The sequence below is a fragment of the Gossypium hirsutum genome, chromosome A04 (assembly GCF_007990345.1).
Source record: "Gossypium hirsutum isolate 1008001.06 chromosome A04, Gossypium_hirsutum_v2.1, whole genome shotgun sequence".
Taxonomy (NCBI): domain Eukaryota; kingdom Viridiplantae; phylum Streptophyta; class Magnoliopsida; order Malvales; family Malvaceae; genus Gossypium; species Gossypium hirsutum.
This window is the reverse complement of record NC_053427.1, coordinates 64,095,810-64,167,898: the sequence shown is the minus strand read 5'-3', so window position 1 is coordinate 64,167,898 and position 72,089 is coordinate 64,095,810. Positions and strand designations below refer to the sequence as shown.

The window sequence follows — 72,089 nt, the reverse complement described above, 5'->3', positions numbered from 1 at the left end:
AATATAATGGTAACTATCATAAGTTCATTTTCAACTAATCATGAACTTACCATTTCATGGATTTCATGTTCAATTTCACAAAGACATAATAACATAACCATAAAGATTATTCATCATTCAAACCCTTTTGGCTTACTTATCATATACACATATATACTTGCTTATCATAAATCGATCTTTACAAAGGCATTATTCATAAGTTTAGCATACGTACCTGTACTCATCGTAGTGTATCATATAACCATACCTTTTTAACATGCCCTCCTCGGGACTTTCATCACACTCATTACATTACTCATTGAACACTCAGAATACTATTGGATACGCGGAAACTTTCACCTAAGTGCCACATATACATTCGTAGCCAAAGCTACCTCATAACATGTATACATCCATAATGAACTCGAACCAACTCAACGAGCTCAGATGTCACATGCATCACATCCATAATAAACTCGGATAAACTCAGTGAGCTCGGATGCTCACATTCATAATGAACTTATACCAACTCAACGAGCGCAGATGCTTCACATATATCACAAACTTGGACCAGCTCAACAAGTTCGAATTTCTCACATATATCACAAACTTGGACCAACTCAACGAGCTCGGATTTCTAAATTCCTAGTGACATGTCACTTGTATCCTAAACTATTCCTAAGGCTTAAATTGGATTTTCCACACTTGCACATAGCATCCTTATCGTACTTGTTTGTCATGTCGTGAACAATGACCATAATATCATTCATGCTTACTGATTCACCATTCTTATATTCATGAAATAAACATGGTATTGCACATAATTACATTTAGGCATTTGTCACAATATACAATCATCATATCAACTATATAAATATTCACCATATAATGTTAACACATCAATTAAGTTCAAGCATAAACAATGATATTATTGCATTATTATTGACATACGAACTTACCTCGAATGCGAGCACGGCTATATATTCTGATTTAGTCCATAATCTCATTCCTTTCCAATCTATGCCCGAATCTCATTTTTCTTGATCTATAATATCACATTTAGGTTACTAATTAGTCACATTATTCATATGGTTCCAAAAATCATATTTTTACAAATTTTCATTTTGACCCCTAAACTTTCACATATTTGCACTTTTCCCTAAGGCTCGTAAAATGATTTTTATTCAATTTTCCCATTCTATAGGTCTAGCCGAACCATTTTCATAATTATAGAAAACTACAATTCTCATCATAATACCCTTTTATGCCATTTTTACAACTATTGCAAAACGGTCCTTTCGGACGTTTTCGTCAAAAATCGCTTAGTAAAAGTCTTTTATTTAACACCCAACACTTATTTTCTACCATTAGACATCAAAATACAAGCATGTCACTCATGAGTAAATTTTTAAACATAAATCCTAGCTCAAAATAATGGTAGAAATGAGTAGATCATGTTATCGGGACATCAAAAATGTAAAGAACATTAAAAATGGGGCTCGAGGTCACATACAAATGAGCTTGGAAGCTTGAACTAAACCCTAGCCATGGTGTCCATGCTAGTTTCGGCTAGATGGAGAAGATGATAGCCAATTTTGGCTTATTTTCCCTTTTTAATTATTTTAATTATTAAATTACCAAAATGCAAAAATATTTTATTACACCCATTTCATATCTATTTTTTTCCAAAAATTAACCAATGGACTAATTACCATTTAAGGGTAGACACCTCTAACATGTAGACACTTTTTACGATTTAGTCCTTTTGACCAAATTGAGTACCCAAACATCAAAATTTTCGAACAAAATTTTCACGAAATCATTCCGTGAAATCATAGACCATAAAAATATAATAAAAATAAATTTTCTTACGTCAAATTTGTGGTCTCAAAATCACTGTTCCGACTAGGCCCTAATTCGGGATGTTATAGATGGATATGTGCAAGTTCATGCACAATCAACAACAAACTTACTGGAAATATGCAAAAATTAGAGATGCCTCAATTCGAAATACTTTTAAGAATATCTCTAATACTTTTGTTCTTGAATTCCCAGATGCTATCCTTGAGACATGGACAGAAGATACTGACTATGCAAGTGGAGATGGAGCTGAAGAAGACAAGGGGAATGAGTAAAAAAAAATAAAAGGGGGGATTCTTGTCTTGTTATTTATTTAATTATTTTTAGGTCTTTAGGAATTTATTTCTTTCATAATTAGGATTTAATTTCTACAGAATAAAACATAACAAACATGAATAAACTTAACACTTCTTTAGAAAGAAAAAGACTAAGTGATGTAGTAATGGGAATGAACATGTCTAGGATTGGATTATCAGGAAAGACTTGGTATTTAAGCAGTCTTAATGACTCACCTCTCTTTCTTTACGACCCTACTTGGTGTTTAGTTTTCATTCATTACTTTGTTTTTGCAATGAGAACATTGCTTCTTTTTAAAATGGGGTAAGGCAAATAAATTGCTCAAATTTTTAAATTTTTCAAGAATGTTTCAATCATTTCTTTCATAAGTATGTTTTAATAAATGAATGTTTATAGACATGTTTTTTTGTTAATGAGATAGTTTTTATGCAAGTATGAATGATGATTCTATCTGAGTAAACATATGTTATCATGAAGAATGGAATGCTTGTATGATCTTAGTCTTAGTAATGTTTGCCATGAAAACTTAGTTTCTCTTGAGATTACATGCGTGAATGTTTATATCTTTAGAATTGACTTAGTAACTTTCTTAGGGCGAAATCCTAGGAGACATAAAAATCTAAAATGATATAGGCACTATTTCTTTGGATCATTTGAGCCTTTTCGAGCCAACCTTATGATATTAGACCCTTGAAATTGTAATTTTGAGCTTAAAAGCCTGTTTATTGTAATGAATCTACATTATAAGCCACATTACCATCTTTTTAAGTTATCCTAAGTTTGTGCACCCATCTTAACTAAAATTGTCTTGGTAATCAACATTTGAGGAAATTTTTAAAAAGATGTATGTGCTCACGCTTAAAAAAAAGAGATGAAGAAAGAGCTAAGAAAAGTTTGCTCAGTCTCCAAAAAGAAAAATGTATGAGCATGAGTTCCAAAATAAGTTTGGGGGTGTTCCAAAGGTTCACTTAAAGAAAAGGGTTGTATTTCGAAAAATCCAAGACAAAGTTAAAGGTTAAGATTTTGAAACCGAAATGTCTTATCTCTTTAAATCCCTACCTTTAACCAGCCCCATTACAACCTTATAAAAGACCTATTGATTTGATGATTATGACACCTAAATTAGTGGAGAGGAAGTGCTAAGTTCAACATATGAATATCATAAATAAGTCTTATGATTGTTTGCTTGATTGATAAGAAATTATGTTGAATGAATAATGTTATCTGTGGCTGTGACATACATACAAACTATGATTCATGTTGGCATATTTTGAAACTTAGTATAAAATTCTAAAAATTTTGCATATGAATTACTTGTTAATAAAGGAGATATATGAATATGAAGTTATTAATGCATGATTATGGGACAAAGATTGATGATGCTTACAGAGTTAGCAATTTTGCCTTAGCAAGACCTTTTACTCTACATAAACATTACTCAGGACGAGCAATTATTTAAGTTTGGGGGTGTGTAAACTGAAAAATATATAAGATTTTCCTATGCCATTCATCACATTTTACTTGAATTTTTTGTTAAAATAAGTAATTGTTTAATAAAATTAAATATGTGAAAATATGAAATTAGGACATAGAAATTATTAAAATGTGATTTTATGCTTTATTATATAGTTTTCATGTATAAAATGGCTTATTTTATATTTATTTGAACATATTATATTTTTAAGACATAAAATGGGTCATGCATGATTAAATTAAATAATAAAATATAAAATTATATTTAATAATTCCTTTTAAAATATTTCATTAATAATTTTCGTTTTAATTATTTATTTATTTTATTCTTTGGTCCTTTAATTTATTGATTTATTTTGGACAGGTCTGATAGCTTTGTTGGATTACAAAAACCATCCAAATTAAAGACCAAGTCAACCCAATTTCGGCTACATATGGCTGTCCACATAAACCACTTTTTGGTTTAATTACACAAGGTCCTTGCAATGTTGAAGAAATCAGAGATTTGCCAGAAGATTTACATTTGACCGAGTCTCAGTCCTGAGTTGTCGTGGCATTTAAATTACTTAAAAATCAAGCAAAATTTAACACAAAATCCAAAAATCATGGCCAACCACTCAATGATGAAGCTTGAAGAGACTAAACATCTCTATATTTAGCAAACTACTCACCTCTCTTCACCTATAAATAAGACTTCATTTCACCATTCCTAATCATCCCTCATCCCTCATCATTCTCTCTTTTCTCTCAATTCTCTTCAGCATTTTCCATTCCCCACGCCTAGCATCATCTCTTCCTCTTAAAGAGCCCTTGGTCAGCCGCCTTGGAAAGCTATCAACAAAGAAGCAATGCGAAGGAGCGAAGGAGCCTCATCAGTCAGAGTCTTGGGTGACAGCCACTTTGATTTGGGTTTAATCTTTCTTTTCTATGATTTAATCTGAAAATGTTTGCTATGTGTTCTTTGTTCTTGTTACAACAATGTTAGCTTAATTTTATTTAAGCTAGGATGATTGCTTTGATTAAATAATATGAATTTGATTCATAATTATAATGTTTGTGCCTCAATCGATCATGTTTTCAATTAAAATCAAGTCTGTATTTCGTTCATACGTGATTGAAATGCACTTGAATTAGTTGAGCGATCCTAACCAGACGATGGCTAGTGGACACATAATTGAAATGTCCATGCTCAATTTAGATCCTAACCCGATTAAATTGTAGGTTGCATAACAACTCTAACCAAGCTCTGTTATCTGCATAGTTGTTAGATTTGTGTGATTAAATTGTTTCAAACCTAACACGTCCCTGTTACCTCGCACAAATGCTAAGAATCCCTTAGTAAATAAGGATCAGTAAAATGCATATTTACTAAGTAAAGGATTCTAAAAGGACCTAATGTGGTTTGCAAACTCATGAAAGACCGAGTTGCCATGGAATGTTTTTCTGAATGTTATTAAGCATGTTATAATAAATTGAGTTTAATTAAAGTAATTGTCCTAGTTTATTTATGTTATAATTGTTGCAAATTGTGTTTAATTTTTCTAAAATCTATTTCATTCATATAGTTTGCATATTTAGGATAATTTGCATTAGGGATCATTGCATTTAGTTTAATATATTTAATTTTAATCATCACTTCTCAATCATATTGTGTTTTTATTTACCAAGTTGTTAATATAATTTTAAAATTAAGTGATTTTGCACAAATACAATCCCTGTAGAGATGATAACTCAATACTTACTTATTACTTGATAATGACTGTGTACACTTGCATAAACCTTACGCGTTACACTAGACCATGAGCCCAACCGTGTGCCATTTAAAATAGGGTAACATGGTTGTGTTGTCAGGCCATGTAACAACCTATGATTGTGTGGGCAAAAAACCTACACCAAAATTAAAGCATCACACGACCATGTGTGCCCAAAATATCCTTCAAAATCAAGCTAGCTCAAATTCAAATGCTTGGGCTCCAAGCAATGCAATGACCAACAACCAAACAAATCCAAAATGTGCCTAAAAGAGTCAAAACATATTGATTCACGCTCAACCTAAGTGCCTAACCACTATGTCCTTATTGGCACCACAATTCAAATATATAAACAACAACCATTCAATCACAACATGTACACAAATTGGTTTCATTCAATTATTCTATAAACTTTAGATAACAAATATCAAAGTTTTGTCCATAAACCAAACATTTAAAGGTTCAAATACCTTATTCCAAATGCATAACATAACATAACCAAATTGACCATTTATCAATCTTCAAACATTTCAAATTTGCGCCTTAACTTAAACATACAAAAATAACCATTTGAATGTATCTAAACATTTCCATTTGCATCCACCGTTACAAAGATAATCAAACCATCTACCAACAAGAATTTACACCATAATTTTAAGTGCACAACATACAACCAAAATACTTATAATTTACATAACCCAAACCTATTTACATGTCACTTATAGCTGAGCCAAAATTAACAAACAACTATCAAATGAATTGTCAGACAGTGTGATCTCCAACAACGTTCCTATTGATAGCAAAAGTCTGACAATATATAAAGAAATAAACTAAATAATGTAACATTTCAAATAAACTTAGTAAGTTCGTAAAATCAAACATATCATACATAAAAATGAAACTAATAATTCCTTTATCAAATTCCATCAATCCAACTACCAAAAATAATTAAACCTGGATAATTCATATCATCAAAACACAATGTTAAATAATCATGTATCGATATATAAGTCGTCATGATATCCCATTCCATTTTCCTTTTAATAGATAATTATTTTGTCCAGAGAATAATAGTAAATCAACTTCGGATACATGATAGGGTAATGTTCATACGAACTAACATAAGGACATTAACCGATATGCAATGCTGCTCACACAAGCTTCAGAGAATCCGTAAGCCATCGGTACAGTATCCATCGCCGGTGCATAGTACTGCTAAATAAAACACCAGCACAAAGCCTGCTAAATATACACCGACTCAAAGCCTACTAAATATACACCGGTACAAAGCCTGCTATACCCTAATGACATGTCATTTGTATCCTAACTATTCACTAAGTTCACACGGGCTTATTCTCCTTTTCTGAGACATTTCATACTTAACTTGATCTTTCCAAATCATTAATCATCACAACATTAAATTTCATATTATCAAACAAGAAATAAGTTTAACATAGGTAATATTACAAATGTGATACGAACTTACTAAAATGTGATAGCTAACGACACGCGACGACGATTACTCGATGACTTTTTTATAATATTTTACACATTTACTCTAAACTTTCACCTTTTATTCTATTTGAGCCCTAAAACTAAAATTCTCACAATTATCATAAATTAACCCATAAACCCTTGTACTAAATTCTATATGGTCCCTAAACAGTCCACTTTTATCACTTTATTACAAAAATTACATGATATTTTACAATTTTAACAACATAGTACTTAAACTTTAAAATTAACTAAAACCACTTTACAAAATAGTCCTATTTAAATATCAAGCTTAATAACCTATCATAAAAATTCAAGAACATCACAAATTCATCCATGGTAAAATTCTAAACATTTAACAATTTTACAAATTAGTCCCCAGGTTAGTTAGATTAAGCTACAACGATCTTAAAAATATAAAAATTACTAAAAACGGATTGAAAAACACATACCATGCATCAAAATACGCTTGGTCGAATCCTAAGGGAGCTTAGCAATGGTGATATTCTATTGCTTCAACAAAAATGAAGAAGATGACATGTTTTGATTATTTTAGTTTTTACTTATTAATTTACTATTTTACCCTTTAAAAATAATTGAAATTTCAAAACATACCTTACCTAAACCGTCTAATACAAGCATTTATGGTCTAATTACTAATTAAAACCCTCCATTCATGTTTGTATATTTGTAACAGCCCATTTTTAGTGAAATTAGAATAGTGATTTCGGGACCACAAATCCGAGTCGAAAATAAAATTTATTTTAATTTTATGCATGGTTTGTATTATGATAGAGGTGTCATGTGAGAATTCTAATAAGAAAATTTAACTAATTATGTGTTTAATTATGGGAAGGACCAAATCGCATAAAATGTAAAAGTTGAATTCTAGTAGCTAGAAGGATTAAATAGCTATGGAATTCAAAACTTGAGGTCCGATTATGGTAATTGGACCATTAATCAAAAGTTAGTAGATATTTTTATGATTCATCCATGGCTTAATTGGGTAAGTTTTCTTGTCCCGTTTTTAGTAATTTTGATATTTTTGAAATTGAGATAATTTAATCTATCTATTTGGGGGATTAATTTGAAAGTTATCAAAGTATAGAAATTATTTCATGGATGAATATGCTGAAAATTAGACATTTATGGTAGAAAATGAAAGATTGTTGATAGATAAAGAACTTTTACAAAGTGATTTTTGATAAAAACATGATTTATGGACTAATTTCTAAAGTTGTGAAAGTTGAAGAAAAATTCTGAAATTTATAGAATATATGTGCTGTAAATTGTATATTGAAATTTAGGTTAGGCTTGGAATAGGGAATAAATTGTATGAATTTTATTTTTCGAGGCTAGGGACAAAATTTGAATTTATGCAAAATTTAAGGGCAAAATGGTAATTTTGCCTAGTATGTAAATTGAGTCCAAATAAATATGAAATGTGATAAATTGATGATTAAATTCATTTATATAGATTCGGATAACACAAATTCGAGGTTAAATCGAGGAAAAGAAAAACTTTTGGATTAATAGATTTATATACGCGAATAAGTGTCGAGGTAAGTTCGTGTAACTTAATCGAGCTTGTAAATAAATTAAATTGAATGTTGTGTTTGTATGGAATGTGTTTCATCTTTATGTGAATTAATTTGAATGTTATAATAAAGAAATGAATACATGTTTGAAATGGTTTAAAAGGGTTAAGTTCCGTTTGAATATTGGATTTCAATGGATAAATGTGATTTCCCTATTTGAACGAGGTCCTGAATTCGTTGCTGACGAGATTTAGCTAGGACAAGTAATCCTATTGACCTCATTACAGATAGGATTTAGCCCGGATGGGTAATCCTGTTATAATCACTCTTGAGCATATGTTATAATTAGGATTTAGTCTGGACTGTTAATCCTAATTGAGCTCTTCTGAGCACATATCACAGAAAGGATTTAGCCTAGACTGGTAATCCTGATATATGATATGTGGCTCAAGGATGTGCTCTCTGATTAAGTACCCTAATGGATACTCCTGAATTTAAATTGACAGATTATTGAATTGTACACCTTGAGTGTACTACCTGAGTATCCATCGGAATTTCAATGATTCAACGGATAAATTACCTGACATGATATGAGAGTTATGAGATGAAATGAATAATTTTTTGAAAGAATATAGTATGATGAGCACATTTATGTTTACTTTATTTATGTGAAAATTTTATGACTAACATGTTTGATTGAATGCATATGTTTAGGCAATTTTGCCAAGTTAATGGAAACATGTTATTATATGCTTAATTTTAATAAATGAGATTGGTAAGTTTAATTTCAGTTATATGAACTTACTAAGCATATAATGCTTACTAGGTTTACTTTTCTCTGTTTTATAATGCTCGGAAGCTCGCGAAGGTTGGAGATCGGTTGGAGCATCATCACACTATCCACAAGCTTATTTTGGTATAAATAGTAAACTTATTTCAGTATAACGGCATGTATAGGCTAACTTGGCCCTAGATGACTTGAATATGATATTAGTAATCTAACCATTGGAATGGCTAGTAATGGTATGTTTTGGTATTTTTAAAGTATAATGTTATGATAAACACATATGTGTTAAATAGGAATGATCAAATGATGTTTATGTTTATGTTAAACCAAGGTAAGATTTTAAACATGTATGTATGCAATGTCATATCATATTAGATGTTAAAATTTGCTTGAATTCAATGCTTTGATTCGTTGGTATTTGGTTGTATGTTTGGTGCAGGTTATTGGTAAAATTTTAGGTGAGAAATGAAGCTAGAAATGGCTTTATTTTGTCCACACGGGCAGACACATGGGCGTGTGTCTAGACTGTGTGTGACACATACGACCTAGTGCATGGACGTGTGGTTAGGTCGTGTGTCCCCTACATCTTAAATTCAAGAAACAGAATGCTCAGAATTGAGCACACGGGTGTGTGTCTCAGTCGTGTGTGCTACACGGCCTAGAACACGGGCGTGTGTTTTGGCCGTGTGAACCCTGCACCTAATTTTTGAAAATTAAATTGATCAGACGGCCTGCTCACACAAGCGTATGGCTGGCCATGTGGTACAATTCAAAGAGTTACATGGGGTCGAACACGGCCTGCAGCACGAGTGTGTCTTAGGGTCACATGGGCGAGTGAGCCTGCAACTAGGAAAATTTTTGAAATTTCATGAAAATTTTATAGAGTTTTTGATTAAGTCCCGACTCGATTCTAATATTCATATTGGGCCTCGAAGGTCCATCTAAGGGACATTATGAATAATTTTGGTAAAAGAATAGTAATTTACGTGAATTATTTGTAAATGTTCTGAAAGTTCTGGTAATACTTCGTAACCCTGTTCCGGTGAAGAATATGGGTTAAGGGTTTACAATATCCATTTAACACATATAACTTAATAATGACTTACTTTTGCAGTTTTTACAATTTAGTCATTTTTACTTAATTAACTATCTAAACGTTAAAAATTTCTAACCAAATTTTAATATAACACTTTAATAATATTATAAACATTAAATAAATAAAAATTACTAACTCACCGGTCAGAATTGTGGTCCCGAAATCATTGTTTTCGACTCCACTGAAAAATGGACTGTTATAGAAATAACCACGCACCCTTCTCCAAAAGGTGTTCCTAAATCAAAATGTTGCCATATTAATTTCAATCTAAAATCCATAGATTCTAAAAGTGTTTAATCTCTCCATCGACCCTTATGCATTAGTCACGCACTCATATATGATAAATCCAAACCTTCGCCCGTATCGATCTCTTTTTTGTGGAATAAAGGCATTTAGCGCCCTCCCATAATTTTGAAAGTTTTTCCATAACCCTCTCTAGTGCAATCTTGGCAGCAAGTTGTTCACCAAAATTGCTAGACACTTGATATTCCCTCTCCACCATCCCATGCTTATTATGCTTGAAACGCTCCTCAATCTTTCTTCAGCATGATCTTTTACAAATTTCCTGAACCATTTCTTCTTTTTTAGTTTGGGTTTGATCAATATAAATTATGAATAAAAAATTCATATTTAAAATAAATTTGAATTAATTACTATTTTAGATAATATATTGAAAGTAAAAAAATGATGATATCTCATTTAAAAAATTTAAAGAGAAAACAAAAATGAAACTATAATTAAAATGTAAAACCATAAATAAATAGGATGCCCTAAAATGAAATTTGAAGATATAAATATGTTAATAAATTATGTACAATTTTTAAATAATTTTTTATTTTAAATTACATAATTATTTTTAAAAAATTACATAATTTGTTACTAGATTGTCATAGAATTTTAAATTTGATGGTTTCTTATAAAACTTACATGTATTTGCTACAATAGTTGAACACATCAATCTAACAAGTTATCATTCATTATCCTCATTGCAATTGGCTTCTGTTTAGGAACCAAACATTTCTTATCTTAGGATGCTTGGATGTGTGGTATATGTCCCAATTGCTCTCCCACAATGCACAAAGATGGACCCTAAAAAAAGATAGAGAATATATGTTGATTATGAATATCCTATAGTTAAATATCTTGAACCAATGATAAGAAATCTATTTATGACACGATTTGCCAATTGACATTTTGATGAAATAGTATTATCAATATCTGGGGGAGAAAATAAATAGTTGGTAAAGGAAATTATTTGGAATGCATCTTTATTATCTCATATAGATCCTCAAACAAATCAATGTAAACTAGAAACTCAAAAGATAATGCATTCGCAAAATATTGCAAACCAATTGTTAGATGCATTTACTGACCTGAAAAGAGTTACTAAATTCTATATACCAGGTGAAGAAACTCCAATAAGAATTGATGTCTCTATAGGATAATTTGGTAGTGCAAATGAACATAAGCCTCGTTTGAAGTGTGGTAGACTAATTGGTTCCAAAGAATATCATTATACCATTATTCGATTCCATCAAATCAAACTACTCTTATAACAATTCCATACAATTACAACTTTATTTCATTCCTGTAGAATAGATATTGCATTACAATCCTATTCCATTTCAGTGAACCAAACATACCATAAGTTTACTTTCAAATGTAAAGTTTTTAGACCAATAGTCTGAAGTGCAAAATGAGTAAAACCTGTTGAATATAAATGGGCGCTTATGTGAAAACAAATGAGAAAGATGAAGTTGTACGATACAAATCATGATTAGTAGCACAAGGCTTTTCACAAAGGTATGTTATTAATTATGAGGAGACATATTCTCCAATGGTGAATGCAAATTACTTTAAGGTATCTTATTAATCTGACAATACATGAAAAGCTAGATTTGTGTCTAATGGATATTGTTACAACTTATTTTTATGGATCACTTGTTAATAAGATTTATATGAAAATTCTTGAAGGACTTAAAATGTCAATAGCATGTAAATATTCTCAGGAAAATTGTTTAATGTGTTTACATAAATCTTTATACGGATTGAAACAATCCAGGCATATGTGGTATAAATGACTCAGTGAGTATCTATTGAAGGAATATTATAAAAACAATCCAACATGCTCGTGTGTCTTTATAAAAGATTAAAATTAGAGTTTGTTATAATTGTTGTGTATGTTGTTGACCTGAGTATTATTGGAACATGTGAAGAGATTCAAAAGGCAATTGATTATTTGAAGAAAGAATTTGAGATGAAAAATATTATAAAAACTAAGTTTTGTCACTTATCAAATGAAATTCTTCTTCATTAATCAACTTATATAGAAAAAATCCTAAAAAATTTTATATGGATAAAACACATCCTTTAAGTACCCCGGTGATTGTAAGATGACTAGATGTAAAGAAAGATCATTTTCGTCCTCGTGAGAACGATGAAGAACTTCTTAGTCCCAAAGTACCATATCTTAGTGCTATATAAACATTGATGTATCTTGCTAACAGTACACGACCTGATATAGCATTTGCATAAGTTTATTAACAAGATTTAGTTCTTCTACAATGTGTTGGCACTAGAATAGAGTTAAGCAAATATTTTGATATCTCCAAAGATCGATTGATATAGGTTATTCTATCCAAATGGTTCAAATCACAATTGATTGTATGTAGATGTAGGATAATTACCTTATCCACATAAAGCATGCTCTCAAACGAATTGTATTTACAATCGAAGGTACAACTATATCGTAATGCTCAACAAAACAAACTTTAGTTGCTACTTCATTAAACCATGAAGAAATAATTACAATGCATGAAGTGAGTCAAGAATGTGTTTGGTTAAGATTGATGATCCAACATATCCAATAGATGTGTTGTATATCATCCAAAAAATTGATTCTAACTATTTTGTACAAAGATAATGTAGCATGCATAGCTCAATTGAAACGAGGGTGTACATCAAAGGAGACAAAACAAAATATATTTAACTGAAATTCTTCTTCACTCGTGACCTTCAAAAGAATGGTGATATAGATGTTTAACAAATTTGTTCATGTGAAAATTTGACAGATTTGTTCACTAAAGCACTGCTGACAAACACATTTGAGAAGCTAGTCAATGGAATTGGTATGCATTATGTGATGTTCTCATGAGGGAAATAAAATACACGCTATAATTTTTTTTCCTTAATCGAGATTTTGTCCCACTAGATTTTCCTAGTAAGGTTTTTAATGAGACAGTATGTGATGAGTATTATAGTTATGTGTATTTTTTTTTATTCACTAAGCAATTTTTTTTACAGGGTTTTTCTCTTAATAAGGTTTAACAAGACACATTATCTACAGATAGACATCCAAGAAGTAGTGTTATAAATATTTTATAATCATAGAAGTGGATGCCCACTAGAATAAGACATTTGATGTACTGTTGAACTTTAATGTATATTAAAAGTAGAGTTTTATTTCATTTATATTTATTATATTTATAAATATAAACTTAAAAAAAAAACATTGTTGGTATCTCTATTTGATTAATTAAATACCATAATTTTTTTTTCCTTTCTTACTCTCCTTATCTTATAACTGAACATTGATTAGTATTTCGTAATAAAAAAATTAGTAGAATTTAATTCAAAATTATTTTTGTTTAAAAATAGAAAACAGCAGCGTAGGCAGTGTTAATTCTAGTAAAATTAAATATAATCACGACTTTTTCAAAGTTAGTTGCGATAGAAGTCTATATAGTCCATGTTAATATCCAATTCCGTATGCATTGAAGATTATATTGTTTCTGGGGCATGCCTATCAGTTCTTATACTAAGGCTCTTTAAATAACGAAAAGGAAACAATTAATTAATCAATTGTTTAAGCAAAGATGAAGTCATGGATCTTTGGCCTTTCCTTGCTTACCCTAATCTCAGGTAACAAACAAACCTCAAGTACCATTCTTTCTCTGCAACTCTAGTACCTCATCACCATTTCATTTGCAAGATTTAATGCTTATCAAATGTTCGTAATGGTTCTAGAATTTTTATCATTTTCTTATATTGCAGAGTCTCACATGGCAAGTCTCTACACTAGAAACAACTGTCCATTTACTGTCTGGCCAGGAACACTTACTGGCGCTGGTATACCTCAATTGTCCAACAGTGGGTTCGAGTTAGCCCCCCAAGCATGGAATGCCATTACTGTTATTGCTCCTTGGTCAGGCAGACTCTGGGCTCGAACCCAATGCTCAACCTCCTCCGGATTGTTCACTTGTGCCACTGCAAACTGTGGGTCGGGCCAGGTTGCCTGCAATGGTGTAGGTGCAGTCCCTCCTGCAACCCTTGTAGAGTTCACTCTAGCACCAAATGGAGGACAAGATTTCTATGATATCAGCCTAGTAGATGGCTTTAACTTGCCGGTTTCAGTAACTCCACAAGGCGGCTCGGGTCCAAACTGCACCATAACTAGCTGTTCGGCAAATGTGAATGCAATTTGCCCACCAGAGCTGATTGTTAAAGCATCTTATGGGAATACCATAGCCTGCAAAAGCGCATGCCTAGCTTTCAAGCAGCCCAAGTACTGTTGCTCTGGTGAATATAATTCACCCCAGAAATGTGAACCCACAAATTACTCGATGGTTTTCAAGAACCAGTGCCCTCAGGCTTATAGTTACGCTTATGACGATAAAACTAGCATTTTTACCTGCTCTGGTTCACCTAATTACCTTATCACTTTCTGTCCATGAAACCTTAGCAGCAGGAGCAGGCTTTATCTGTTTTGCATTCATTAATAAAGAAAATGTTAGTACTGTTGTTTATATGCTTTGCACATAATTCTCATAGTTTTTCTAATTTTACTTTTAATCCTGTTATTTTCATGTCTCATCTAATATAGTATTAAGGTCGGCTTTTTTTACATTTAGTGGACAGCCATTTGCTTTTTACGAAAAGCTATCAGGGTGAGGGGATTAATGTGGCTAACCTCTTCAAAAAAAAAAAAAAAAAAGACAGATGTACTCTTTCTTATTCTACTGCTAGTCCGAAATCCTCTTTTTGTGTGTGTGTGTGTGTGTGTGTGTGTGTGTACAAGAGGAGAAAATCCACTAAAATCAACCTAGCTGTAGACAAGCTAAACCGACGCTATCATTATGTAGATGCTGAAGAACTTCATCCGGTAGGTACAAGGAATGGACCCCCAGCGAGCATTAGTATGCCATCGACGCTAATCGATCAGCCACTTTGTTCCCTTCTTTATACGTATGTTGCACTTTTAACTTTCCAAGGTAGCTGTAGGTGACCAATAATAGTTCGAAGAACCTCGAAGTGATGCTGTGCTGATAACCTGTTTCGAATAAGCTGCGTCGCAACTAAGGTGTCTAAGTCAAGGATGATAAGGCGCAACCCCAGCTTCCGTGCTCTTGAGATTTTAAGATTGAGCACAGATACATATACCATATGGCCACAGCCCATTACCATGAATAAAACAATAGTATAATATTTATTTGGTTCTCTAATTTTATAAAAAAAGTTATTTTAGTCTTTTATTTAATTTTATTTAATTTTAATTTTTAAACTTGTATTGTTTGTTAAATCATCCCAAAATAAATAAATAAAAGTTGACCGTCTATTCACTTTGCTGACATGACATCCATGTTACAGTCCATATATAAAATGTTAGCAATTAATTATTTTTTTAAAAATTTAAAATTATTTTTATTATTTTTAAATTTTTGAAAATAATTTTTATAATTTTTTTATTTTTTTAAATTTAAAAATTAATTAATTGTTGGCGTGTGGCTCATATGTATGCCACATTAGTAAAGTGAACCGAAATTAATTTTTTTGTCCATTTTAAAGTGATTTAATAAACAGTGTAAGTATAATGGCTAAAAAAGGCGAAAAACAAATAGAAGACTAAAATGACTCTTTTTATAAAATATTTGAAAGTCCAAATAAATTATTATACCTACAAAAAATATATCTCAAACTCACAAATTTTTGTGGTGCATCTTTAATAAATTGAAATAATAAACTGTTTAATAATTAAATTTTAAACTGATAAAATTTATTATACTTTCATTAGAGAATTTCACTGTTCACTTTTCTTGATTATTGAATTAAAATAGTGGATGTTGTGAAATTTGTTATAGGGGTGTGAAAATTTGAATGGAATAACTAATTACAAATCTTGCCAAGATTATTTCTTTTGATGGATAAAAAAATAAATTTTGTCGCAAGTTTACAATGACAACATTTTATGATAATGAATGAAAACAAAATAAACAAATATATGAATCAAGAAAGAAGATAACAAATTCTAGTACGGGCCAAGGAAGTTACTAGGACAAGTAAAAAAGGGTAATGTTTTTCACCTATCTTTTTGGAGATATAGAAGAGAAACATAACCATAGATTTTCTTAAATTTATTATGATAGTCCTTATAAATTCTACACTTCTACATTTTTTTAGCTAGGAAGGATTGAATGCATTTCCTCTTCAACATCAATGGGTTCTCTTAATAGAAAAAGGACAAATACTAGTTGTGTAAACTTTTGAAGGTTCCTACTATCAATGAAAAAGAAATGTTAAATTAAACAGAAAAGAAAAACAAGCTTTGCAGAAAACAAATATTGGTTCTTTTATAAGCCAAATCATATTTTATTAAATAAATCGGAGTTACAAAAAAAACTTGAAAGCTTTGTAGCTCGAGTTTACAAGAGACCTCCAAGCAGAATGGCAGCAACTACAACGCCAATACAACATTCTGCAAATTAAACAACACAACTATAGAAAACTTTGATCAACAAAGAAACAATGCAGCTGCATCTCCATCATAAGCAGCCATCATCAGATTTTAAACATGCTGGTTCTGTCAATACCAAATTGGCCAAGGCATCAACAGTACAATTTACCTCTCTAGGCAGTAAACAAAGCAAACACTACCAATGGCTCTAACTAAACCATCTATATCTTCATTACTTTCTCATGGAGTCCAAGCTCAAGTAGAACAGAAATAACCTAATTAATAACACCGCAAAAGTCTGACTCAATGACAAGAAATGCATTCTGTTTCAGCAAAAATTCCAGTGTCTCAAGCATTTACACCTTTATGCCATAAGTGAGATAAATACACATAATAACACAACTCTATAATCCTCTTCAAACAAATAAATGATGCCACATGACGCAACACAACTCCATGCCTTACATTCCAAACATGATCCCACTTAATTATGGATCCAAACAACTCTGCCACCTATGGTAACAAGACCAAACAAAAAGCTTGAGATAACACCAAAAAAAATGTCATCATTAACCGCTACCCATATCACCAGGAAACCTTAATCTGACCAATCAATCTTTAGAAACTTCAACAGCAGGGCACTCGAAACATATTCATGAATAGAATAAATCTCAAATTATCAAATTGAAGCATAACTAACCTCTTTGGAAACATCACAGAACTCACAATATAACATTGATGTGAACCGATCAATCATCATATTATAACCTATGAATGAAACAAGCTTTTCACAAACGGCTAATGGAAATGGCAATAAAATCAAATACAGACAGAACATCATCGTGAACCTTTCCCATCATCAAATCGCACTTCCATCACCTAATTAATACATACTGTCATTGAATATGGAAATAGTAGTATAATAAGTCCCTAAAGGAGATGGGGAAAAAATAATTAAAATTCAATTTTAGAGATGGGGAAATAATTTGGAAATAGTTAGGATTTTAGAGAACGCTGAATAGACTTAAATCTAAATATCTAATTTAGTTCAGATACACTAAATCCTAAACCGTAAGCATAACACTAAATCTCTAAACCCAAACCTCAAATCTCATACCGTATGCCTAGTTCTAAATCTAAAACCTTTAAACCTTAACCCCAAACCAGAACAAACCTAAAACCCTAAACTCTAAACTATAAGAACTTCTCTGTCTACAAACTAAATTCCAAACCATAAGAAACTCTCTATCTACATTTAACACTTTTTTGTTTGAAATTTCGTATTAAGTAATATTTAGTATGAGTTATCAAACGCATTAAAATAATTAAACTATAAAAAATTTTCTTCTTCAATAGTAAAAATTTACTATGCATTATCAAACACATTCATTGACAACAAATAATGGACCTACTAAATGTAAATATAAAAATAATCATATCGTAGTAATATGAACTAAAAATTGGACATTTTTACAACATTTTGTAGCAAGTTTTAAATGAGTGATTGATTAGAAGGGAGATCCCATCGGAGCTGTGAGACCAAGATACCGCATAATTTTTAGCCGCCGAGGTCCTTCACCAGATTTCAATGGAAATCTAGCACCCTATAAAAACAATATTATCAAACCTTTTAATGATAGCTACGAGCAAATAGTTTAAGACAAGTTGGCCAAGAATTTGAGTGGCTACTCACATTAAGATGAATTCTTGGCTTGCCTTCCTTCTTATTACCTACTTGTCTGACTAAATTACTGCCAGTTTTGCTTGATAATGATGAAGCATGTTTACCTGTTCCAAATTAAGCTGGGTTTAGAAGAACGATGAACAGTTCTTTCTCTGGTGAAACCATGGAAATTAAAAGCATTAGAGGTCTTAAGTAGAACCTAAATTTATCAAAATAACATATATTTCTTTCTAGAAATTAAACAGATTTTGCAGGTGATAAGAAAACAGGAAAATGTAATTGATATTTGCTTGTCGATGAAAATAGGAACATATTAGGTTGAAGCATTGCATTAAGAATTGGGTACTGCAAACCCCACAAGCAGTTAGCATCCTAATCCTCTAACCATCAAAGTAATGAGGCCCAGATGCTCAAACCACAGATGCTATCAATTTTCAATCTACAATTGAAAAATAACACTATAGTAGACCTATAAGAATGCCTATGAACCAAATAAGAACGATGCTAAATATTAAGTTCGATTCACATTTTAAAGAATGCGGATTAAAACATAATAGTATGAAGGAATTGGATAACCCAAGTGTCTTAATGCAAGGCAACTAGACAAAAAACTTATAACTACACCAAGTGTCTCAATCAGATTTAAGAGTAATGAAGAGATTGATATTTTCTGTATATCATGGAGGATAGACTAGTGGCACGTAAGACCTGTCTGTATTCCAGTCTTTTGATCTACAATAAGTATAGGAGATAATAAGAATGAAGCAATGATGAATATCCCCAACTTTTAAATCGTGTATCTTCCTCAGCTCAATTTATTTGTCTTCTGTTTTTTCAAGTATGTTAGAAGGTTAAAAGTGTAACACAGAGATAAGTGCAATGCAACACAAACCAGATTTTTTGTCTTGCCGATCAGATTGAGGGAAAGGATCAGGGCTTCCAGGCAACTGCTTACATGATTTTATATGTTTCTTCCTCTGTACTATTGCCTGCAATTAGGCAAGAATACAGTTGCAGAAGTTGAAAAATGAAGCAATGAAAACAAATGGCACATTTCATGGAAATATTCAATACTTGTTTCAAAGCATCTTGAAAATTTTCCATTAAATTGCAGCTCCTTTCTTCAAAGCACTGGCAAAAAGGAAAAACACTTATTTTAAAATTAGATTTCACACAACCCGTAATTCATGTGCTGAAAAAAAATAAGTTAAAGATAACATCAAGTTCCCATATATGTATATCATAGAACCACTATTTCTTTTATCATATCTTGTTGTGACTTTCAAAATCACCATAAAATTTCCGTTCGCATTGCACAAACCAAGAAAGGAGGTATTCCCCTCCAAGCCTCCTAAATACTTCAAATGAATATCACAGGTGGAAAGAAAGAATATAAAAAAAGAAGAAACAAAAGCAGATTCTTTATTGCAAGTTCTAAGGAACGATAATATTTATTAAACTAAATCAATACTGATAATTTTGGCATGGCTAGACAAAGCCTATACTTACATCCTCAAGCATTGAAAGATCTCTTGCTGCATTAATCCAAGCACTGAAAAGAAATTAGCTAATATTTAAGATCATATAATGAAAAAATCCTGTAGAACAATAAAACTTTCACAGTTCTAGGATAGAGGCTACATTAGCTTACAATGGGGGTACTATACCTGTCATGTTTTCCATAAAACTTTACTAAAACATGTTCCTCGGTTTGTTGGATTGTTGAATCAACTAAAACGGACCTTTTTTCAATGATCTGTAATGTCAAGTAAGAGCTTTTAAGAGTACTTCTGAAGAGGGGAAAAATTGTTCCATGCAAAATACATATCTGAAGAGAACGAGAAGTTTCAAGTCAAAACTGAAATTATCTAATGGAGATGGGAAAAAGAAGTTTTCCCAGGCTAAGAAAGTTACAGGTATTAGTCAAAGACACTTAAATGATTAAACCTGCTGTTAGCTGCTGTACTTTAGTTATGCAAAGTTTCTATCTCCATTAGAAAAGATCAGTACAAAAGGGTTTCAGAAGTGAAAGGGTTAGAACTTCATTTTCCAAGTTGAAAGCCACTGATATCGGGTGAAAGAATTTCAATCCATTCTGCATAAAATTAGGTATAGGATGATCTTTGAAGAGAAGTGCCAACAGGCTTCCAACAATTCTTTTCCCTTTTTAATTACAGAACATGCACATCAACAACCAGAAAGCAAAAAATCAACAAAAATGAAGGGAAAAAGTGCAAATCCTACAATCAATATATATAATATATAACTGCAGCTATGGATTCTGTCACGCACATGACTGTATATACAAAACAAAAAGATCATCTACGTCATATTTTGAAACAACATAAAAATAACAGTATCTTACTTGAGCAGGCCACCACACTTGGCAAGCTGTTTTGGCCCATACCGCATTTCCTGGAGTTATGCAAACACCAGTGCTTCCTCTAACTTGTAACTTCTTCACATCACTCTTTTGTTCCACTACGTTCCTACTTCAACAAGAAAAAAGGGATAAAGAAAGTTCTCAAGTAAATAAAGAATATAACATGAAAGCAACCATAAGAAAACTGCCCATAGCATTATACATACTGGACCACTCTACCACTGCATGGATCACTAGCTGTATCTGGAGCAATTGGTTCAGCTTCTAACGCCGGAAATTCATAGAAATTTAACACAAATCTTGATCTTTTATCACACGAGCCACTGAAAGCAATTGAGTCATCCACTATATTTCCATCCTGTTTATCATCGAAATTAGTTAAGGTTACACTGGAAGCTTCATCTCTATCATAGGAGCACTCTTGTAAGGAACCTGTGAAACAGTTACCAAGATTAAAGGTTACAGTTCTCCAAAATGCTTTTGTGCATTGCTAACTATAACAGTCTCTCTATCTTGGAAGCAGAACTTCAAAGAAAGTGATAACAGACTGAATGAATAATCATACAATACACTTAAAAGAACTTCAGAACCTAACAAATTCTGCTCTTATCAAGTTGTTATACAGAATTATCCGTATAAATTAAGATCATTATGCAAACAGAACAAGTGGCAAATACATAATTATTCATAATGGATGCACTAAAATTTACGACGTTCAATATTTCTCCTCAAATAATATCCAAGATATACATTTAGGGTCATTTACACCGTAACAATTACCCAATTCACAAGAAAATTTCATTCTTTGAGGAACAATCCTTCCTCTATAATCAAGAGTAACATAAAATTTGTGACTCCAGCAACATTTAAACATACCCAATTACACCAAAAAGAAACGAAAGGTGATAGAATATGCGCAAGAGAGAGAGAGAGAGAGAGAGAGAGAAACTGAAATACCAGAAGCGGATGGGGAAGCAGGGGAAGAAAAAGAGGAAGGCATAGGTTCAGCTTTCCTGGACTGCTTACTGAAGTTTGGAGCATTTTCAATTTGATTCAATCCCTTTACCTTTTGCTTCTTCTTCCCGGGTGATTTCTTCTTTGCCATTGATGTAGACAGTTAGGCGATTGAGGGGGGAAAAAGGGTTTCCAAGAGGAACCCTAGAATTAGAAAATAAAAGAAGGGGGGAGAGTCTTAAGTCAGGTGCTTACCAGTTACAACGTGAGAAATTGGGCTGAAATGGTCCACGTTTCGTGTCTTTTATTTTACTTAGCTTTTTCCAACTCTGTTGCTGTATTCAATACTCTGCTGTCAACCAAAATAACAGTTTTTTTTTCTGGATTCAACTTAATTTGATTCATTCAGGATTATTTAACAACAGGACTTTGCATTTATTTAGTTATAGTTTAGCGCTGCAAATAAGAATTATTACAATGCCTGAATTGGTAGAGTTATAAAGGACAGAATGTAACATTGTAAGCACTTGCCCCACTGCATTTGTATATTGGAGGATCGTTGTCTCCCGGATATGTATGTGCCAACTGACAAAGTTCCTTAAATCTTTTTGAGAAGTCATTAGGCTGGCAAGCCTGCCCTGTAAGCTTCCGGTGCAACAATATTTGGGATCTTTCAACGCATCACATGGACTATTGCATCCCACATAGGCTCGATTTTTGTTTATAGCCACCAAGGATGGAGGGCACACATCTCCCATATCCTTGATGCAGTCGACAACGGGGCACACTTCGGACCCTCCAACCAACGTGCCACCAATCGGTTGAATTCGGACTGGCACATTGAACCCATGGTTCAGGCTCACTTCGTAACAGACCACATTCTGGTTAATGTTGAAATTCAGGAGTGTCTCTGGTGGTTTTGGTGGTGGAGATTGGCAATCGACCGAGCCAGACCCGCAGTCTCCGGTCTCGCAAGTAAAATTAACTTGGGAAGCATCGTACGAGCATTTCGTCCGTAACCAGAGGCTACCGGTCCAAGGATCTGGCATGGAGAATATTTCCAATGTGCCTGGCCCCCTCTCGGGATCACCATCGCCAACGGAAGGACTGGCTGATAGCCACACTGAGAACGAGCATTCATTGTCAAAGTTGAAGGTTAAATCAGACTGCACAAATTTACCTGTAAATTTAGATCAGCAATTAAGATGTCAGTCTCTCTACTTCAAAAATCCATGCAATTCAAGTAGACAAATCTTAATGTTTATCAATTGAGTTAAGCCTAATTTGCCATTGATACTAACAAAAAAAATATGATAATAGCAACCTGAAATAACTAATACGAGGACAAGACTGAAAATTGCTTTACTGCCCATTGAAGCTTGAACCTTAAGTTTTAGATGGATATATACAATTTACATGCTTTAGAATGGGGATTATATACAAAACAGCTATTTATTCTTGGTAAAAACAAATAAAGCATAATTTTAAGGTATCAAATTAAAAATTCATAATTTTATTAGTGGATTTTATATTAAAAGGATACCTTAAGTGTAAGAGGTAAGTTAACCAATTGAAAAGAAAATTCATAACTTTATTAGTGGATTTTATATTAAAAGGATACCATAAATAGAAGAAGAAGACGAAGAAGAAGAAGCATATCTTTTACATTAATTATGATTTCCCCACCTGTTTAAGTTCATCTTATTTTGTATCCAACCAAATTTATCTCTTTTTTTTTTCTTTTTTTTTTCTTTTTTCTTTTGAGAAAACCTAAATTACTGTGGTCCTTAATTACCAAAGAAATTACTGTGGTCCTTTGACCCCAAAAAAACAGGGTAAAAATACACTTGCATAGACAATAATTATTTAGCCATACCTGTTCCATAATATTATATAATGGAATAGTTGAACAAAAAAAATTTACTATATAATGGAATGTTGTGAGAAATATTATTTTCCAAGTTATAATTCTAGAATTATATTAACAATTAGAATATATTAAAATTTACCGTTACCTTATAAAACATATACAATAAATTTAAATCGAATTTATATGATAAGATATAAATTTTATTGAAGGTGATTATTTACCATGGAATGTTTCACTCCCTCAATGGAATGTATTGTTCTTGTGGGGGGTTTGTCTTCTAAACTCCAAAGAGACCCAAAGGGTTCACGGAATTTAGAGAGCACATCAGTTGATGTAGATATAACCTGCAATCTCACAAGATAGAGTTATTTAAGCCTTAGCTGATGATTCGATCCCCTATAGGTGTATCATGCATAATTAATATTTCACATAATGCTAATACTTACCCTATAAACTTGCAAATCGTATTTATATCAATCGAGACGCTCATTAAACTCTATAAATCTCTTTAGACTCTTTTCAAAATACAAGAGACAAATCACCTCACCAAAACATTACTTTAAAATAAGAGACTTCATTGCAAATACTCATAAATAATAATATTGTAGAGAACTAATCAGAATTAATATGGAAATAAATCTCCTTACATATTTGAAGTTTTTAGGCAACTTCAAAGGTAAAAATATAGGGTAAATTATATCTTTATTGATTCTAATTTACATAGAAGTATGGGAAAACCCGAAAAGTATATCTCATTCCCACCCATGGAAGCAAAACGACATTTACGTATGAGATTGTAAATGACTAAAATCTGGAATACCTATGGTGTCTTAAAAGGAAAAGAAAAAAAAAGAAATTAATAATCTTTTTTTATATCTAATAACAATTATATATATAATATATTTAGGGTGGGTTTAGATGGACGGTGTGTTTGTCTACGGTTAATATAAAAATAGCGGTGACAATAAGATTAAATACTGTAACGATACTGTAATGTGAGACAAAAAGTAAACTAAACACACCGCACTACACCGTACCGTTTATCGAAACCCACCATTAGTCAAATCCACCAAATCAGTTTACAAATGCAAAAAAACAGTAAACTATGTGTTAATACAATAAAAATGTCTTTTGGTATATTTTTCATCTCAAACTATATATTGTAATCGATGGGCGTCAAAACTACCAAATATAAAATCATATACTCTAACTTAATTAAATAGTAGTATAGAGTAATAGGGTCGATTCCACAGGGACTGGATTACTAATTTTCTTGTTTCTGTGGCCAACTGAGTCTAGACAGTTGTCGTGCCCTCAACCTATACGTGCAAAATTGTAAAATAAATGAAAGAGGGAATTTAGTTGATAGAGAAAATAGAATAAACAATAATATAATATAATATAATATAAATGGATTTGAGATTGCAAAATAAAATTAAGTGAATTAAATCAAATTAGGGAACTAAATATATTAAAATTCAGCCTCAGCCTCAGCCTCAGCCTCAGCCTCAGTATGCTTCGAACTTGAACCGATCCTTGAAAAATAGTTTTTCCCTTCCAATGAATAAGTTGGTTATAGCGACCAAGGACGCCTCAACCGCCAACTTTCCCTCTTGTAGTCGATTCCGGTACGACCTGCAAATCAACCATTGTCGAATTTCCAACCACGTGACACGTGCCCTTAATTTAATATTTCGACAGCTTTGTGATCTAGAAAGCCCAACTTGAATTAATAGCCATAACCGCGTGGGTCGTTTAAATCCGATCACTGTCTCCTTTGATGGAATCCAACTAGCTTTTTTCAATTGAACAGGCCAATTTGTTTGCAAGAATTCGAGTACAGCATGACCGAATAAACTTCCCAATTGTATGCCAAACTATTCCAACCCAAAACGCGCTTTGAGTTGAAAATCAATCAACTTTAAAGGACGAATTTGTACTATCTTATATACCAAAGAGATAGTGAATACCGAATTGAAAAGTTTTTAGTATGGGCTCATATCTCACGATTATTTTGTCAGAGCGATAACCAGGCTAAAGCTAAAAGGGACTTACCTAAGCATGAAGTTAATCATGCTAGTTGGTGTATAGAAATGATATTTAATGGAATTGGTGGAAGGTAGAAAGGGAGAAGGGCTTAGGATTACTCAAAATGTTGAAATGGAAAAAAAAATGAATGGCTGTATGCTAAAACTTACTGATGTAGAAATGAAGAAAAAGAAAGGAATTGTTTTATTCCAAAAACCAAGTGTGTCCTCAAGTATCGCCAACACTAGGTATCACCAACACATTTTTCATGCTAAATTTAACATGTTTATCCTAAAAAATATCAACTAAAAATTAAATTTTAAAAATCAAAATTTAAACTAAAGATCAAATTCAAACTATTTATAGAATTTTGGAAATTTAAAAAATAATCTGATTTGAACCAGATAACCACTAATTCTTTTAATTCTTCAATTTGACCCTCCTTTTTGCTTTTCGTTCCAATTTAGTCCATTTTGTTTGATTTTGAACTTCGGCACACCAATTTCATCCCTGATAAAAGAAACACAAGTTTAGTAGTATCTTATTCAAAAATTAGTCAAAAATAAATACATTAAAAGCAGAAATTTAATGTGCTATCAAATTCCCCCTACTTAGCTGATGCTTGTCCTTAAGCATGATGTTTACTAAAAATCATTCGATAATCTTTTTCGAAATCAAACCCCCTTCCTCAGTCAAATGGTAATGCAAACAATTAGGTGAATAAAAAAGAAGTAATTGCTAGGTTCAATCAATAAGCATTTTATAAAATTTCAAACATTATGTTAAACTCAACTATTTCACTAAATTTAGGCTTAATCAAACTTGTACAATAATCGTACTCAATATTATTTATTTATTTATTTTTATTTTTATATATTCGAGACATAGTCAAATCTTTTTGCACAAAATGAGATGACAACCCAATCACCTCACCCCGATTACTCGATTCGACATTTTTTTTAACAAATCCGAGACATAGTCAAATCTTTTTATGTGAAATGAGATGACAACCGAAAGACCTCATCCCGGTTACTCAATTTGGCATGTCCCTAATCAATTTATTTCACTTTTCTTAAGGTAGCTCGGTTAGCAGAGTGTTACAAGTTTTGGTTCGTCACTCAAACTTTTTGACACGAAATGAGATGACAACTCAAGCACCTCATTTCGGTTATTCAATTTTATCACATTTCCGAATCTTCACTCTTGACGAAGCCATTAGCAAATTTTTATTAATTAATTAATTTATTTAAGTGAGTACTTTCATTAGGCAAGTTTAAAAGAGCCAACAATTTACATGAAACATTGACTAAGTCATAATAGTTTTAATTCTACAAAATATGTATTATCAAGTAAGTAATAGTTATTTATGATTCACCCAATTATTTAAATAAACTAAGAGTATAAGAATTAGAGGTTCATTTTCGAAACGAATTAAGGAATTTATCTTAGTGAATAAACACATGCAAAGAAGAAATAGCATGGCATGTCCCCCCTAATTAGCCCACATTGCCCTCAATGTGCAAATTAAAATAATATCAAAATTTAAGGGTAAAGTGTACTCCCCGTGTATATTTAATTTTACAAAGGGTGGTTTAGGCAGTTTGGATTGGTTTTGGCCGGTTCGGGTTGATTTTAGTCGGTTTGGTCATGGTTGTATGTTTTAGCAAATGGTAGCATTGAAATTTAACAAGACATGCACACACCATAGAAATTCAAATCTAATTTATTTTTGGATGAAAAAGATAGTCTCTACCATTGTTCCTAGAAAACGACACAATAAAATAGATTAAATAATAATCTTTATTTTTGATTTTCAATATAAATTAAACTGAATTCAAAATTAAATAAATTAAAATAAATAAATATAGGTTGCCTCCCAAAAAGCGCTTTTGTTTAATGTCGTTAGCTCGATGACCTGAGTGTTATTTGTTTGGTTTCTCCAGAATTAATTCTTCCATTATGTGCACTTGGAAGTTCTTGTAGAAATATTTCAACATTTTCCTATTGTTCTTGAAGCACTTCTTGGATTCCTCTATTATTGGTGGATTGAGGTGTCTTTGAGCTTCTCTATTTGGGTTTTCCTTTTTCTTTATCGAAATCCTTAAATGTTTTAGTAATGGTTTGAGTTCTAGTTTCGGAGCCTGCAAAATAGAAGGCAAAAGTTTAGTTTTAAAATGTGGCAGTTCAAAATATTTACCTTGACTTCTAGGAACTTGTGGAGTCTCTATAAGAATAATGACTTCACAAATTGGCTCTCTGAATGTCATTAATTCCTCCAGTTTATCCATAGTATCGATGTCTAAATTCTTGCAAAGCACAGCTTGTATCCTATTATCTTCATGATATTCAAGATGCAATTTTGTTAGTGGTTCAATAATATCTACACTAGAGATATTTGACATTATATTGGGTTGGACCATTGCCTCATAAACAGTAAAATTTACCATTTCCCCATCGAACTCCATGGTAAGTGTTCTATTTTGAACATTAATTGTTGTACGTGTAGTGCTTAAAAATGGTCTTTCGAGTAATATATCGAAATACTTTTTTTCGAGTTGTCGTCGTCCATGTCGATGATGTAAAAGTCTGCATGAAAAATTAGTTCAGTTACCTTGACGAGGACATCTTCCAACACCCCTTCTAGATACACACATGAACTATTTGCCAATTGAATAATCACCCTTTTTTTTTCAAAGGACCCATGTTTAGCAATTTAAAATAAATAAAGGCATTACGTTAATAGACACTCCTAAATCACACATGGCTTTCTTAATGCCAATATTACCTATTTTGCAAGATATAAAAAATATATATTGGTCCTTACACTTAGGCGAGATCTTCCTTTGAAGTATTGCAGAGACATTTTCTCTCATATTTACCCACTCATTTCCTTGGAGTTTCTTCTTGCCAATACATAATCCTTTCAAGAATTTTGCATAGCATGAAACTTGTTTGATTGCAACAAGTAAGGGAATGTTAATTTTTACCTTTCGAAACGTCTCAAGGATTTCTCTTTCCTCTCACTCCTTTTTAATTTGGGCAAGCCTACCAGGGAATGGGGGTGGAACAACGAATGGTTTATGCTGTGCTGGCTCCGTGGGAGCTATTGGTTCGGGTTTTTGCTTTCATTGTTCAACGATGTGATCATAACTCATGCCAAGTACTGTCTTCGAAATCGTTACATCTTTTACGATCATAGCACTTGTATTTTGACATAGGTTCGACTTAGTTTGAGATGACAGTTTCCCTTGGTTCTCTAAATGACTAACTGTAAGCGCAAGCTTACTCATTTGTTTGTCTAGCTCTTGAAAATGTATTTCTTTCTTTTGTTGGAGTTTTTAAGTACTATTGGCTAACCTCTCTATTATGGTTTCAAGGGATAACTTTGGGGGTTGATGCTGTTGAGGAGGAGGTGGCCTTGGTTGACATGGTTGATTGTATCGAAGGTTCGACCCATAGCTTAGATTTGGGTGGTCCTTCTACATTTTATTGTAAGTGTTCGAATATGGATAACAACACCTTTTAGGTGAGCCTAAGAAGTTTCCAATGGCATTGACTTGTGCTATTGTGTTCTCGTGTAAGATTGGACATACGTCTGTTGGATGTTCAAGCATGTCACAAATTTTGCACAACTTAGTTGGGTTCGTTTTTCCTATAATCAAATTTTGAACTACATTAGTGAGCTTTTCAATTTTATTTTCTAATGATAGAGTACTTATCTCATGAACCCTTCTTATAGGTTCTGTAATTGGTCGATAATGTTGAGAATTTGCAGCCATGGTCAAAATTAATTCTCTTGCTCTTTGAGGAGTCATGTTAATAAGTGCTCCTCTACTAGCGGCCTAACAAGTACTTTTCATTTCTATAAGGAATAACCCTTCATAGAAATATTGAAAAAGCGATTGTTCAGTTAGGCCATGTTGTGGGCAACTTGCGCATAACTTCTTGTATATCTCCTAATAGTCATAAAGTGATTCTATCTCTTTTTATTGTATTCCGACAATACTTCTTAATTCGGTTGCTCAAGCTATTGGGAAAAACCAGTCAAGAAACAAATGAGACATATCAGACCATGTATTAACAGATCCTAGAGGTAAATAAAATAACCATTCTTTAGCAGAGTCGGCTAATGAAAAAGGAAAAGCTCGAAGTTTAATTTGATCCTCGGTTACTCATTGTGGTTTCATGCCTATACAAACCATGTGAAATTCCTTAAGATGAGTGTGGGGGTTCTCGTTTTTCAAACCGTGGAAAGTGGGCTATAAATGAATTAACCCTGAATTTAACTTGAACTGTGTTTTACCCGCCGGATAAATTATGCATAGTGGTTGTTGTTCATCTAATATTGCTCCGAGTTGAGGTATAGTTTGATCTATCATTTCATCTGATTTGTCGAATGAGAAAATATCTTTGATATAAGATCTTGTTTCAAAGTCGGGTTGTGGTTGTTTTCCGCGCAAAATTGCTTATCTTCAAAGTGTTCAAGCCAACTTTTCTATCTCCGGTTCAAATGCTAGAGTCATCGATTCTGACCTAGTCATAAAGAAAACACATGAAAATTAGAAATTTTTTCAATCCTCGGCAACGACACAAAAATTTGATGGGTGTTGAAACCACCAAATATAAATTCCTACACTCCAACTTAATTAAATAGTCGTATAGAGTAAAAGGGTCGATCCCACAAAGACTGGATTGCTAATTTTTTTTATTTTCCTAACCAAATTTTTTTGGTGCCGTGCCCTCAACCTGTGAATTAAAGAAAATAAAATAAAAAATTTTGAGATTGCAAAATAAAATTAAGTGAATTAAATCAAATCAAGGAATTGAATATATTAAAACTTAGCCTCAGCCTCGGTATACTCCAAATTTGAACCGATCCTTGAAAAATGGTTTTTCTCTTCTAATCGATAATTTGGTTATAGCGATTAAGGACACCTCAACCGCCAATTTTCCCTCTTGTAGTCGATTCTCGTATGACCTGCAAATTAAACATTGCCAAATTTCTAATCATGTGACACGTGCCCGTAATTTAAGATTTCGACAAATTTGCAATCTAGAAAGCCCAACTCGAATTAACGGTTGCAACCACGTAGGTCGTTTAAATTCGATCACTATCTCTCTTAATGGAATCCAACTAGCTTTTTCCAATTGAACATGTCAATTTGTTCGCGAAAATTCGAGTATAGCACGACTGACTCAACTTTCCAACTGTACGCCGAATAATTCCAACACAACACGCGCTTTTTGAATTAAAAATGAATCAACTTTAAGGGACGAATTTGTAATATCCCATTTATCAAAGAGATAACGAATACTGAATTGAAAAGTTTTTACTGTGGGTTCATATCTCATGATTTTTTTGTCGGAGCGATAACCAGGTTAAAGTTAAAAGGAACTTAACTAAGCATAAAGTTAATCATGCTAGTTGGTGTATGGAAATGATCTTTAATGGAATTGGTAGAAGATGGAAAGGGAGAGGGGCTTGGGAAACAAATTACTCAAAATGTCAAAATGGAAAAAAAAATGAATGGCAGTATGCTAAAACTTACTATCGCAGAAATGAAGAAAAAGAAAAGAATTGTTTTATTCCAAAAACCAAGTGTGTCCTCAAGTGTCACCGACACTAAGTATTTATACACATTCCTTATGCTAAATTTAGCATGTTTATCCTAAAAAATATCTAAAAATTAAATTAAAGATCAAATTCAAACTATTTATAAGATTTTGACAATTTTAAAAATAATATGATGTGAACCAGTCAACCACTAATTCTTTTAATTCTTCAATTTGGCCTTTCTTTTTGCTTTCCGTTCCAATTTAGTCTATTTTGTTTAATTTTGAGCTTCGACACACCAATTTCATCCATGATCAGAAAAGCACAAGTTTAATAACATCTTATTCGAAAATTAGTTAAAAATAAATACATTAAAAAGCACAAATTAAACTTGCTACAGTAATATTAATGTAATAATACGATATATATTTATATATTTAATATAACAAAGTCAAGTGGCCTAATTCTTTATTATTTAATTTCTATATATTTTAAAAGATAATGTCTATTTTTAAATCATTGTTTAAGTTAAATTAAATGAATGATAGTTAATTTATCCATTAATTTAACTTAAATAAATTTTTATATTATCTAGGTTACTTTTATTTTAATAATTAAATATTATCCATACTTAATTTTTAATTCAATTTTATGTTTAAAATAAATATTTTCTTAGTTAAACATAAATTAAAAAATTAAATATATAAATTCAAAATTTTAATTTATCGATTTAATTGAAGTTAAATTTATGAAAAGATTATTAGAGATTTTATTATTGTGAAAAGATATTTAAAACTTATAATAATATTTTTACTAAAAATGTTCATATAAAAGTATTTAATTTCTATATTTTTTAAAAGATAATTTCTATTCTTTAAAATTATTATTTAAGTTAAATTAAATGAATTATAGTTTTTTATTTTAACTTAAATATTTTTTTTATTTAAAATAAATTTATATTATCTAGGTTAGTTTTTATTTTTTTAAATATTATCCATAATTAATTTTTAAGATAAATTTATGCTTGAAATAAATTTAATAAATATAAATTTAAAAGGTTAATTTATCCATTTTATTGATGCTAAATTTATAAAAAGATTATTAGAGATTTTTATTAAAAATGGTTCATATATTTATCATATTTATATTTAATATAATATTATTTCTATAAATAATATATTGACTAGTCTTGCACATGGGCTGGGCTATCTAGCCCAAAGGCCCGCTCGAAAAGTGAGAGAATTTTGATAAAAATATAGGCCAAAAATGGACTTGGGTAAAAAATTTAGCCCGAGCTCGGCCCGAATATGCAAAAAAAAATGTTTTTTTTACTATTTTCTTGCCGTTTTTTATTGTTTTGTTGCTATTTTCTTTTTTTTTTTTCACTATTGCTATCATGTCACTAATATGTTGTTACTATTTTGTTGTTATATACATATTTTTTAATCTATTTTCAATTTGTTGGGAAACATTTGTTTTAAAATTTTTTTGTATTTTTGATTTATTATATTTTTTAAAAAAATTATATAAAAAATTAATACAGACATGCCGAACTCGAATTTTAACATTTTTATTCAAGCTGAGTTTGAATAAATTTTTAAGCCCATCTTAGGGCCAAGCCTAAAAAACGGGACTAAATTTTGATTGAACTAACCCGAACCCGGCCTCTAAAATTAACTAATCTTAGAAAATATACTTAAAACATTTTGGTGCGATAACTCTTTAACTATAAAAACACGTAAGTGATTTTATTGTTATTATTTTTAATGTTTAAATATTTTTAATAGAATTAATGTTAGAAAAAAAAAACTTTAAGTGAATTTGTTGAAGTTAAATATTTACATGGAAGCATTTTTTATAACATCATTTTTTTCTCGTTGATAATAAAAATATTTAAATTTTAAACAAAAAATAATTAGATAATTTCCCCATTTTATTTAAATTAAATATTTTTATATATTATCTATAATATTATATATTTTAAAATTTGATTTTAGCATAAAATTTTTAAAAAATTAATTATCACATTTAGGAAAAGTGTCTATATATGCACATTACATAATTTTGTTTAAAGGAATTACTTTGAAATAATCTTTACTTTTTTTTTTTTTACTTTCTTCTTTTTTTCCCTAACTCTACCCGTGGTCCATAAACCCTCCCCTATCCCCCGCTAGTGATGTAATAATTCAATTTTTAGTGGTATCGAAAAATATGATTTCGAAATTTAATTTTCGTAAATCGAGCCCGTAAATATAAAATAGAAATATTTATGGAGTAGATATGAGAATATAATAAATATTTGTTAAGTAAATTAGCCGAAAAGATAATTGATTAAAATTTAGAGACTAAATAGTAAAAGTCTAATCGTTATTGAGTTTTAATTTAAAAAAGGCTTGAGGATCTAAATAACAATTATCCAAAAGATCAAAATGGTAAATAAACCAAATTCATAGCATGAGATGGTGGATGTTGATGATTTTTCCACTTAGGTTAATTAATAATAAGCTTAATTAAGCTAATTAAACTAGATTAATTAAAGCCTAATGAAAGTATAAATATAATAGATAGTGGAGAATTCACCATCTTCCTCATTCTCCCACCGTCCACCATAGATGGAAAAGGAAGAAAGCTTCAAAAAGTTCTTTTCACATTCAACTATAAATTTGATAAGGTAATTAAACCATTCTCTTGTAATTTTTTATAGATTCATAATCATGAAAGCTTAATTTAACTAGCCCATGTATCGATTTGTTCAATTATTTAGTTTTTAGCAAGTTACTTGTAACACCTCTCACCCGTCACCGTCGTCGGATTAGGGTTATGTGATGTTACGACACGTTAACAGTTCATAACAAGTAACACCAAGTTATTATAATTATAAACATCTAAATAAAATAAAATAAATAAACAAAATTCAATCATAGCATACATTTATTAGGCTTAAAACGAGTTTTAAGAACCTCAAAACAAGCCATTTCAAAACCTAAACTTTCCCAACAAGTTACCCTAATTGATATTGCATTCAATTGACTTAAGAACACTTTAAACATTCAAAAACATATCAATTCAAACAACCTAAACCTTCTAACTAATATGCCATTCAAAGGCACCTCAAATCAAAACAAACCAATTTAAGACAAAAGGTATACTTTCATACCACAAATATATAAAATTAGCTCACACTTAGCACAATTGTACACATTTCTATCCATTTTAAACATACCAAAGTTTTACTCCAAACATTAACAATGCAAAAATATTACAAATTAACCACAATACAAGTGAACACACAACATTACCATGGCATTCACATCTTAATCTTACAAGCAACCACACTTATGATAGGTCACATCATATATACATACCAAATCTCAAAACATTTGCATCTCAACCTATTACATGCTGTTAGAATTAAGTGACCCAAATTCTTATTTAAATAAAATACGATGGAAAATAAAATAAAAGTAAAATCCATATAGAACTAGACTTCTTTTATTTTATTTTAGAATAAGGTTTTTTAAACCTTATTAAACTTCATCTATTTTATATTGATTAGGATAAGGTGTTTCAATCCTACTAGAATATGGCTTTACAAGCCTATAAATAGACATAGTCTATTCCTCTTGTATTGATTCAAATTTTCGACATAGTGAATTTTCTTTTCCTCTGCCCGTGGTTTTTTCCCGAAAGGGTTTCCACGTAAAATTTGTGTGTGCTTTTATTTTTATTTTATTTTTTCTTAAATTGGTATCAGAGCTTCCAGGTTATTCATCTCGATCACGGTAATGGCGTCTTTGAAGTATGAAATTCTACTGTTGGATCGCAACACCAGATTTGCGTTGTGGCAAATTAAGATGCAAGCAGTTCTTGCACAGATGGATCTGGAGGATGCCCTGCTAGGGATAGATAAGATGCCTTCGACATTAACAGATGAAGAGAAGAAGCGTAAGGATCGAAAGGCGTTAACACAATTACATCTGCATTTGTCCAATGAAATTTTACAGGATGTGATGAAAGAGAAGACTGCCGCTGCATTATGGAAGAGGCTAGAACAAATATGTATATTGAAAACTCTAACAAGCAAGTTGCATATGCAGCAGCGTCTTTATGCTCATCGTTTGGAGGAAGGTGCGTCTGTAGACGAACACTTAACAGTGTTTAAAGAAATTCTCTCAAACTTGGAAGCCATGGAGGTTCAGTATGATAAGGAATATCTAGGGTTGATTCTACTTTGTTCGTTGCCTCCGTCTTATTCAACCTTTAGAGACACGATTTTATATAGCCGCGAGTCTCTCACAATTGATGAGGTTTATGATTCTTTAACCTCGTATGATAAGATGAAGCATCTTGTGGTTAAACCCGACTCTCAGGGAGAGGGTCTCATTGTTCGTGGGAGACAAGACCAGAATGCTGATGATGATTGTGGTAGGACACAGGAACGGAATCCTCGTAGTAAATCTAAAGGTAGATTGAAGTCTTAAAATAGAGGTAAAACTTGTAACTTCTGCAAGAAGAAAAGGCACATTAAATCTGAGTGCTATAAGCTACAAAATAAGATTAAAAGGGAGGCTGCGAATCAAAAGGGAAAACAACCATAAAATTTCGATGAAGCTGATGTTGTAGAAGATTACAGCGATGGTGAACTTCTAGTTGCTTCTATCAATGATTCTAAAGTAAGCGAGGAATGGATACTTGATTCAGGCTGCACCTTCCACATGAGTCCCAATCGGGATTGGTTTACAACTTATGAAACAGTGTCTGAAGGTGTTGTTTTGATCGGAAATAATGCTTCGTGTAAAATCGCAGGTGTTGGAACAGTTAAAGTTAAGATGTTTGATGGAGTTGTCAGAATGCTTAGTGAGGTACGACATGTTCCAGAATTGAAGAGAATTTTAATTTCGTTAAGTACTCTTGATTCAAAAGGGTATAGATATACAGCTGAAAGTGGGATTTTAAAGATTTCCAAAGGTTCCCTTGTTGTGATGAAAGGGCAAAGAAAAACTTCCAAGTTATATGTTTTACAGGGTTGTACTGTTACTGGTGATGTAGCTGTCGCTTCCTCTTCCTTGTCAAATGATGATATTACTAAACTTTGGCATATGCACCTAGGGCATATGAGTGAGAATGGCATGGTAGAATTGAGTAAAAGAGGACTTCTTGATGGGCAAGGAATTTGCAAACTAAATTTCTGTGAGCACTGTGTTTCTGGGAAACAAAAGAGAGTTCGATTCACTAGAGGAATCCATAACACGAAGGGAATATTGGAGTATATTCATTCTGATCTGTGGGGGCCATCCAGAGTGCCTTCGAGAAGTGGAGCTAATTATATGCTAACCTTTGTTGACGACTTTTCCAGAAAAGTTTGGGCGTTCTTCCTGAAGCAGAAAAGTGATGTGTTTTCCGCATTTAAGTCTTGGAAAATTATGATTGAAAAACAGATGGGAAAACAGATAAAATACCTCCACACAGACAATGGCTTAGAGTTCTGTTCTGATGAGTTTAATAGATTGTGCAAGTCAGAAGGGATCATGAGACACTTAACAGTTCGTCATACTCCACAGCAAAACGGCATTGCAGAACGAATGAACAGAACGATCATGGAGAAGGTTCGATGTATGTTGTCAAATGCCAACTTATCGAAGTCATTTTGGGTAGAAGCAGCTTCTACTGTATGTTTTTTAATCAACCGATCTCCATCCGTTGCCATTGAGAAAAAGACTCCACAAGAGGTATGGTCTGGTAATCCTGCTAATTATTCTGATTTAAAGATTTTTGGGTGTCCTATGTATGCTCATGTTGATAATGGAAAATTGGAACCGAGATCCATTAAATGTGTTTTTCTTGGTTATAAAGCTGGTGTAAAAGGGTATAAGTTATGGTGTCTTGAAAATAGAAAAGTTGCGATTAGCAGAGATATTGTTTTTGATGAAACTGCTATGCTACCTAACTTATCTCTTAAAGACTCTTCCAATAAAGAAAATCAAAAGCAGGTGGAGCATCAGATTAATACAGAGTCAACTCCTCAAGCCAGAACAAAAGTTTAGAATAGAGTTGCTTCTTCACCACAATACTCTATCGCCAAAAACAGAACTAGAAGAGAAATTAAACCTCTAAAGAAGTATACCGAGGCTGATCTAGTTGCTTATGCTTTAAATGTGGCTGAAGATATAGATGCGAATCAAGAGCCATCTAATTATTCTTAGGCGGTTAGCTGTGAAGACTCAGAAAAGTGGATGGTTGCTATGTAAGAAGAGATGGAATCACTCCATAAAAACAGAACATGGGACCTTGTGAAACTTCCTAAAGGTAAAAAGGTTGTTCGTTGTAAATGGGTGTTTAAAAAGAAAGAAGGGACTCCAGGAGTTGAAGAACCCAGATATAAAGCAAGGCTTGTTGCAAAGGGTTACAGTCAAATTCCAAGAGTGGACTTCACAGATGTGTTCTCTCCAGTTGTTAAGCATAGTTCGATTCGAGCTTTGCTTTGTATTGTGGCCATGCATGATTTGGAGCTTGAGCAGTTAGATGTAAAAACTGCATTTTTGCATGGAGAACTTGAGGAGGATATTTACATGCAACAACCAGAGGGTTTTATAGTCTCAGAAAAAGAGAACTATGTTTGCTTGCTAAAAAAGTCCTTTTACGGTTTGAAACAGTCACCAAGACAGTGGTACAAGAGGTTTGATTCATTTATGACTTCTCATGATTTCAAAAGAAGTAGTTTTAACAATTGTGTTTACTTTAAGAAAAACAGTGATGGTTCTTTTGTGTATCTACTTCTTTATGTTGATGACATGTTGATAGCAGCAAAAGATAAAGGAGAGATAAGAAATGTCAAAACCCAACTAAGTAAAGAATTTCAGATGAAAGATTTAGGACCAGCAAAGAAGATACTTGGAATGGAGATTCTCAGAGATAGAAAAACAAGTAAATTGTACCTAAGTCAGAAGGGGTACATTGAGAAAGTTCTTTGCAGGTTCAATATACAGAGTGCTAAGCCTGTTAGTACTCCTTTAGCAGCCCATTTCAGACTTTCATCAGTTTTGTCTCCACAATCAGATGATGAGATTGAGTACATGTCACATGTTCTATACTCTAGTGCAGTGGGATCTCTCATATATGCTATGGTTTGTTCACGTCCAGATTTATCATATGCAGTCAGTGCAGTTAGCAGATACATGGCGAATCCCGGTAAAGAACACTGGAAAGTAGTTTAGTGGATTCTAAGATACTTACGAGGTACTACTAATGTTTGCTTACAGTTTGGAAGAACTAGAGATGGGGTCATAGGGTATGTTGATGCTGATTTTGCTAGAGACCTTGATAAAAGAAGATCTCTCACAGGTTATGTCTTTACAATAGGAGGTTGTGCAATCAGTTGAAAAGCCACTTTGCAGTCTATAGTTGCTTTGTCTACCACTGAAGCTGAGTACATGGCGATTATTGAGGCTTGTAAAGAAGCTATTTGGTTGAAGGGACTCTTTAGTGAACTCAATGAAGACCTTCAAATCAACACAGTATTTTGTGACAGTCAGAGTGCCATATTTCTTACAAAAGATCAAATGTTTCATGAGAGAACAAAACACATTGATGTTTGGTATCATTTTGTTCGTGATATTATTGCTCGTGGTGATATTGTTGTGAGCAAAATTAGTACTTATGAAAATCCTGCAGATATGATGACTAAGTCACTTCCTATAACCAAGTTTGAGCATTGCTTAGACTTGGTTGGTGTTCATTGTTGAAGTTAAACCCTTAAGGGGTTTTATGGAAGAGGTGGAGAACTTGTTTATTGAAAGTTCACGATGAAGAACTTGTTCATTGAGAATTTGTGTCAAGGTGGAGATTGTTAGAATTAAGTGACCCAAATTCTTATTTAAATAAAATACGATGGAAAATAAAATAAAAGTAAAATCCATATAGAACTAGACTTCTTTTATTTTATTTTAGAATAAAGTTTTTTAAACCTTATTAAACTTCATCTATTTTATATTGATTAGGATAAGGTGTTTCAATCCTACTAGAATATGGCTTTACAAGCCTATAAATAGACATAGTCTATTCCTCTTGTATTGATTCAAATTTTCGACATAGTGAATTTTCTTCTCCTCTGCCCGTGGTTTTTTCCCGAAAGGGTTTCCACGTAAAATTTGTGTGTTTTTATTTTTATTTTTATTTTATTTTTTCTCACATGCCATAGAAGCCAAAATATGTAACACCCCTTACCCATATCCCATACCGGGATAGGGTACGAGGCATTACTAGACTTAAACACTTGTATACAAACAATTTCGGGTCATAGAATTTCGCTCAAATTTAAAACTTTCAAACATCCTCTTAACGTCCCTAATATGAACCTATAAGGCCGAAAACAAGCTTTGAAAATGGTTAGAGAATAAACCGAACACTTTTGAAAACTTTGAATAATTTCAAACCTACAGGGGATTTTACACGGCCTTGTATACGCACGTGTCCATGGCCCGTGTCCTTCACACGACCATGACACGCCCGTGTCTTAGCCCGTGTACTAAAACATTGACGTTCTGTTTCTGATGTCATCAACCATTTAGGGGTACATGGCCAAGGCACACATCCGTGTGCTAGGCTGTGTGGTGAATTTAATTTCCCAATTAAGGTGCAGACTTCACACGGCCTAGGCACATGCCCATGTACTATGGCCGTGTCCTCCACACGATCATGTCTCCGCCCGTGTGGTTACTACTGGGCATTTTGTTTTGCTACATTTAGGTGCAAGGGACACACGGCCTGACTACACATGGGGCAGACCGTGTGTCACACACGATCTAGACACACGCCCTTGTGTCTACCCGTGTAAACAAAAACAAGGCTATCTACCAAGTCATTTTGCCACCCTTACTTGCACCAACCTACATAACATGAAACATCTCCAGACCAAGCATAAACACATACCCAAAACAACCACAACCAAACATCCGCACATCGATTCTAATCTAATTTCTATCACATACAACATCTTCTACTTATCAATGCGGACCATGTAATAACCACATCCATGAAAATCCTCATTAAATGCATTTAGCTATAATCAATATTAACCAACATCAATTGCCTATACAAAAAGAATATGACATCAATATGAGCCAACACTTATGGCTAAACCAACATGACACTTAACAAAAAGACTAAATCCCTATACATGCCATACTCAAAATGGTAAGCTAATTTTACCCAAATATTTCGATTGATAGTGTGATCGAGTCTCTGACTCCCCTTGATCCCCGAGCTAGCTTGGCGGTACTATAAGAAAATGGAAAGGAAAGGGAGTAAGCATAAAGCTTAGTAAGTTGCATGTAAATAAGTAACAACATTAACCATGCATCCTTAATCACATAGCATATTATAAATCAGCACAACATTCTTGATTTAACAATGGTAAATTTACTACATATTTACACATTACAAGAATAAGCCAGAAATTACAAGATCATCCCGAAATCATTCTCATAGATAGAACTTACTCAATTTCATCCTTACCATTAAGGCATCATAACTAAGCTTATATCTTATGAGTTTCGAGTAAGAACCTGTACTACTCACAATAGGATTATATTCTTTCATAACTTTATCATATGCTTAAAATAACCCGTGGAACCATTTAGAATACTAAAGGATATCCGATAAGCCTCATACAAGAGGGTAAATTGCCGATGCCATGTCCCAAACATGGTCTTACACTGGCTCACACGTTGAGGCCAATGCCATATCCCAAACGAGGTCTTACACTAGCTCTCGTCTCAATGCTGATGTCATGTCCCAGACATTGTCTTACACTAGCACACATATCAATACCGATGCCATGTCCAAACATGGTCTTACACTGGCTCACATAATGTGTCTGATGCCATGTCCCACACATGGTCTTACATTAGCACACATGTCAACCAAATGTCACGGCATGGATATCCAATCTATTCTTAAGGTTTAACCGTGAGTTTTTACTACATCAGTTTTCATCATGCATAATCACAGCAATAATCAAAAACTTTATGCCATATTAATTGGTCAATACATAATAACAATAAAGTTGTATTATTTATATACAACTTACATCGGTGTACAAAAAGTGGGCGACTAGATTGAATTAGTCTACTAGCTTGGTCTTCCTCCTATCTAGGTCCAGATTTCGTATTTCTTGATCTATAATGATAAAATTCACTAATTTAATCATCACATTAATCAAGAAATTTCATAATTCATATTTTGGCAAAATGACCGCTTTGCCTTTAGACTTTCATAAAATTACGATTTTGCTCCAAGGCTCGTAAATTGATTTTCATCAAATTTTCTCATTAACCAAGCCTAGCTGAATATATTTTAAGCTAATTGCAACACACAAATCCAATTATTTCACACCTTTACTACTTATTTTGTAACTTTTATAAAATGGTCCCTTTTAGATGTTTTCATGAAAACCCCTTTCACTAAAGTTGTTTATTTAACAACCATGATTCATTTTCTTCTATAAAAATTCAGCAACCAACATGATTGCTCTCATGGAAAAACCCTATGTTCTCAACCATTTTGCAAAATAGTCCCCCTATTAGTTAGATTAAGCTACAAGGGCCCCAAAAGTACTAAAAATCATCAAGAAAGACCATCAAAATCACTTACTTGCAAGAGTCTAAAGTTGCTGAAAAGTTTAAGCTCCCATGGCCTTCTTTCTTGGAAAAAATTAGTGGAGAAGAAAGAGAGAATGAAAAAGATGAAATTATATCTCAATTATCCAATTTCACCTTTGACTACATTTTTGTCTCCATGTTTAGCTACTAACAAATTTGTGGTCTATTTACTCTATAAAGACCTCTAATTTAATGTTCCATAACTATTTGACACCTTTAGCAAGTAGAACAAAGTTTTCGCACTTTATGCGATTTAGTCCTTTTTTCAAAATTAAGCATGCAATCATTGAAATTAATTCATCAAAAATTTAAAACACTCATATAATCATGCTATAACACATAAAATAATATTTAAATAATTTCTCTGACCTCGGATTTGTGGTTCCAAAACCACTGTTCCGACTAGGCCCAAAATTAGGTTGTTACAAAATAAACATCTAAAAACTATCGAAATCAACTGAATAGTGTGACTCAAAGTTTGATCCGATCGCCCATTCCAGAAAATGATATCTACAAGAAAATAAAAAGTAACATAAGTAAGCTTATAAAGCTTAGTAAGTTCGATGAATAAAAACGGTAAATCTTACCAAACTAAACATGATATTTTAAACTATTAAAACTTAATGGTCAAATTTCCTGTCAGACACAGTTCATATCTAGTGAGTTTATACACTTCAAGTACAAGCTTCATTTAATAATTTCTTGAGAGGTCTATTATATTCAAAATAAGTTACTACCGAGAATTCATGAATAATACTGGACCATCAAAAAATTCAATACAATACTTTAATACGAGAATTACTACTCAATAAACGTTATATGGATATAAGCACACAAGTAAACCAACTGGAACACGTCAAATACCTGTAAGAGCTAGTCCGACCGAAAACACGCCTTGGCACCAAGTGCTATAACAACCCGATTTTAGCTTAAATCGGAATAGTGGTTTTGGAACCACAAATTTGAGGCTAAAAAATTATTTTAATATTATTTTATGTGTTTACAGCATGATATCATGTATGTGTGAAAGTTTCGTGATTTAATTTTATCGTTTAATAGCTCAATTTGAGAAAAAGGACTAAATCGCGTAAAATGTAAAAGTTGCATGCTATAAGTTAAGAGTGTCTATTTGCTATGGATTATTACACCAAAGGTCTTTATGATGTTATCATGCCATTGATAAGGTTAACGGACATTAATGGCCTTATATTTGATGATTAAATGGTTTAATAACCAAGGGTAAAATGGTAAACTATGTATTAAGTATAACGAAACAAAACAAAAACCATATTATCTTTATTTTCTCTTCATCTTAATCGAACAACAAAAATAAATAAAGCTTTGGAAGCCATTAGGGTTCGGCACATATTAATCTTGATTAAGGTATGTTCTTTGCTGAATTTTTGATGATTTTTACGTTTTTGTGATCGTTGCTTCGTGTTCTAGCTAGCCCATGCTTTAATTTTTGAAAGTATTGATTATTTTGTAAAATTCCATTGATGATGCTTGAGATTTTGAATATTTGATGATGAAAAATGATTATTTGTTGATAGTTACACAAGTTTTGTTAAGTGATTTTGAGTAAAAATGCTTATTAGGGATTAATTTGTGAAATTTGTAAATTGAGGAGTTGAAATGTGAAATAAATGAAAAATATGGGCTCTTAGGGGCACTATGGTACCAAGCATGGGTCTTGTTGAATTGTGTGAATTTTTGTAATTGTGAAATAGGGACTAAATTCTAAAAATGTTGAACTTTAGGGGAAAAAGTGTAAAATACCCAAATATGTGTTTGTAGACTAAATTGAGTGATTTTATGAATAAATGAGTTAATTTTGAATGTATATAGATCAAGAACGAAAGAAATCAGATTTAGATCAGGAAAAATCAAAGATTATTGAATAGTCGATCCAGTCTCTCTATTTTGACTACGAGGTAAGTTCATATGCAAATAAATGTCTTTAAATTGAATTATACATGTTAATTATCATTGAACTACTATGAATGCTGAATGAGCAAATATGAGCAAGAATCGACGAAGTTATGATTTTCGAAAGTCCCGTACGAACCCTAGAAATAATATAGGATATGAATGTCATGACATTAGGATTACCGAGATGTGATTACATGTAAGACCATGTTTGGGACATTGGCATTGTATTGTGATTACATGTAAGACCATGTCTGGGACATTGGCATTGTATTGTGATTACGTGTAAGACCATGTCTAGGACATTGGCATCGTTATATGATTTTGTGTAAGACCATGTCTAGGACATTGGCATCGATATGTGATAGCATGTAATACCATATCTGGGATATGACATTGTACGAGCTATATGTGATTTCCGAGTATCCTTAACAATTCCAAAAGTTTTAATGGGTAAAGTTAAGTCGAGAAAGAATATGTGAATGAGTTAAGTGATTCAGGTACATACGAGATTCATACGAGTATTGAAAAGGAAAGTATTTGATGAATTCATTTACGATATTGAATATGTATACATTGGAAAGGTTTGTAAGCTTATATGTGCTTACTTATATTTTTCCTATTGATGGAAATGATGTTTGCTCATGTGGTAATTTTATTTGTATATGCTTACTAAGCTTTTAAAGCTTACTCTATGTGTTCTTTCCCTGTTTTATAGATTATTGAAGCTAGTTCGGATATTGGGGATTATCAGGAACCGTCATCACACTATCAACTACTTGTTGGTATTTTTGGATGCTTAGTAAATATGGTATATGGCATGTATAGGCTAGTGAGTTGTTGATAAGTTTTGAGTGTTGATATTAGCCATGAGATTTGGCTTGTAAATGTTGGTGTGTATTTGGCCATATAAGTTGGCTTAATTCATAAGTTTGATAAGTGATATATGATGCATATAATGTCTTATGTTTTGGCAAGTTTAGTATGGATTCATGTATTTGCTAGATGGTTAATTATCAATGATGTGTCATGGTTGAGAAATGGCATGTTGTGAACTGGTTTTAAGATGATGAATTGATATGTTTTGAGACATGAAATAGTTAACAAGATGGTGAGAAAATGCATATAGAAGTTAAGGTTATGGCATATTGTTTTGGCATGATTTTGGTTATGGATTTGAGTAGTGAAATGGATGGAATTTAAATGGCATGAAATGTACATGAAATGGTCATTTTTGGTTGCCTATTGTATGTGAAAAAGATGCTAAATGAATGCTTTTAGGTAAATGAATGATAGGTGGGAATAATGGCTTGAATCAAGCCTATTTTCGTGCCACACGGTTGAGCACACAGGCGTTTGACTCGACCGTGTGACCCCTGAATCTAAGTTAAACAAGTCAGTGGGTTACACAGCTTAGACACATAGGCGTGTCTACTAGTCATGTGTGGCACACGGGCTGGCACATGGGCGTGTGGTCGGCCATGTGACGCAAGTTAATATACCCTCTAGATTTCACATAGCTATGGTACACGGACGTGTCTCCGGCCGTGTGATGCAAGTCAGTATGTATGCCCTGTTTCTGCACGGCCTGTGACACAGGCGTGTCTGGTGGCTGTGTGCCTGTTCACATGGGCATGTGAACCCTGAATGCATGAAAATTTTATAAGTTTACCAAAGTTTTCAAATGTTATCAGTTTAGTGCTAAATCTCTTTCAAGCATGTTTTAAGGTCTTTTAGAGCCTTATAAGGGACAATATGATTATGTTTGAATAATATTTATGTTATAATAAATTCATGTATAAGAAATGTATATTGTATGCTGTAATTGATCAGTAATGCCTCGTAGCCCTATTCCAATGATGGATACGGGTTAGGGGTGTTACAAGTGCCCGGCTCGTAGGCTATGCGTCTGCCCTTGTAACACACTAGTATCAGGATAGTATAACCCGATGGTTCGCAAAAAATGCTGCACCTAGGTATACTCAAGAAATAATTGTAAATCATGTAACATCCTCCTCTCCATCAATCCCGTATAACATGTAATATAATCCATTTGCGTTACCAACTGTCACTACAGCAAAACAGGTTTTTAGCGACGTTTGGATTGAAAATGCAGCAAAAGGTAAAGCATTAGTGGCATTTTTGCATAAATGACGCAAAAGGTAAAGCAATAGCGGCGTTTCTCTTATAAGCACCTAAAAAAGTAAACCAATAGCTACGTTTTTCTCATAAACGTTGCAAAAGGTAAAGTAATAAAGGCATTTTTTCATAAATGACGCTAAAGGCATTTCTATGTTTCCCTAACTAGTTTTGTTAAAAAGAAAATCTCAATTTGTTTAAAATTTTTTATGGTTATATTTTTGCTTTATATTTTAAATTTTTTTATGGTTATATTTTAGCTTTATGTTTCCCTAATTATTTTTTATAAGTTATATTTGTTAAAATGTCATTCTAGAGAGCAAATATGGCTCTCCCGGATTCGTTAATGATGGTTTAACAGTGGCTAAGGAGGTATATTACGTTTGCTCTAACCATTGATAAACTGTAATTTATACATATTTCTATCCCATGCTTAGCATATTTTATGGATGATTTTTCCTTAAAATTGGTGAATTCGATACTCCTAATGCCTTAATTTCATATTTTATACTTGGTGAGCATAGGAGAGTGAAAGAAATGGGCCAAAAACGGAGAAAATAGGCCAACGTATGAAATCAACACGGGCTGGACCTCATCACACAGGCAAACCACACGGCTGTGTCTATTTGGCAGAATCGAAGCACGACTCACACAAGTGGACCACACGCTCGTGCCTATTTAATAGGCTTGACCACGACCTGAAGTAATCGCACACGGGCGTGTCCCTACCGAGCCTAAGTTTACTCTATTTCAGAAAATGCCAATTTTTAGGGTTCTTAGGCATTCTAAAGCCTATAAATACACCCTAGAGAAGGAGGAGAAAAGGACACACAGAGGAGGAAGCAGGGAACTGCTCAAGGAAAGCTGATTGATCCATCTCAGAAGTCGGATTCATCATTAAGACTGAAGATCTCCCCTCAATTTTTCTTCAAGAGTTTTGGGTTTTTCTTTATGTTTTGTATTCATTATTCTTCTGAAATGTTTACCCCTAAGGGGAATGAAACCTAAGACAGATCTTGTTATTATTATCTGAATTGTATGATAAATATTTGACTTATTCTTAATTATGTGTTCTTAATTCTTGTTTTGATATTCCAGGATATTGATTCAAGTTAAGCTCTTATTCAGAGGAGGAATAGACCCTGTCTAAGAGTACATTTGTCATAATTAAGCGGAGTTGATTGCGCGCCTAGAGATAGGGTGACAAGATTTTGCCGGATTAGGGTGAAACCTAATAAGGGGATTCATAGATCGAGTTAATGCAACCCTAGGGAGTTAATTAGAAAGAGATTTCAATTATTTAACCTAGGGTTAGACGTTGTTAGTCTCGAGAGGGATAATAATATAACTTAGGGATTTCTATGGATCAAGTCAAATGAATAAATCGTCCGATTCAGAGTAAAATAACAAGTGAAGTCTAGGTGGATTTTTCTTTAGGTATTGTCTTAATTCAATCGTTTTTCCAAAAGTAATTCCCCAATTCTATTTTCTGTGAACTCTTAGTTTAGTTAATTAGTTAGTTAAAACAAACCCCATTATTCTTAGGCTAGATAATAAAAAGACAGTCATTACTAGTACTTTTAATTCCTTTGGGTTCGACAATCCGGTCTTGCTAAAGCTATACTACTGTTCGATAGGTACACTTGCTTTCATCGTGATAATAGTTAGTTTCAAGAACGATTCATTATAAATATTTAAAACCTGTCACGAATATCACGTATCAAGTTTTTGGCACCGTTGCCGGGGAACTAAGATATTAGGAACACACGATTTTTATTACTTTAGCCATTTACTTTTACTGCAATTTAAATTTATTTCTAATTTTTATAACTAATCCTTCTTTTTCCCTTTTTCTGGTAGGTTCTTATAGCTTATGACTAGAAGAAACCCGTCAGGACCATTGCTTTTTGATAGTGAGATCAATCGCACAGTTCGCAGAAACCAAAGAGAAATAAGGCGAAACTTACGTTACACAGAAGAGCAAGAGGAAGATACTTCAACCACCACCGAGGAGATGGCTGAAAACCAAGAAAATCTACTACCTCCTGCGATTGCTGTTAATCAAAATCCTAGTCCGCGCATTATGTATGATTATGCTAAACCTTCTTTAACAGGAACTGAATCGAGCATAGTTAGACCTCCTATAGCTGCAAATACTTTTGAACTGAAACCTAACATAATTCAAATGATACAGTAATTCGTTCAGTTTGATGGTTTACAGGACGAAGATCCCAACGCTCACTTGGCAAACTTTTTGGAACTATGCGATACATTTAAAATCAATGGTGTTTCTGATGATGCCATACGTCTTCGGTTGTTTCCCTTTTCATTAAGGAACAAAGCTAAACAGTGGTTGAACTCGTTACCACAAGGGTTAATTACTACTTGGGAACAAATGACCGAAAAGTTTTTACTAAAATATTTTCCGCTGGCTAAAACGACTAAATTACGTAATGATATCTCTTCTTTTGTGCAGATGGATTTAGAAACACTCTACGATGCATGGGAGAGATACAAAGACCTTTTGCGAAGATGCCCTCACCATGGGTTACCACTCTGGCTACAGGTTCAAACCTTTCATAATGGCCTGATTCCTTTGACTCGACAAATGGTTGACGTAGCTGCTGGCCAAACAATCAATAATAAAACACCTGAAGATGCTTATGAGTTTATAGAGGAGATGTCACTGAATAACTATCAGTGGCAAGTCATGAGGACAAAGCCAATGAAAACAACTGGTGTTTATAACATCAATTCAGTCACCATGCTCTCTAATCAGGTAGAACTCTTGAATAAGAAAATTGATGGTTTTCTTAGATCTTCACAGGTTCACCCAGTAATGCAGTGCGAAGCAAGTGGAGGTGGATCAAGCAATTCAGAATACCAACCTTATGGCCACAACATGGATAACGAGTAGTGATAAACCGTAAATTATACATATTTTACCCCATTTTTAATGCATTTTATGGATGATTTCTCATTAGAATTGGTGAATTCTAAGCTCCTAATGCTTTAATTTCATGGTTTACACTTAGGAGAGCATAGGAGAGCGAAAGGAATGAGAAATGGGCCAAAAACGGAGAAAATGGGCCAAAGTACGAAATCAACATGGCCTGGACCTCCTCACACGGGCGGACCGCACGGCCGTGTCAATTTGGCAGGCTCGAGCACGGCCTGAAGTAATCGAACACGGGCGTGTGCCACGGGCGTGTCCCTGTCGAGCCCAAGTTGAGTCCAATTTGGAAACGACTAATTTTGAGGGCTTCTAGGCATTCCAAAGCTTATAAATACACCCTAGAGAAGGAAAAAAAGGAGAGACGGAGAATAGAGAGTAAGGAATTACTCCAAGGAGGCCGATTGATCCATCTCAGAAGCTGGATTCATCATAAAGACTGAAGATCCCTCCTCAATTTCCCTTCAGGAGTTTTAGGTTTTCTTTATGTTTTGTATTCTTTATTCTTCTGAGTTGTTTTCTTATTTAGTTATGAACTAAAACCCCTAAATACCTAAGGGGAATGAAATCTAAGACGAATCTTGTTATTATTTTTTGAATCGTATGATAAATATTTAACTTGTTCTTAATTATGTGTTCTTAATTCTTGTTTTGATATCCCAGGATACTGATTCAAGACATGCTTATTTAGAGGAGGAATAGACCTTGTCTAAGAGTACATTTTTCATAATTAAGTGGAGTTGATTGCGTGCCCAGACATAGGGTGACAAGATTTTACCGGATTAGGGTGAAACCTAATAAGGGGATCCATAGATCGAGTTAATACAACCCTAGAGTGTTAATTAGAGAAAAGTCTCGATTATTCAATCTAGGGATTAGATGTTATTAGTCTTGACTAGGGATAATAACATAACTTAGGGATCTCTACGGAACAAGTTGAATGAATAAATCGTCCGATTCAGAGCCAGAATAACAAGTAAAGTCTAGGTGGATTTTTCCTTAGGTATTGTCTTAAGTCAATCGATTTTTCCCAAAAGCAATTCCCCAATTCTTTTCTCTGTGCGTTCTTAGTTTAGATAATTAGTTAGTTAAAACAAAACTTTTTTATTCTTAGGCTAGATAATAAAAAGACAGTCATTACTAGTACTTTTAGTTCATTTAGGTTCGACAATCCGGTCTTGCTAAACTATACCACTGTTTGATAGGTACACTTGCCTACATCATGATAATAGTTAGTTCAAGAATGAGTAATAATACATATTTAAAACCTATCACGAAATAACACGATCAAGTTTTTGGCGCTGTTGCCGTGGAACTAAGATATTAGGAACGCTCAATTTTTATTACTTTAGCCATTTATTTTTCTTGCAATTTAATTTATTATCATTATTTATTAACCTAATCTTTCTTTCTCTTTGCAGGTTTTTATAATTTATGACTAGAAGAAATCTGTCGGGGCCATTACTATTTGACGAAGAAATCGATCTACAGTTCGTAGAAACCAAAGAGAAATAAGGCGCAGCTTAAGATACACGGAGAACAAGCAAGAAGACGATACTCAACCCCCAACCGAAGAGATGGCTGAAAACCAAGAAAATCTGCTACCACCTACAATTGTGGTTAATCAAAATCCTGCTCCACGCACTATATATGATTATGCTAAACCTTCTTTAACAGGAACTGAATCTAGCATAGTTAGACCTGCTGTAGCTGCAAATACTTTTGAATTAAAACCTAACACTATACAAATGATAAAGCAATTTGTTCAGTTTGATGGTTTGCAGGATGAATGTAACACCCCTATCTCGTAACCGTCGCCGGAATCGGACACGAGGGGTTCACAGACTAAATTCGCTTACTATCGCAGTCCATTTTAAAATTTTCCAGGCAGTTGGCTAACTGCGACACTGTCACCTTAAAAATCATATCTTGAGTTTCACAACTCGAAAATCAGTTTCGTAATTTTTCCCTGAAACTAGACTCATATGCCCATCTACATATTTTTTCTAGAATTTTTGGTCAAGCCAATTAGTAAAGTTTATTATTCAAAGTCTCCCATGTTACAGGGATCGACTACACTGACCTTTGCCCATTACGACTTGGATATCTCCCTGCACAGAGCTTCAATACTGATGCCGTTTGTTTCTATAGAAACTAGACTCAAAGAGGAATCTATACATATATGTCATGACTCCTAATTATCTCTGGTTAATTTATAATGAATTTCCAAAGTCGGAACAGGGAATCCAGAAACCGTTCTGGCCCTGTCTCACGAGAACCTGAATATCTCTTAACATACTGTCCATATGATCGTTTCGTTACTTTCCTATGAAAATAGATTCATCAAGGTTCATTTACATAATTTATTCATTATTTAATTCCAATCATACTATTTTTTGTGATTTTCCAAATCTACATCACTGCTGCTGCCAGCATCTGCCTTTAAGGTAGACTTTACCTATTTCATAGTTTCCATGATTCAACTAGCCCTTTTAGCAGAAATAGCACAAATTATGATAGTGATTAACCATTCCATACCAAATGATTATAACATTATGCTCAAACATATATAAGCCATTTTCGCATGGCTATATACATTAACCAAAATATTCTTCCCCCACTAGTCTATTTTATACATGCCATAAGATAATCCAAAACATAGCAGTACCAAACAGTGGATAGTGATAGTGTGACTAGTTGCTGACGATCCCCGAGCCTGTAGCTTCGCAATGAGATCTATAAAACAGAGAAAACAGAGTAAACGGAGTAAGCATTACAATGCTTAGTAAGTTTTAAGCAGTGTCAACAGATAACAATCAAATTATAACATAGTTGTTCGTATTTTTATTTCACTATTCCTTCGGGCATACCATCCCTTTACCGAATATGCACATCTCATCATATACAATAGGCAGATAAACTTTCACATAAAAGTGAGCTCATGTGACATAGATATATCGTATGATTTCACATCACCTCTCACACTGATCCGATGTCACATAATCATAGGAATAGTCTCATAGATTGCTCTCGTATGCATCACATTACCTTATGATTTAGTGCAAATCAAGCTCACATATAAACTTGGAGTACATACCTGTTTAACCTTTCGCATTGAATATATTTATAAGCAATTCTTATTACGAAGTCTTACCCGGACATAATCTCCACACGAAGTTATCGGGTCTTACCCGGACAAAATTCCCACACGTAGTCATCGGGTCTTTAGAGCTCGGATATAGTACGAGCACGAAGCTTACGGACATTAATCAGTGATAATATTCTCGCATAAAGCCTGCGGGGTTTTAACCCGGATATAGTACTGACACAAATGCCCTTCGGGACTTATCACATTTATACACTTTCACATCCATCACGTTGGCCACTCGGCCCTGTCACATATATACACTTTCACATTCATCACATCGGCCATTAGGCCTTATCACATATATGCACTTTCACATTCATCACATCGGCCATTAGGCCTTATCACATATATATACACTTTCACATTCATCACATCGGCCATTAGGCCTTATCACATATATATACACTTTCACATTCATCACATCGGCCATTAGGCCTTATCACATATATACACTTTCACATTCATCACATCGGCCATTAGGCCTTATCACATATATACACTTTCACATTCATCACATCGGCCATTAGGCCTTATCACATATATGCATGTTCACATCCATCACATAGAATCCTAAATCAAAATATAGATTTTCATGTATTCACATCACAATTATCCAAATATACTTCACATACCACATATACTTTCACGTATACACACTGTCTTGGCTGAATCTACATCTATCATTTTCCAATATCACAATTTAGAATTCACGTATGGGTTTAATCAATAGCTTATGAGCAACTAAAACAAGTTTATCAAGGTTTACAACACAATCTCAAATTCAGCGCAAGCTGTTTTTCCTGAGCAATAGTCACTAAATTATTTATAACTGGAGCTACAAAACTCCAAATCACTTTTCGTTAATTTTTCCTGAATATAGACTTGTATATATTCCATCCATAAAATTTCCAGAATTTTAGGTTTGGCCAATCAATACCAGATTTTTCTTAAAGTTTCCCCTGTTTCACTGTTTGACTAATCTGACCACTCTTCACTACGAATCAAATTTCTCATTTTACAGAATTCAAAATGTGTTGTATTTGATTTCATTTGAAACTAGACTCATTAAGGAGTCTAAGAATATAAATTTTATCTTATAACCATTTTTGTACAATTTATAATGATTTTCTAAAAACAGAACAGAGGATTACAGTGTCATTCTGTGCTGTCTCACACAACTTTAAGTATCCCATTATCGGAAATTCCTTTGCTTACACGGTTTCTTTTATAAGAAACTAGACTCATTAAGATTTAATTTCATGTCTCATTCAGCCTCTAATTCAAATCCATAAATTTATGGTGATTTTCTAAATTCACGTTACTGCTGCTGTCCTGAGCAGGTTTATCACAATTTTACTCTTCTGACATATCCTTTTAGCACTTCATAATATCATATCCATTTGGCAACATATCATATCAATAACTTACCTATACTTCATAATAGCCATTAGGCTATATGCATAAAAATTTACAATAGAGTTATGATTCTTTTAATATGTGCTTAACATATCATACTCAATCACATTATAGGCTTTAATACTTAAAACTTACCTCGATCGCTAATGTACGTCAATTCCGACTATTCGACCAATTTCCCTTTTTCCACGATCCGACTTTGTTTCCATAAGCTCTTGATGCTCAATCAACAATTTTTAACTTCAAATTTGCAAACAGCAATGTCATCACTTTACATAACAGAAATTAAATTTCATTACTTAAACTATCCACGACAATCACCTTCCGAGCACCTTAATTTTCTTTAAGCTAAACCACCTCATAGTATACATTTACACATTCGGCTAATTATAAAACAAATCAGCACTCATAACCGAATCATTGACTAAAATCACATTCGGTAATATGCTTTTAAATAATTTCAATATTTATTAACATCTAAAACTAATTTGCTTGGGGTGCCATGAATTATTCAAATCGGCCGAATATCATTGAATCTCTAAAATCATGCTTATAACCACTTGGCCGAGTTTCACATTTCAAAGCCACATATATATATTATTCAAAGTATTTAACAACACTTAAAAATCCAAAACCATAAAACTCAATTCATATAACACCAAACTCAATGCTAAATCACCCTAGGCACATTCGGCACTAGCACAAGCACACACACATTTAACTTTTCTAAAATTCAACTTTAACAAGCTTCCTATGCTTCCATGATAAAAACCGAATGCTCATCTTACCACCAACATGCATATTTAATTATCTCAAGCCTCTCTTAATCAATTTTATTCATAATAGCATGAACTCAACAATCCATTACTCATACAAAACAACATAACCGAAAACCTTACTCATTCCAAAAATTCAAATCTCAACTTGGTCACAAAAATAAATTGATATCTCACCAACACAACATCAACACCAAGCAAGAATGATGCATCCATGGCCGAGTGTCATTTCCATCACATAGCAAGATTTAGACCATGGGCTAGGTAGAACTCAAGTTAACAACTAAAACATGCATGCATCTCATGGAACATCATCAAACATACCTTAGCCTAGTTACATGCATGGCCGAACCTCTTCAATCTTTCTTCTTCCTTCCTCCTTAAAATTTTCGACCAAGGATGAACCAAAGGATGAACACTTTTTTTTTGTTTTTCTTTCCTTCAACTCACGGCAAGGGGGGGGACAATCACACATATCCTTTCTTTTTTTTTTTGTTTCTCATCCTACTAACACTAATATTTTATTGCCCATGCTCTTTATTTTATTGTTTCCTCCCATGATGCACCAACACAACATGTCTATGACATGTTTTGCCCATCACCCTTTGTCCATCCTAATGTCATGGCCGGCCACTACTAGATGGGGGGGGGAAATTGACATGCAAGTCCCCCCTTTTTCAACATGCACTAATAGGTCCTTATGTTTTGATCTATTACATTTCAAAAATGTCACACATAAGTCCTATTGACTAAATTCACATGAAATTTACTAAATCGAAGCTTTAAATTTTCACACATTTATTTTAGACAATAAATATCATGTTCAAATAATTTGGTTACTCAGTTTAGCGGTCCCGAAACCGCTTTCCGACTAGGGTCAAATTAGGGGTGTCACAATGAAGATCCCAACGCTCATTTAGCCAACTTCTTAGAACTATGTGATACATTTAAAATTAATGGCATTTCTAATGATTCCATACGTCTTCGGTTGTTTCCCTTTTCATTGAGAAACAAAGCTAAACAGTGGTTGAACTCGTTGTTACGAGGGTCAATTACTACTTGGAAACAAATGACAGAAAAATTTTTACTAAAATATTTTTCGCCGGCTAAAACGGCTAAATTACATAATGATATCTCTTCTTTTGTGCAGATGGATTTAGAAACACTCTATGATGCATGGGAGAGATACAAAGACCGTTTGAAAAGATGCCCCCACCATGGGTTACAGCTTTGGCTCCAAGTTCAAACATTCCACAGTGGTCTGAATCCTTCGACTCAGCAAATGGTTGATGCAGTTGCTGGTAGAACCATCAACAATAAAACACCGGAAGATGCCTATGAGTTTATAGAGGAGATGTCACTGAATAACCATCAGTGGCAAGTCATGAGGACAAAGCCAACGAAAACAGTCGACGTTTATAATGTCGATTCGGTCACCATGCTATCAAATCAGGTAGAACTCTTGAATAAAAAGATTGATGGTTTTCTTAGTTCTTCACAGGTTCACCTAGTAATGCAGTGCGATGCAAGTAGCGGTGGAACAAACCATTCGGAATACCAACCTTATGGCCACAGCATGGATAACGAGCAATTAAACTACTTGGGTAATAATCCTCGACCTCAAAGCAATCCATATAGTAACACCTATAATGCAGGTTGGAGGAACCACCCCAATTTCTCGTGGGGTGGTCAAGGAAATCAAAGACCACAACATCTTCCGGGCTACCAACAACCACCCTACCAACAGGAAAAGAATCCAAACCTTGAAGAGATGCTCTCAAAGTTTATATCAGTGTCAGAAACACGTTTTTAGAACACCGAGACAGCACTTAAAAATCAACAAGCGTCAATCCAAAGCCTCGAAACTCAGATAGGCCAGCTTTCCAAACTAATCTCCGAATGACCACAAGGTAGTTTGCCAAGTAATACCGAACCTAACCTAAGGGAACAGCTCAACGCAATTAATACTCAAGATGACGAAGGAGTCGTTGAGCCTGAACCAGAACCGAGGCAAGAAACTGTGGTAAGCAAAAGTTAAGGTGAGGTAGATCAAAATACAAACAAACCAGTGACTGTCAAATATAAACCTCATGTGCCATACCCCAACGCGAGAAAAGACCGCGCAGATGAACAATTTGGTAAATTCCTTAAACTCTTAAAAAAATTACATATTAACTTACCGTTTATTGAAGCTCTATCGCGGATGCCAAATGCAATAAATTTTTGAAGGAGCTTTTAGCAAATAAGCAGAAGTTAGACGAGGCGTCGCATGTGGAGCTAAATGCAGTTTGCTCGACCATTCTCCAAAATAAACTACCTAACAAACTAAAAGACCCAGGGAGCTTTACTATTCCTTGCTTAATTGGTAGTTTAGATGTTCATCGTGCATTAGCTGATCTAGGGGCTAGTATCAACGTCATGCCTTACAAAATGTTTAAGCAATTAGGTCTTGGGAAACCCAAACAGACTAGGATGAGCATTCAATTAGCAGATAAACCTATAAGATTCCTTAGAGGTATTGCTGAAGATGTACTAGTTAAAATCGATAAATTTATATTTCCCGTTGACTTTATTGTTCTAGACATAGAAGAGGATAGCAAAACTCCCTTAATTCTAGGAAGGCCCTTTTTAGCAACTGCTAAAACCATCATTGATGTTGGCACAGGTGAACTCACACTCCGGGTGGGAGACGAAACAATCACCCTTCAAGCTCGCAATTCTGGCAACACATCAGGAATTGAAGGTGATCATTTAAATCATTCTACTAAAACTAACAATATGGTGCAACCTATTTTACAGAAAATGAGTCTGAAGTAAGCACACGAGTCATTCTCAAGCACTAGTAGAGGACTTGTTCATGAAGATTGAAGATTACAAATTGAGGAACTCGCTAAATGGCGGACTACAAACCAAGAACACCCGACAAACCGAAACTACGCCAAAACGAGCCCGATACCTCTCCAAATCAACTTAAGGTTGGTGATAAGGTCTTATTAGATGCCGCAGATCCCCACATCATCACTACCACACCGAATGAGGAAATCATTCTTATGGTACTCAATATTTTTCCATTCGGTATAGTGGAGGTGAGTCATCCGAAGTTCGGTACTTTTAAGGTAAACAACTGATTAAAACCTTATTTTGATGAGATTGATAGCAGGAATGAGGAGTATAAACTCCTCAAACCACTATGACCATTCACTAGAGAGGTAAGTCGAGCTTAGACTATAAATAAGCGCTTCTCAAGAGGCAACCCGAGCTCTAACAATATTAATTTCTTTAAATTTTGGTATCTAACTCCTAACTTATTAATAGAAATATTGAATACAGGTGTTTCCACAGAGACACGGCCAAGCACACGGGCGTGCTTAAGGCCGTGTGAAAACAGGGCAAAAGATTTCCCCAACACGGGCTACAATAAAATGCCACGGCCGTGTGACATGGCTATGGTCGAGCCTGACAAAACAACACAGACGTGCGATACGCCAGCGTGGAAGACCCGTGGTTGAAACTGAGAAACTAGCACGGGCGTACGGCACGCCCGTGTCTAACACCCGTGGTCGAACCTGTTAGATTGACACGGGCGTGGGGATTTCCCACACGGGTGTTGGAGAACCGAACAACGCCAGAGATGGCCGTGTGAACCCACACGCCCTAGGAACACGGGCGTGTACTAAATGTCAAACGCGCCCAAATTTAAAATTCGCGAATCACACGAGCTGAAATTAGGGAACACGGGTGTGTGCCTTGGCCGTGTGGCCCAAAAGCTATAAATACCCTGCACTATTCACTTTCTTCCCTATTCAAAAACCCTAACCCTAGCGCTGCAACTCCACAAGGCCTCCTTGCCACGCCCGTGCACCGCCTACAACTTCATTCTCGATGGAAAATCTCACCCCTTAGCATTTGTTAACTCCTTTTTCTCTTATTTCATTGATTTATAATGCTATTTATCATATTAATCTATATTTTTCATGTTATTTCCATATTGATAATCACATAAATTTCATTTATCAAACAAGTTATCATCCTTCTCATGTTAAAAATCTTACTCATTACATGATTCCTACACTTCATTTAATTAGTTAGAAGTGAATATTCATGGCTAGGATAGTTGAAATAATCATGCATATTTTGTTGACATCTCTTTTCATTCATATAGTATTTTGCATTCCATTCCTTGCCATTTTTACTTATATTACCATGCTCATGCCACAAAGAAATGGGTCATTGAACTTATTGTTTTAATTGAATTTGGTAATTGTGGCTGAATATAGTTATGCATTTTCCTTTTCGAATTTAGTTGCATTCCTTTTATATATTATAAATTGTCCACTCATCAAAAGACGAATTGATGTTTCCACTTGCAGGTACACAATGCCATCTTCAAGAAGAAAGAAAATCGTCGTACCTGCTTCAAAGAAGAGGAAGGGAGCGTCCTCTTCTGTAGGTCCAACCGCGGAAATTCCTTCTATAGTTTCCCCGAGAGCCCTAAGAAGAACTTTTCCAGATACTTTGGGCTCGACCTTTAATTGCGGGCCGCTGCATCGACTGGGCTTCCGTAGAACAAGATTAGATGGCTGATGCGATTCGCGTCCTCTTAACCACCGAGCCTTGGGAGCTGTTCTTTGAGATCATCGAACCAACATACCTCGAGCTTATGATGGAACTATGCTCAACGTTCCATCTCCAGACTGTAATGATGAACTATGATGATCCCGGCACGATGCAGTTTTGCCTAGGCAGGTTAGTCCGCCAGCTAAGTGTCGCAGAGTTCGGTGCAGCACTAGGCTTATATACGGAGGAGTTCAAGGAGGAGAATGAACTACATGCTCTCAGTCTCCACATACATTTCTCTCCCTCGAAGTGCTAGCACACTTTGGCCCCTAGCACGACCTCATACAATCCTAGTCGCTCCAAGACATCAGTTCTCCCACCATCTCTGAGGTACTTACACGATATTTTAGCTCACATGATTACAGGAAGGAAAGAGAGCACTAGCGTCGTCAACACCCACGACGTCTACTTCTTATGGTGCATGTCGCAAGGGCACGTCATCGACCTTGCCTATTTCATCGCCCTTACAATTCAGCACCAGACGGAGCGGCATCGGAAGGGGGTCATCTCCATTGGCCCCTACGTGACTAGACTGGCGCGACACTTCGGGCTCCTCAACACCGCGGCCTAAGAATCATCCCTCATCCTCATCGGCCAGATGTCTCCACAAGGCATCTCGAGCGTGCTTAGCATGAGGATGATCGAGAGGCACCAAGAAACCTATCCCTAGTATTGTCTCGCCCAATCTACCGAGGAGGAGACTTACGAGGACATTTCTGATGATGTCCCCCCACAGCACAAGGACCCACCGACTCAGCCACCACCACCCTCTCGTCCAGTTCATGCGGCGGCTTCATATGCTGACATCTCTGAGCGCCTCACCCTATTCGAGTAGCAATGTTTTCAACGATTTGACAACATTGATGCTACTCTGCAGCAGATTTGTCAGCACCTCCACATCGCATCGCTAGTCCCACCTCGCGAACCATCTAGCGATGAAGATGTTTAAAAACATTTATTTATTTATTTATTTTTATGTTTTTAATTTTTATTAAAACTAATTTTATTTTTACTTTTATTTTTATTTTTTAGCAGATTTTAGAATTTTATTTTTAATTTTCAATTTTAATTTTTATTTATGAGTAATTCTCCTTCCTAATATCCCCTAAAAAGTTCCTGATTTTGTCACAGTTATATAGAGCCCTTAAGCTCATCCTCACATAGGAACTAAAACTCCACCGGGAAAGGTTCTCAACGACTGCCATGTCCTGCTCACCCACGATCATAGTTACCACTAGAGATAATATACTTTTGGTGCAGGACTTATGGCCTAATGAACCTCTACGACCGTCGGAGTATCCTCCTCCACTCTCGAACCGATTCCTCTCCAGAACTCCAGTTCGAGGAATTCATCATACAGGAAGTTTCACTTTTCTCCCTCTCTTATTCTTATACTTTAATATCTATCTTTGTATATTGAGGGCAATGTACATCTTAAGTGTGGGGGGTATTTATTTCATTATCAGAAAAATCCCTGAATGATTGCCTTGTTCTCTTGAAAAGCTTTCATATCATATTTAGGATAAATTTTAATTGATATATCTTGAATTAAAACATAGGCCTTTATGCATTGATTGTTTAAACTTTAAGACATTAGAGAATCAAGCATGATGAGTTGATTTTTAAGAATTTAAAACTATAGGTTGTTTTCCCAAGTCTAGGTATTACTTTGAGTTGGAATTCACGAGTCTAAACATCAAAAATCCATAATTTTTGTGAGATTTTTGAGCCTTTTGAGCATCTATTAATCCTTTCATGCTCACTTTTATTATTGCTTTGAGTGCGTCAGTATTGAACTGTTATTCTAGAACTTGCTTGATTATGCATGTTGAGACCATACCATTTGATTTGATATATCAAAATGATTAAGGCACTTAGGATTAACCCACTCATGTCATGAAAAGAATACCTCCACAATTAACCCTTAGTAAACCCATTTGAGCCTAACAAACCATTCATTGTATTAACCTCAATATTAACCTTTAACCCATTATTGTTGAAATTCCCTAAATTAATCCCTATTTTTGTCGAGATTTGAGTTGAATGGATTGCTTAGCTATGTTTTGTTTTTAATAGTTAGTCTATATTATTTTAACTTGTTCGTAAAAAAAAACTATCCATACATATCTGTAATTTCATATTCTGAGAAAAAAGCTCTATTGTACACAAGTGAAGATTAACTCTTTTTCTAGTTAGGTAATTTTTCAATTCAATCTCAATTCTAACCCTTTCTTTCAGCTTGTGACCACACCCCCTAACCAAGCCTCATTATAACCCTCCAAAGACCTTTTGATTGATGTATCATCTTAAATTATAGTGGTGGAGATTTGATTTTCATGCAAGCCTATGGTAATGACTTTTCATTATTGACTATTGAGTGCTTCATTTATTGTCCTTAAACACCTCAAGTGATTTGAGTGAATCTTTAGTGAGGATGTGAAAATCTATGATATTCTGAATCAAAGGTAATTACTTAGATGCAGAGAGACACCTATGTTTGCATGATTAAATACTCAACTTGGAATGTTTGAAACTTTTATGTTCTTTTAGTTGAATTCTCAATGTATGATTACCTATGGATTATTCTGAGATATTATCGATAGAAATTATAAGTTGAGAAGAATTTATTTTGCTTATGAGTTGAGAATTTTTCTTGAGGACAAGCAAATGCTTAAGTGTGCGGGTATTTAATAAACCGTAAATTATACATATTTTTACCCCATGTTTAATGTATTTTATGGATGCTTTCTCATTAGAATTGGTGAATTCGATGCTCCTAATGCTTTAATTTCATGTTTTATACTTAGGAGAGCATAGGAGAGTGAAAGGAACGAGAAACGAGCCAAAAACGGAGAAAATGGGCCAAAGTATGAAATCAACACGGCCTAGACCTCTTCACACGGGTAGACCGCACGGCCGTGTCAATTTGGCAGGCTCGAGCATGGCCTGAAGTAATCAAACATGGGCGTGTGCCACGGGAGTGTCCCTGCCGAGCCCAAGTTGAGTCCAATTTGTAAAAGGCTAATTTTGAGGGCTTCTAGGCATTCCAAAGCCTATAAATACACCCTAGAGAAGGACGAAAAGGAGAGACGAAGAATAGGGAGTAAGGAATTACTCCAAGGAAAGCCAATTGATCCATCTCAAAAGCCAGATTCATCATCAAGACTGAAGATCTCTCCTCAATTTCCCTTCAGGAGTTTTGGGTTTTCTTTATGTTTTGTATTCTTTATTCTTCTAAGATGTTTTCTTATTTAGTTATGAACTAAAACCCCTAAATACCTAAAGGGAATGAAACCTAAGATGAATCTTGTTATTATTTTCTGAATCGTATTATAAATATTTAACTTGTTCTTAATTATGTGTTCTTAATTCTTGTTTTGATATCCCAGGATACTGATTCAAGACATGCTCTCATTTAGAGGAGGAATAGACCCTGTCTAAGAGTACATTTTTCATAATTAAGCGGAGTTGATTGCGTGCCTAAACATAGGGTTACAAGATTTTGTCGGATTAGGGTGAAACCTAATAAGGGGATCCATAGATCAAGTTAATGCAACCCTAGAGTGTTAATTAGAGAAAAGTCTCGGTTATTCAATCTAGAGATTAGACGTTATTAGTCTTGAATAGGGATAATAACATAACTTAGGGATCTCTACGGAACAAGTTGAATGAATAAATCGTCCGATTCGGAGCCAGAATAACAAGTAAAGTCTAGGTGGATTTTTCCTTAAGTATTGTCTTAAGTCAATCGATTTTTCCCAAAAGCAATTCCCCACTTCTTTTCTCTGTGCGTTCTTAGTTTAGATAATTAGTTAGTTAAAACAAAACCTCTTTATTCTTAGGCTAGATAATAAAAAGACAGTCATTACTAGTACTTTTAGTTTCTTTGGGTTTGACAATTCGGTCTTGCTAAAACTATACTACTGTTCGGTAGGTACACTTGCCTACATCGCGATAATAGTTAGTTCAAGAACAAGTAATTATAAATATTTAAAACCTATCTCGAAATAACACGATCAAGTAGTTAAATTACATGGGTAATAATCCACGATCTCAAAACATTCCATATAGTAACACTTACAATGCTGGTTGGAGGAACCACCCAAATTTCTCATAGGGCCAAGGAAATTAGAGACCATCTCCAGGCTACCAACAACCACCCTACCAACAGGAAAAGAAGCTGAACCTTGAAGAGATGCTCTCAAAGTTTATATCAGTGTCAGAAACTCGTTTTCAGAATACCGAGACAGCATTAAGAATCAACAAGCATCGATCCAAGGGCTTGAAACTCAGATTGGACAGCTTGCCAAATTGATTTCTGAACGACCATAAGGTAGCTTGACAAACAACACAGAATCTAACCCAAGGGAGCAAGTCAACGCGATTACTAGTCAAGATGAAGAAGGGTTAGTCACACTTGCACCAGAATCAAGGCAAGAAACTGAGATAAGCAAAGGTAAAGGTGAGGTCGACCACAATGAGCAGAAACCGGTAAGTACAAAATACAAACCTCGTGTGCCATACCCCAATGCGACAAGGAAAGACCGCTCAGATGAACAATTTGGTAAATTCCTTAAACTTTTAAAGAAACTACATATTAACTTACCGTTTATTGAAGCACTTTTGCAGATGCCAAACGCAGTCAAATTTTTAAAGGAGCTTCTAGCAAATAAACGAAAGTTAGATGAAAGGTCGCATGTGGAGCTGAACGCGGTTTGCTCAGCCACTCTTCAGAATAAGCTACCCAACAAATTGAAAGACCCAAGGAGTTTTACAATTCCTTGCTCAATTGGTAGTTTAAATGTTAATAATGCATTAGCTGATTGAAGGGCTAGCATTAACGTCATGCCTTACAAAATGTTTAAACAACTAGGTCTTGGGAAACCCAAACAGACTAGGATGAGCATTCAATTAGCAGATAAAACTATAAGATTTCCTCGGGGTATTATTAAAGATGTGCTAGTGAAAATCGATAAATTTATATTTCTCGTTGACTTCGTTGTTCTAGACATAGAGGAGGATAGCAACACTCCTTTGATTTTAGGAAGGCCCTATTTAGCAACTACTAGAACAATTATTTATGTTGGCACAGGTGACCTTATATTTCGTGTGGGAGATGAAACAATCACCCTTCAAGCTCGCAATTCCGTCAACACATCAAAAATTGAAGGTGATTGTCTAAACCATTCTACTAAAATTGACAATATGGTGTAACCTACTTTGTAGGAAATGAGTTTGAAGGAAGTACATGAACCAATTTCAAGCAATAGTAGAGGACCCATTCATGAAGAATGAAGGCTACAAATCGAGGAGCTGGACGAATGGCAGACACATAAACTGAGAACATACGATGAACCAAAACTACGCCAGAACAAGCTCAATACCTTTCCAAATCAACTTAAGGCTAGAGATAAAGTTTTATTAGATGCCGCAGATCCTCACATTGTCACTGCCAAACCGAATGAAGAAATTCCTCTTACAGTACTTAGCATTTTTCCATTCGGTATAGTCGAGGTAAGTCATCCTAAGTTCGGTACTTTCAAGGTAAACAATACCCGCCTAAAACCTTATTTTGATGAGATTCACAGTGGGAATGAGGAGTTCAAACTCCTCGAACCACCATGACCATTCAATGGAGAGGTAATGTAACACCCCGAACCCGAGACCGACACCGGAGTCGGACACGAGATGTTAACAAACTTTGAAAATTTTTTTTTTCAGACACTGCCCAGTCTGAGTACTAGTCGCTTCAAAAATCATATCTTGAGTTTCACAACTCGAAAATCAGTTTTGTGATTTTTCCCTGAAACTAGACTCATGTCCCCACCTATGTATTTTTTTCTAGAATTTTTGGTCGGGCCAATTAGTACAGTTTATTAGTCAAAGTCTCCCATGTTACAGGGGTCGACTACACTGAGCTTTTCCCATTACGACTTGGATATCTCTCTGCACAGAGCTTCAATACTGATGTCGTTTGTTTCTATGGAAACTAGACTCAGAGAGGAATCCATACATATATGGTATGACCCCTAATTATCTCTGGTCAATTTATAGTGAATTTACAAAGTCGGAACAGGGAATCCAGAAACTGTTCTGGCCCTGTTCCACAAGAACCCGAATATCTCTTACTGTACTGTTACTATGATTGTTTCGTTACTTCCATATGAAAGTAGATTCATCAAGGTTCGATTACATAATTTATTCACTATTTAATTCCACTCCTACGAATTCTTGTGATTTTTCCAATCCACACCACTGCTGCTATCAGCTTCTGTTTTCAAAGTAAACCTTACCTAATTTGGGGTTTCATGGACCAACTAGGGCCTTGTCATACATAAGCCCACATATGATCATACTTAGCCATTCTAGTGGCTGGTCATTTGCTCAACACTTCCATTCCAACTATAGTTACATCATGAAACCATCTATACATTCATAAATACGCATGGTCTAATGCCATACTCCACTTCTACAAGCCATTTTCGCATGGCTGTACACTTATACATTTCATAAAGTACTCGAAAGACAACGATGGGTAGTCCTATACATGCCATATCAAAATTCAACCAAAATAGTACCCAAAAGAGCCTTTGATAGTGTGGGCGACTTCGACTTCAAGATCCCGAGTCCGATAGCTGGAGAACCAAAAATCTATAAAACAGAGGAGCAATGTAACGAGTAAGCAATTTATGCTTAGTAAGTTTGAGCAAGGAATTCCAGCATGCACAAAGAATAGCACACATTTAGCTAAACGGAATATTTCATAATACGCAATTTACCGATATCAAACTTGCTTCACAACATTAATAACCCTTATGTACATACACAATAAACTAACTTGGCCGAAGGCCGGTAGCTCGTTTATCAACTGAGCGAACATTTATTGTAAGGGCTCGATTAAATTCAACACATACGTAACATATCCCCATACTGGGATGTTTTTCGAGTATTCGCTGGAATTTTACAGCAAGCTCATTCATTACCAAATCACGTACCTTCGGGATTTAACCGGATATAGCTCCTCGTTCAAATGCCTTCGGGACATAGCCCGGTTTTAGTAACTCACACAATGCCTTCGGGACATAACCCGGATTTAACAACTCGCACGAATGCCTTCGGGACTTAACCCGGATTTAACAACTCGCACGAATGCCTTCGGGACTTAACCCGGATTTAATAACTCGCACGAATGCCTTCGGGACTTAACCCGGATTTAATAACTCGCACGAATGCCTTCGGGACTTAACCCGGATTTAGTATCTCGCACAAAGGCCTTCGGATCTTAATCCGGATATATTCACTTAGCACAAAGCCTTCGGGACTTAGCCCGGACAGCATTCAATTAATCATGCACATCTAACAATAATTCATAGCACATTCATATTTCATTTTCGTTTACGAAACTCAAACACAAGGCACATATTGTCCTTGCACATTCGGCTCAATAGCCACACATAGAGCATGATTTAATCACATCGAAATTTAAGATCTCTTACTCAAGAACTTACCTCGGGTGTTGTCGAACGATCCCGCTAACTATTCGACCACTTTTTCCTTCCCTTTATCGGATTTATTTCCCCTTTGCTCTTGAGCTTAATCAAACAAATAAATTGATTTCATCATTTAGGCATCAAAAGATGAACACAAGGCACTTAGCCCATATTCATACATTAGACATTAAAGTCTCATACATGCAAAAATCATGCATCAACACAACATATTAGCTAATTTCTTTCCCCTTGGCCGAATATGCATGTCCATTTTTGGGGTCGATTTCAACACTTAATACACACATATACACACTAGTAAAGCATCCTCCCCCTTTTCATCAATTTAACACATGCATTGCTCATCAACATGCAAAGTTACATTCGGCCTTAGCACACATCTTGCTAGCCGATTCTTCTCCCTTTAGCAACCAATGCACATATGTGCTCACACAAAAATGCTAAAAAGGAGGTTCAAGAATCATCAAGCCATCATCACATGCATCATTAACAAGCTTCATATTTTGCATGCAATGGCATTAACACAACCTCCACCTAGGCCGAATCTTAACTCATCCTCATGCCTTATCACCACAACATCAAACACCAACCAAGAATGATGCATCCATGGTCAAGTGCCATTTCCATCACATAGCAAGATTTAGACCATGGGCTAGGTAGAACTCAAGCTAACAACTAAAACATGCATGCATCTCATGGAACATCATTAAACATACCTTGGCCTAGCTACATGCATGGCCGAATCTCTTCACCTTTCTTCTTCTTTCCTCCTTAAAATTTTTGGCCAAGGATGAACCAAAGGATGAGAAATTTTTTTCTTTGTTTTTCTTTCTAATTTAGGCTAAAATGGAGGTGAGAAAGGATGAACACAAACTTTTCTCCTTTCTTCTCTTGAGCTCACGGCAATGGGGGGGACAAACACTACACACACACATTTTTTTTCTTTTGTTTTCCATTTCTTTATTACCCATACTTCTTATTTTATTCTTCCACTAACAAAACATGTTTCATGACATGTTTTGCCCATCATTCTTTGTCATGGCCGGCCACTACTCATTAGGGGGGGAAATTTGACATGCAAGTCCCCCCCTTTGTCCACATGCACTAATAGGTCCTCACACATTGACCTATCACATTTTTGAATTTTCTCACATAAGTCCTATTGACTAAATTCACATGAAATCAACCAAATTGAAGCTTGAAATTTTCACACATTCATAATTACATATTCTAGACAATAAGTATCACATTCAAACATTTCGGTGACTCGGTTTAGCGGTCCCGAAACCACTTCCCGACTAGGGTCAACTTTGGGCTGTCACAACTCTCCCCCACTTAAGAAATTTTCGTCCCCGAAAATCTTACCGGTAAATAGGTTTGGGTATCGTTCTTTCATCGAGCTCTCGGTCTCCTAAGTAGCTTCCTCGATCCCGAGTTTGAGCCATAACACCTTTACTAGCGGAACTCTTTTGTTTCGCAACTCCTTCACTTCACTAGCTAGGATACGCATCGGTTCTTCTTCATAGCTCATGTCGACTTGAATTTCAACCTCTGATGGGCTAATTATATGCGATGGATCAGATCGATAGCGTCGAAGCATCGAAACATGAAAGACATCATGAATCTTTTCAAGCTTCGGGGGCAAAATCAATCTATACGCAACCGGACCAACTCGTTCGGAGATTTCGTACGGCCCAATGAATCTTGGGCTCAACTTGCCCTTACGGCCGAACCTGAGTATCTTTTTCCAAGGTGAAACCTTAAGGAACACTTTGTCTCCCACCTGATACTCGATGTCTTTTCGTTTCAAATCTGCGTACGACTTCTGACGATCCGTGGCTACCTTCAGACTTTCACGGATTACCTTTACTTTCTGCTCAGCATCTTTAATCAAATCAACTCCGAAAATTTTACTTTCACCGAGCTCGGTCCAAAACAATGGTGTACGGCATTTACGACCGTACAAAGCCTCATAAGGTGCCATCTTAAACTTGATTGAAAACTATTGTTGTAAGCGAATTCAATCAAAGGTAAATACCGTTCCCATGAACTACTGAACTCGAGGATGCAACATCTCAACATATCCTCAAGTATCTGAATTATCCGCTCGGATTGACCATCGGTTTGGGGGTGAAAAGCAGTGCTAAAATGCAACTTGGTACCCAGAGCTTCTTGCAATTTCTTCCAAAATCGTGAGGTGAATCTCGGATCTCTATCCGACACGATAGAAACAGGTACCCCGTGTAATCTCACAATTTGATAAACGTACAATTCAGCTAGTTTATCCAATGAAAAATCCGTACGTACGGGGATGAAATGAGCCGACTTAGTCAGTCTATCAACAATAACCCATATCGCATCCTTCTTACTTGCTGACAAAGGCAGTCCGGACACAAAGTCCATTGTGACTCGATCCCATTTCCACTCGGGTATCATGATCGGCTGGAGTAATCCTGAAGACACTTGATGTTCCGCGTTCACTTGTTGACATATTAAACATCTCGAAACAAAGTCAGAGATGTCCCGTCTCATACCATGCCACCAAAATTGACGTTTCAAATCGTTGTACATTTTCGTACTCCCCGGGTGAATTGACATTCGGCTACAATGGGCTTCGTTCAGAATCATCGAAATGAGTTCCGAATTCCTTGGAACACACAAATGATTTCTGAACCTCAAACAATCATCATCATCAATTTGAAACTCCGATTCCTCGTTCGGAAAACACTTAGACCGTTTTGCAACCAATTCATCATCGACTTTCTGAGCTTCACGAATTTGGTGAGTCAATAATGGTTTAGCTTTTAATTCAGCTACTAACACACTGTCTGGTAAAACAGACAAATGCACGTTCATCGCTCGTAAAGCAAACAATGACTTCCGGCTTAAGGCGTCTGCAACCACGTTAGTCTTTCCCGGGTGGTAATCAATGACAAGCTCATAATCTTTCAACAACTCAAGCCAACGTCTTTGTCGCAGATTCAAGTCTAGTTGAGTCATCAAATATTTGAGACTTTTGTGATCCGAAAATACATGGCACTTCTCACCAAACAGATAATGTCGCCATATTTTTAAAGCAAACACGATGGCAGCTAGTTCGAGATCATGGGTCGGATAATTCCTCTCGTGTGGCTTCAATTGTCTCGACGCATAGGCCACGACTCGACCTTCTTGCATCAATACGCGACCCAACCCAAGTAGGGATGCGTCACTATAAATGACAAACTCTTTACCTGATTCGAGTTGCACCAAAATTGGAGCTTCAGTCAAATGAGTTTTCAGTTGGTTGAAACTTTTCTGACATTTCTCCGTCCACTCGAACTTAACATCCTTTTGAAGTAGCTTCGTCATTGGTGTGGCTATCATCGAGAAACCTTTCACAAATCGTCGGTAATAACTGGCGACCCCAAAAAGCTCCGAACTTCAGTAATATTTCTCGGAGGTTTCCAGTCAAGTATGGCTGAAATTTTGTTCGAGTCAACTCGAATACCCGACGCGGATACCACATGACCCAAGAAGCTAACCTCTCTTAACCAGAACTCACACTTACTGAACTTAGCATATAACTGCTTATCCCGCAAAATTTGCAGCACTAGCCTCAGATGCTCAGCATGTTTGGTCTCATCTCTTGAATAGACCAAAATGTCATCAATGAACACAACTACGAACTGATCCTAATACGGTCTGAAGATCCGATTCATCAAATCCATAAATACCGCAGGGGCATTAGTGAGCCCAAACGGCATCACTAAGAATTCGTAGTGACCATATCTCGTTCTGAAGGCAGCTTTGGGAATATCTGGATCTCGAATTCGCAACTGATAATAGCCCGATCTCAAATCTATTTTTGAGAACACTGAGGCTCCCTTCAGTTGGTCGAACAAATCATCGATGCGCGGCAACGGATATTTGTTCTTTATCGTCACTTTATTCAGCTGACGATAGTCAATGCACAACCTCATGGTTCCGTCCTTCTTTTTCACGAACAATACTGGTGCACCCCAAGGTGAGAAACTTGGTCGAGCGAAACCTCTCTCCGTCAGTTCTTGCAACTGAGCTTTCAACTCCTTTAACTCGGTTGGTGCCATACGATACGGAGCTATCGAAATCGGCGTAGTCCCAGGTACAAGCTCAATACCAAACTCTACCTCCGAACATGTGGTAAACCCGGTAATTCTTCCGGAAAAACATCCGGGTATTCACAAACCACCGGCACAGATTCGGGTTTCTTTTCTAATTCTTTGTCATCAAGCACATATGCAAGGTATGCTTCGCACCCTTTTCTTACATATTTCTGTGCCAACATTGCTGATATTACAGCTGGCATCCCCTCCAAGTCCGCAGACTCAATTCGGACTACTTCGTTATTTGCGCACCTCAAATCAATAGTCTTGCTCTTGCAATTCACAATCGCATCATGCGCAGTCAACCAATCCAACCCGAGGATAACATCAAATTCATCAAACGGCAAAAGCATCAAGTCCGCTGGAAAATAGGAACCTCGAATTTTCCAGGGGACATTTCTTACACACTTTGTCGACAAGCACGTAACGACCCAAGGGATTTGACACCCGAATTACAAACTCAGTAGACTCAATAGATAAAGTCTTACTGGATGCTAAGGTTTCACATATGTAAGAATGGGTAGAACCGGGGTCAATCAAAGCAATTACATTAGTATCAAAGAGGGTGAATGTACCGGTAATAACATCAGGCAAAGAAGCATCCTCGCGGGCACGTATAGCATAAGCTCTAGCAGGCGCACGGGCTTCGGATCTGGTTATATCATCTCTAGATCCTCTCTGACCACCACCAGCATTGCCCATATTTCCAGATGGTCTACCTCGAGCAGTGGTAGCACCCGGTCTCCCACTCTGATTTGCATTCTGTCCCGACAACCTCGGGCAATCTTTAATGAAGTGGTCCACTGATCCGCATTTGTAACAGGAGCGGTCAGGAAATCTACAACTCCCCGAATGCCATTTACCGCAATATCGGCATTTCGTCATGTCTCGACGTTCATTCCCAACACTGGCGACCGAAGTGCCTCGTGTACCCACAGGGGGTCGATCACGATCTCGTCCAAAAAGGCCCGAAGTGCCTCTAAACTGGCCTGCATCATCTCGAAATCTCTTCGATGTCTGTTGAAGAGACCTCCCGAGGATGTTTTACGAAACTCTCCAGTTCCCTCATCAACTCTTTGCTTTTCTTTTCTAAGCTCTTCGGCTTTACAGCTCGTTCAACAAGTACCACGAACTCTTGTATTTCAAGAACGCCACGAACATTTTTATATCTTCATTCAGCCATCCTCGAAGCGTTTACACATAACAGCTTCGGACGAAACACATCCGAGCGTATTTGCTAAGTCTAACAAATTTTCGCTCGTAATCAGTAACCGACATGGAGCCTTGCTTAAGCTCAAGAATTCCTTCGTTTGTCAACAATCTCTGACTGATATACTTTTTCC

At 34.7% G+C, this 72,089-nt stretch overlaps 2 protein-coding genes, 2 non-coding genes and 1 pseudogene across 7 annotated transcripts; 1 reads left to right on the top strand and 4 right to left on the bottom strand.

Annotated features, from left to right (window-relative positions):
- The first annotated feature begins 14,046 nt into the window (after positions 1-14,046).
- Positions 14,047-15,080, top strand: LOC107888168 (thaumatin-like protein 1b). The gene is made up of 2 exons (XM_016812296.2): positions 14,047-14,196; positions 14,329-15,080. Exons 1-2 carry the CDS (start codon positions 14,151-14,153, stop codon positions 15,006-15,008), a joined length of 726 nt encoding a protein of 241 aa, XP_016667785.1. The 5' UTR covers positions 14,047-14,150; the 3' UTR covers positions 15,009-15,080.
- Positions 15,081-17,304: 2,224 nt separating this feature from the next.
- On the bottom strand, positions 17,305-22,430 carry LOC107887210 (uncharacterized). Of its 4 annotated transcripts, none has more exons than XM_041111059.1 (10): positions 22,282-22,430; positions 22,030-22,165; positions 21,279-21,504; positions 21,055-21,178; positions 20,357-20,445; positions 20,199-20,241; positions 19,764-19,820; positions 19,582-19,678; positions 18,699-18,793; positions 17,305-18,609 (listed from the first exon to the last, which is right to left on the bottom strand). In XM_041111059.1, the coding sequence occupies exons 2-10, from the start codon at positions 22,070-22,072 to the stop codon at positions 18,514-18,516; spliced, it is 870 nt and encodes a 289-aa protein (XP_040966993.1). In that variant the 5' UTR covers positions 22,073-22,165; positions 22,282-22,430; the 3' UTR covers positions 17,305-18,513. The 4 variants fall into 4 exon arrangements, with proteins under 4 accessions (XP_040966993.1, XP_016666875.1, XP_016666873.1 ...); XM_016811386.2 differs by having other exon boundaries at positions 21,055-21,181; positions 22,282-22,424; XM_016811384.2 differs by having other exon boundaries at positions 21,055-21,181; positions 22,030-22,358.
- An 81-nt stretch (positions 22,431-22,511) lies between these two features.
- Positions 22,512-23,566, bottom strand: LOC107887212 (thaumatin-like protein 1; annotated as a pseudogene).
- Positions 23,567-48,647: 25,081 nt separating this feature from the next.
- Positions 48,648-48,754, bottom strand: LOC121228531 (small nucleolar RNA R71). The gene has a single exon (XR_005926107.1). It is a non-coding gene; the product is annotated as a small nucleolar RNA R71 (small nucleolar RNA).
- A 6,861-nt stretch (positions 48,755-55,615) lies between these two features.
- Positions 55,616-55,721, bottom strand: LOC121228394 (small nucleolar RNA R71). Its single transcript, XR_005925970.1, has one exon. It is a non-coding gene; the product is annotated as a small nucleolar RNA R71 (small nucleolar RNA).
- Between the last annotated feature and the right edge of the window lie 16,368 nt (positions 55,722-72,089).

Excerpts from the sequence above, each read along its gene's own strand:
- LOC107888168 (XM_016812296.2), top strand. The coding sequence starts at position 14,151 with ATGAAGTCATGGATCTTTGGCCTTTCCTTGCTTACCCTAATCTCAG. Across the intron at positions 14,197-14,328 it reads CTTGCTTACCCTAATCTCAG|AGTCTCACATGGCAAGTCTC; the intron begins GTAACAAACAAA and ends CTTATATTGCAG.
- LOC107887210 (XM_016811384.2), bottom strand. The coding sequence starts at position 22,177 with ATGGCAAAGAAGAAATCACCCGGGAAGAAGAAGCAAAAGGTAAAGGGA. Across the intron at positions 21,182-21,278 it reads TGCAGTGGTAGAGTGGTCCA|TAGGAACGTAGTGGAACAAA; the intron begins GTATGTATAATG and ends TTCTTGTTGAAG. Across the intron at positions 18,610-18,698 it reads AGCCAAGAATTCATCTTAAT|GGTGCTAGATTTCCATTGAA; the intron begins GTGAGTAGCCAC and ends TTGTTTTTATAG.